Source organism: Schistocerca nitens, unplaced genomic scaffold (genome assembly GCF_023898315.1).
Source record: "Schistocerca nitens isolate TAMUIC-IGC-003100 unplaced genomic scaffold, iqSchNite1.1 HiC_scaffold_528, whole genome shotgun sequence".
NCBI lineage: Eukaryota > Metazoa > Arthropoda > Insecta > Orthoptera > Acrididae > Schistocerca > Schistocerca nitens.
Window position 1 is genome coordinate 7,998,542 of NW_026046061.1, and position 72,089 is coordinate 8,070,630.

Here is a 72,089-nt window from a genome sequence, read left to right on the forward strand (position 1 = left end):
TAAGAGTCAACTATCTCTTTTCCGATGCATTATTCATCTTTTACTGCATCCCCCTCTCCCTAACATTGACGAATTAACACACAATTTGCGTCTATATGAAATACACTGGGTTCCCTGCCATCTCCTTCTAAATCGAGATACATTTCTACGGAAACGATACGATTTCATTTTGGGAGACGAGTATCTCTTTTCCGATGCATTATTCCTAATTTACTGCATCCCTCGCTCTCTCACATTGACGAATTAACACACAATTTGCGTCCATATGAAATACTCTGGGTTCCCTGCATTGTTCTTCAAAATCGAGATACGATTCTACGGAAACTATAGGATGTTCTTTTGGGAGTCGAGTATCTCTTTTCCGATGCATTATTCCTCCTTTACTGCATCCCTCGCACCCTCACATTGACGAATTAACACACAATTTGCGTCCGTATGAAATACTCTGGGTTCCCTGCATTGTCCTTCCAAATCGAGATACATTTCTACGGAAACGATAAGATTTTATTTTGGCAGTCGAGTATCTCTTTTCCCATGCATTATTCCTCCTTTACTGCATCCCTCGCTCCCTCACATTGACGAATTAACACACAATTTGAGTCCATATGAAATACTCTCTGTTCCCTGCTTTGTCCTTCCAAATCGAGATACGTTTCTAAGGAAAGGATAAGATTTTCTTTTGGAAGTCGAGTATCTCTTTTCCGATACATTATTCCGCTTTACTGCATCCCTCGCTCCCTCACATTGACGAATTAACACACAATTTGCGTCCATATGAAATACTCTGGGTTCCCTGCTTTGTCCTTCCAAATCGAGATACGTTTCTACGGAAACGATAGGATTTTCTTTTGGGAGTCGAGTATCTCTTTTCCGATGCATTTTTTCCTCCTTTACTGCATCCCTCGCCCCCTCACATTGACGAATTAACACACAATTGGCGTCCATATGAAATACTCTGTGTTCCCTGCCATCTCCTTCTAAATCGAGATACGTTTCTACGGAAACTATAACATTTTCTTTTGGGAGTCGAGTATCTCTTTTCCGATGCACTATTCCTCCTTTACTGCATCCCTCACTCCTTCACATTGACGAATAACACACAATTTGCGTCAATATGAAATACTCTGGTTTCCCTGCCATATGCTTCTAAATCGAGATACGTTTCTACGGAAACGATAAGATTTTCTTTTGGGTGGCGAGTATCTCTTTTCCGATGAATTATTCCTCCTTTATCTTTTGGGAGTCGAGTATCTCTTTTCCGATGCATTATTCCACCTTTACTGCATCCCTCCCTCCCTCACATTGACGAATTAACACACAGTTTGCGTCCATATGAAATACTCTGGGTTCCCTGCCATCTCCTTCTAAATCGAGATACGTTTCTACGGAAACTATAAGATTTTCTTTTGGGAGTCGAGTATCTCTTTTCCGATGCACTATTCCTCCTTTACTGCATCCCTCACTCCTTCACATTGACGAATAACACACAATTTGCGTCAATATGAAATACTCTGGTTTCCCTGCCATATCCTTCTAAATCGAGATACGTTTCTACGGAAACGATAAGATTTTCTTTTGGGTAGCGAGTATCTCTTTTCCGATGCATTATTCCTCCTTTATCTTTTGGGAGTCGAGTATCTCTTTTCCGATGCATTATTCCACCTTTACTGCATCCCTCGCTCCCTCACATTGACGAATTAACACACAATTTGCGTCCATATGAAATACTCTGGGTTCCCTGCATTGTCTTTCTAAATCGAGATACGTTTCTAAGGAAAGGATAGGATTTTCTTTTGGGAGTCGAGTATCTCTTTTGCTATGCATTATTCCTCCTTTACTGCATCTCTCGCTATCTCACATTGACGAATTAACACACATTTTGCGTCCATATGAAATACACTGGTTTTCCTGCATTGTCCTTCCAAATCGAGATACGTTTCTACGGAAACAATAGGATTTTCTTTTGGGAGTCGAGCATTTCTTTTCCGATGCATTATTCCTCCTTTACTGCATCCCTCGCTCCCTCACATTGACGAATTAACACACAATTGGCGTCCATATGAAATACTCTGGGTTCCCTGCCATCTCCTTCTAAATCGTGATACGTTTCTACGGAAACGATAAGATTTTCTTTTGGGAGTCGAGTATCTCTTTTCCGATGCACTATTCCTCCTTTACTGCATCCCTCGCTCCCTCACATTGACGAATTAACACACAATTTGCGTCCATATGAGATACTCAGGGTTCCCTGCATTGTCCTTCCAAATCGAGATACGTTTCTACGGAAACGATAGGATTTTCTTTTGGGAGTCGAGTATTTCTTTTCCGATGCATTATTCCTCCTTTACTGCATCCCTCCCTCCCTCACATTGACGAATTAACACACAATTTGCGTCCATATGAAATACTTTGGGTTCCCTGCATTGTCCTTCCAAATCGAGATACGTTTCTACGGAAACGATAAGATTTTCTTTTGGGAGTCGAGTATCTCTTTTCCGATGCATTATTCCTCCTTTACTGCATCCCTCGGTCCCTCACATTGACGAATTAACACACAATTTGCGTCCATATGAAATACTCTGGGTTCCCTGCCAGCTCCTTCTAAATCGAGATCCGTTTCTACGGAAATAGGTTTTTCTTTTGGGAGTCGAGTATCTCTTTTCCGATTCATTATTCACCCTTTACTGCATCCTCGTTCCCTCTCATTGACGAATTAGCAAACAATTTGCGTCCATATGAAATACTCTGGGTTCCCTGCCATCTCCTTCTAAATCGAGATACGTTTCTATGGAAACGATAGGATTTTCTTTTGGGTGTCGAGTATCTCTTTTCCGATGCATTATTCCTCCTTTACTGCATCCCACGCTCCCTCACATTGACGAATTAACACTCAATTTGCGTCCATATGAAATACTCTGTGTTCCCTTCTTTGTCCTTCTAAATCGAAATACGTTATTATGGAAACAATAGGATTTTCTTTAAGAGTCAACTATCTCTTTTCCGATGCATTATTCCTCTTTTACTGCATCCCCCTCTCCCTAACATTGACGAATTAACACACAATTTGCGTCTATATGAAATACTCTGGGTTCCGTGCCATCTCCTTCTGAATCGAGATACATTTCTACGGAAACGATACGATTTTATTTTGGGAGTCGAGTATCTCTTTTCCGATGCATTATTCCTAATTTACTGCATCCCTCGCTCTCTCACATTGACGAATTAACACACAATTTGCGTCCATATGAAATACTCTGGGTTCCCTGCATTGTTCTTCAAAATCGAGATACAATTCTACGGAAACGATAGGATTTTCTTTTGGGAGTCGAGTATCTCTTTTCCGATGCATTATTCCTCCTTTACTGCATCCCTCGCACCCTCACATTGACGAATTAACACACAATTTGCGTCCGTATGAAATACTCTGGGTTCCCTGCATTGTCCTTCCAAATCGAGATACATTTCTACGGAAACGATAAGATTTTCTTTTGGCAGTCGAGTATCTCTTTTCCGATGCATTATTCCTCCTTTACTGCATCCCTCGCTCCCTCACATTGACGAATTAACACACAATTTGCGTCCATATGAAATACTCTCTGTTCCCTGCTTTGTCCTTCCAAATCGAGATACGTTTCTAAGGAAAGGATAGGATTTTCTTTTGGGAGTCGAGTATCTCTTTTCCGATGCATTATTCCGCTTTACTGCATCCCTCGGTCCCTCACATTGACGAATTAACACACAATTTGCGTCCATATGAAATACTCTGGGTTCCCTGCATTGTCCTTCCAAATCGAGATACGTTTCTACGGAAACGATAGGATTTTCTTTTGGGAGTCGAGTATCTCTTTTCCGATGCATTTTTTCCTCCTTTACTGCATCCCTCGCCCCCTCACATTGACGAATTAACACACAATTGGCGTCCATATGAAATACTCTGTGTTCCCTGCCATCTCCTTCTAAATCGAGATACGTTTATACGGAAACGATAAGATTTTCTTTTGGGAGTCGAGTAACTCTTTTCCGATCCACTATTCCTCCTTTACTGCATCCCTCGCTCCCTCACATTGACGAATGAACACACAATTTGCGTCCATTTGAAATACTCTGGGTTCCCTGCATTGTCTTTCTAAATCGAGATCCGTTTCTACGGAAACGATAGGATTATCTATTGGGAGTCGAGTATCTCTTTTCCGATGCAATGTTCCTCCTTTACTGCATCCCTCGCTCCCTCACATTGACGAATTAACACACAATTTGCGTCCATATTAAATACTCCGGGTTCCCTGCATTGTCCTTCTAAATCGAGATACGTTTCTGCAGAAACGATAGGATTTTCTTTTGGGAGTCGAGTATCTCTTTTGCTATGCATTATTCCTCCTTTACTGCATCTCTCGCTATCTCACATTGACGAATTAACACACATTTTGCGTCCATATGAAATTCTCTGGGTTCCCTACCATATCCTTCTAAATCGAGATACGTTTCTACGGAAACGATAGGATTTTCTTTTGGGAGTCGATTATCTCTTTTCCGATGCATTATTCCCCCTTTACTGCATCCCTCGCTCCCTAACATTGACGAATTAACACACAATTTGCGTCCATATGAAATACTCTGGGTTCCCTGCCATATCCTTCTAAATCGAGATACGTTTCTACGGAAACGATAGGAATTTCTATTGGGAGTCTAGTATCTCTTTTCCTATGTATTATTACTCCATTACTGCATCCCTCGCTCCCTCACATTGACGAATTAACACACAATTTGCGTCCATGTGAAATACTCTGGGTTCCCTGCATTGTCTTTCTAATTCGAGCTACATTTCTACGGAAGCGATGGCATTTTCTTTTGGGAGTCGAGTATCTCTTTTCCGATGCATTATTCCTCCTTTACTGCATCCCTTGCACCATCACATTGACTAATTAACAAACATTTTGCGTCCATATGAAATACTCTGGGTTCCCTGCATTGTCCTTCAAAATCGAGATCCGTTCCTACGGAAACGATAGGATTTTCTTTTGGGAGACGAGTATCTCTTTTCCGATGCATTATTCCTCCTTTACTGCATCCCTCGCTCCCTCACGTTGACGAATTAACACACAATTTGCGTCCATATGAAATACTCTGGGTTCCCTGCCATCTCCTTATAAATCGAGATACGATTCTACGGAAACGATAAGATTTTCTTTTGGCTGTCGTGTATCTTTTTTCCGATGCACTATTCCTCCTTTACTACATCCCTCGCTCCCTCAAATTGACGAATTAACACACAAGTTGCGTCCATATGAAATATTCTGGGTTCCCTGCATTGTCTTTCCAAATCGAGATACGTTTCTACGGAAACGATACGATTTTCTTTTGGGAGTCGAGTACCTCTTTTCTGATGCATTATTCCTCCTTTACTGCATCCCACGCTCCCTCACATTGACGAATTAACACACAATTGGCGTCCATATGAAATACTCTGGGTTCCCTGCCATCTCCTTCTAAATCGTGATACGTTTCTACGGAAACGATAAGATTTTCTTTTGGGAGTCGAGTATCTCTTTTCCGATGCATTATTCCTAATTTTCTGCATCCCTCGCTCTCTCACATTGACGACTTAACACACAATTTGCGTCCATATGAAATACTCAGGGTTCCCTGCATTGTCCTTCCTAATCGAGATACGTTTCTACGGAAACGATAGGATTTTCTTTAGGGAGTCGAGTATCTCTTTTACGATGCATTATACCTCCTTTACTGCATCCCTCGCTCCCTCACATTGACGAATTAACACACAATTTGCGTCCGTATGAAAAACTCTGGGTTCCCTGCATTGTCCTTACAAATCGAGATACGTTTCTACGGAAACGATAAGGTTTTCTTTTGGGAGTCGAGTATCTCTTTTCCGATGCATTATTCCTCCTTTACTGCATCCCTCGCTCCCTCACATTGACGAATTAACACACATTTTGCGTCCATATGAAATACTCTGGGTTCCCTGCTTCGTCCTTCCAAATCGAGATACGTTTCTACGGAAACGATAGGATTTTCTTATGGGAGTCGAGTATCTCTTTTCCGATGCATTATTCCTCCTTTACTGCATCCCTCGGTCCCTCACATTGACGAATTAACACACAATTGGCGTCCATATGAAATACTCTGGGTTCCCTGCCATCTCCTTCTAAATCGTGATACGTTTCTACGGAAACGATAAGATTTTCTTTTGGGAGTCGAGTACCTCTTTTCCGATGCACTATTCCTCCTTTACTGCATCCCTCGCTCCCTCACATTGACGAATTAACACACAATTTGCGTCCATATGAAATACTCAGGGTTCCCTGCATTGTCCTTCCAAATCGAGATACGTTTCTACGGAAACGATAGGATTTTCTTTTGGGAGTCGAGTATTTCTTTTCCGATGCATTATTCCTCCTTTACTGCATCCCTCGCTCCCTCACATTGACGAATTAACACACAATTTGCGTCCATATGAAATACTTTGGGTTCCCTGCATTGTCCTTCCAAATCGAGATACGTTTCTACGGAAACGATAAGATTTTCTTTTGGGAGTCGAGTATCTCTTTTCCGATGCATTATTCCTCCTTTACTGCATCCCTCGGTCCCTCACATTGACGAATTAACACACAATTTGCGTCCATATGAAATACTCTGGGTTCCCTGCATTGTTCTTCAAAATCGAGATACGATTCTACGGAAACGATAGGATTTTCTTTTGGGAGTCGAGTATCTCTTTTCCGATGCATTATTCCTCCTTTACTGCATCCCTCGCACCCTCACATTGACGAATTAACAAACAATTTGCGTCCGTATGAAATACTCTGGGTTCCCTGCATTGTCCTTCCAAATCGAGATACATTTCTACGGAAACGATAAGATTTTCTTTTGGCAGTCGAGTATCTCTTTTCCGATGCATTATTCCTCCTTTACTGCATCCCTCGCTCCCTCACATTGACGAATTAACACACAATTTGCGTCCATATGAAATACTCTCTGTTCCCTGCTTTGTCCTTCCAAATCGAGATACGTTTCTAAGGAAAGGATAGGATTTTCTTTTGGGAGTCGAGTATCTCTTTTCCGATGCATTATTCCGCTTTACTGCATCCCTCGCTCCCTCACATTGACGAATTAACACACAATTTGCGTCCATATGAAATACTCTGGGTTCCCTGCATTGTCCTTCCAAATCGAGATACGTTTCTACGGAAACGATAGGATTTTCTTTTGGGAGTCGAGTATCTCTTTTCCGATGCATTTTTTCCTCCTTTACTGCATCCCTCGCCCCCTCACATTGACGAATTGACACACAATTGGCGTCCATATGAAATACTCTGTGTTCCCTGCCATCTCCTTCTAAATCGAGATACGTTTCTACGGAAACTATAAGATTTTCTTTTGGGAGTCGAGTAACTCTTTTCCGCTCCACTATTCCTCCTTTACTGCATCCCTCGCTCCCTCAAATTGACGAATTAACACACAATTTGCGTCCATTTGAAATACTCTGGGTTCCCTGCATTGTCTTTCTAAATCGAGATCCGTTTCTAAGGAAACGATAGGATTATCTATTGGGAGTCGAGTATCTCTTTTCCGATGCAATGTTCCTCCTTTACTGCATCCCTTGCTCCCTCACATTGACGAATTAACACACAATTTGCGTCCGTATGAAAAACTCTGGGTTCCCTGCATTGTCCTTCCAAATCGAGATACGTTTCTACGGAAACGATAAGGTTTTCTTTTGGGAGTCGAGTATCTCTTTTCCGATGCATTATTCCTCCTTTACTGCATCCCTCGCTCCCTCACATTGACGAATTAACACACATTTTGCGTCTATATGAAATACTCTGGGTTCCCTGCTTCGTCCTTCCAAATCGAGATACGTTTCTACGGAAACGATAGGATTTTCTTTTGGGAGTCGAGTATCTCTTTTCCGATGCATTATTCCTCCTTTACTGCATCCCGCGGTCCCTCACATTGACGAATTAACACACAATTGGCGTCCATATGAAATACTCTGGGTTCCCTGCCATCTCCTTCTAAATCGTGATACGTTTCTACGGAAACGATAGGATTTTCTATTGGGAGACTAGTATCTCTTTTCCTATGCATTATTACTCCATTACTGCATCCCTCGCTCCCTGACATTGACGAATTAACACACAATTTGCGTCCATATGAAATACTCTGGGTTCCCTGCATTGTCTTTCTAATTCGAGATACATTTGTACGGAAGCGATGGCATATTCTTTTGGGAGTCGAGTATCTCTTTTCCGATGCATTATTCCTCCTTTACTGCATCCCTTGCACCATCACATTGACTAATTAACAAACATTTTGCGTCCATATGAAATACTCTGGGTTCCCTGCATTGTCCTTCAAAATAGGATTTTCTTTTGGGAGACGAGTATCCCTTTTCCGATGCATTATTCCTCCTTTACTGCATCCCTCGCTCCCTCACGTTGACGAATTAACACACAATTTGCGTCCATATGAAATACTCTGGGTTCCCTGCCATCTCCTTATAAATCGAGATACGATTCTACGGAAACGATAAGATTTTCTTTTGGCAGTCGAGTATCTTTTTTCCGATGCACTATTCCTCCTTTACTACATCCCTCGCTCCCTCAAATTGACGAATTAACACACAAGTTGCGTCCATATGAAATACTCTGTGTTCCCTGCATTTTCTTTCCAAATCGAGATACGTTTCTACGGAAACGATACGATTTTCTTTTCGGAGTCGAGTATCTCTTTTCCGATGCATTATTCCTCCTTTACTGCATCCCTCGCTCCCTCACATTGACGAATTAACCCACAATTGGCGTCCATATGAAATACTCTGGGTTCCCTGCCATCTCCTTCTAAATCGTGATACGTTTCTACGGAAACGATAAGATTTTCTATTGGGAGTCGAGTATCGATTTTCCGATGCACTATTCCTCCTTTACTGCATCCCTCGCTCCCTCACATTGACGAATTAACACACAATTTGCGTCCATATGAAATACTCAGGGTTCCCTGCATTGTCCTTCAAAATCGAGATACGTTTCTACGGAAACGATAGGATTTTCTTTTGGGAGTCGAGTATTTCTTTTCCGATACATTATTCCTAATTTACTGCATCCCTCGCTCTCTCACATTGACGAATTAACACACAATTTGCGTCCATATGAAATACTCTGGTTTCCCTGCATTGTTCTTCAAAATCGAGATACGATTCTACGGAAACGATAGGATTTTCTTTTGGGAGTCGAGTATCTCTTTTCCGATGCATTATTCCTCCTTTACTGCATCCCTCGCAACCTCACATTGACGAATTAACACACAATTTGCGTCCGTATGAAATACTCTGGTTTCCCTGCATTGTCCTTCCAAATCGAGATACATTTCTACGGAAACGATAAGATTTTCTTTTGGCAGTCGAGTATCTCTTTTCCGATGCATTATTCCTCCTTTACTGCATCCCTCGCTCCCTCACATTGACGAATTAACACACAATTTGCGTCCATATGAATTACTCTGGGTTCCCTGCCAGCTCCTTCTAAATCGAGATCCGTTTCTACGGAAACGATAAGATTTTCTTTTGGGGAGCGAGTATCTCTTTTCCGATGCATTATTCCTCCTTTACTGCATCCCTCGCTCCCTCACATTGACAAATTAACACTCATTTTGCGTCCATATGAAATACTCTGTGTTCCCTGCATTGTCCTTCTAAATCGAAATACGTTATTATGGAAACAATTGGATTATCTTTAAGAGTCGACTATCTCTTTTCCGATGCATTATTCCTCTTTTACTGCATCCCCCTCTACCTAACATTGACGAATTAACACACAATTTGCGTCCATATGAAGTACTCTGGGTTCCCTGCATTGTCTTTCTAATTCGAGATACATTTCTACGGAAGCGATGGCATTTTCTTTTGGGAGTCGAGTATCTCTTTTCCGATGCATTATTCCTCCTTTACTGCATCCCTTGCACCATCACATTGACTAATTAACAAACATTTTGCGTCCATATGAAATACTCTGGGTTCCCTGCATTGTCCTTCAAAATCGAGATCCGTTTCTACGGAAACGATAGGATTTTCTTTTGGGAGACGAGTATCTCTTTTCCTATGCATTATTCCTCCTTTACTGCATCCCTCGATCCCTCACGTTGACGAATTAACACACAATTTGCGTCCATATGAAATACTCTGGGTTCCCTGCCATCTCCTTATAAATCGAGATACGATTCTACGGAAACGATAAGATTTTCTTTTGGCAGTCGAGTATCTTTTTTCCGATGCACTATTCCTCCTTTACTACATCCCTCGCTCCCTCAAATTGACGAATTAACACACAATTTGCGTCCATATGAAATACTCTGGGTTCCCTGCATTGTCTTTCCAAATCGAGATACGTTTCCACGGAAACGAAACGATTTTCTTTTGGGAGTCGAGTATCTCTTTTCCGATGCATTATTCCTCCTTTACTGCATCCCTCGCTCCCTCACATTGACGAATTAACACACAATTGGCGTCCATATGAAATACTCTGGGTTCCCTGCCATCTCCTTCTAAATCGTGATACGTTTCTACGGAAACGATAAGATTTTCTTTTGGGAGTCGAGTATCTCTTTTCCGATGCACTATTCCTCCTTTACTGCATCCCTCGCTCCCTCACATTGACGAATTAACACACAATTTGCGTCCATATGAAATACTCAGGGTTCCCTGCATTGTCCTTCCAAATCGAGATACGTTTCTACGGAAACGATAGGATTTTCTTTTGGGAGTCGAGTATTTCTTTTCCGATGCATTATTCCTCCTTTACTGCATCCCTCGCTCCCTCACATTGACGAATTAACACACAATTTGCGTCCATATGAAATACTTTGGGTTCCCTGCATTGTCCTTCCAAATCGAGATACGTTTCTACGGAAACGATAAGATTTTCTTTTGGGAGTCGAGTATCTCTTTTCCGATGCATTATTCCTCCTTTACTGCATCCCTCGGCCCCTCACATTGACGAATTAACACACAATTTGCGTCCATATGAAATACTCTGGGTTCCCTGCCAGGTCCTTCTAAATCGAGATCCGTTTCTACGGAAATAGGATTTTCTTTTGGGAGTCGAGTATCTCTTTTCCGATTCATTATTCACCCTTTACTGCATCCTCGTTCCCTCTCATTGACGAATTAGCAAACAATTTGCGTCCATATGAAATACTCTGGGTTCCCTGCCATCTCCTTCTAAATCGAGATATGTTTCTATGGAAACGATAGGATTTTCTTTTGGGTGTCGAGTATCTCTTTTCCGATGCATTATTCCTCCTTTACTGCATCCCTCGCTCCCTCACATTGACGAATTAACACTCAATTTGCGTCCATATGAAATACTCTGTGTTCCCTTCTTTGTCCTTCTAAATCGAAATACGTTATTATGGAAAGAATAGGATTTTCTTTAAGAGTCAACTATCTCTTTTCCGATGCATTATTCCGCTTTACTGCATCCCTCGCTCCCTCACATTGACGAATTAACACACAATTTGCGTCCATATGAAATACTCTGGGTTCCCTGCATTGTCCTTCCAAATCGAGATACGTTTCTACGGAAACGATAGGATTTTCTTTTGGGAGTCGAGTATCTCTTTTCCGATGCATTTTTTCCTCCTTTACTGCATCCCTCGCCCCCTCACATTGACGAATTAACACACAATTGGCGTCCATATGAAATACTCTGTGCTCCCTGCCATATCCTTCTAAAACGAGATACGTTTCTACGGAAACGATAGGATTTTCTATTGGGAGTCGAGTATCTCTTTTCCTATGCATTATTACTCCATTACTGCATCCCTCGCTCCCTCACATTGACGAATTAACAAACAATTTGCGTCCATATGAAATGCTCTGGGTTCCCTGCATTGTCCTTCTAAATCGAGATACGTTTCTACAGAAACGATAGGATTTTCTTTTGGGAGTCGAGTATCTCTTTTCCGATGCATTATTCCTCCTTTACTGCATCCCTCGCTCCCTCACATTGACGAATTAACACACAATTTGCGTCCATATGAAATACTCTGGGTTCCCTGCCATCTCCTTCTAAATCGAGATACGTTTCTACGGAAACGATAAGATTTTATTTTGTGAGTCGAGTATATCTTTACCGATGCACTATTCCTCCTTTACTGCATCCCTCGCTCCTTCACATTTACGAATTAACACACAATTTGCGTCCATATGAAATACTCAGGGTTCCCTGCATTGTCCTTACAAATCGAGATACGTTTCTACGGAAACGATAGGATTTTCTTTAGGGAGTCGAGTATCTCTTTTACGATGCATTATACCTCCTTTACTGCATCCCTCGCTCCCTCACATTGACGAATTAACACACAATTTGCGTCCGTATGAAAAACTCTGGGTTCCCTGCATTGTCCTTCCAAATCGAGATACGTTTCTACGGAAACGATAAGGTTTTCTTTTGGGAGTCGAGTATCTCTTTTCCGATGCATTATTCCTCCTTTACTGCATCCCTCGCTCCCTCACATTGACGAATTAACACACAATTTGCGTCCATATGAAATACTCAGGGTTCCCTGCATTGTCCTTCCAAATCGAGATACGTTTCTACGGAAACGATAGGATTTTCTTTTGGGAGTCGAGTATTTCTTTTCCGATGCATTATTCCTCCTTTACTGCATCCCTCGCTCCCTCACATTGACGAATTAACACACAATTTGCGTCCATATGAAATACTTTGGGTTCCCTGCATTGTCCTTCCAAATCGAGATACGATTCTACGGAAACGATAGGATTTTCTTTTGGGAGTCGAGTATCTCTTTTCCGATGCATTATTCCTCCTTTACTACATCCCTCGCTCCCTCAAATTGACAAATTAACACACAAGAGTAGTCCATATGAAATACTCTGGGTTCCCTGCATTGTCTTTCCAAATCGAGATACGTTTCTACGGAAACGATATGATTTTCTTTTGGGAGTCGAGTATCTCTTTTCCGATGCATTATTCCTCCTTTACTGCATCCCTCGCTCCCTCACATTGACGAATTAACACACAATTGGCGTCCATATGAAATACTCTGGGTTCCCTGCCATCTCCTTCTAAATCGTGATACGTTTCTACGGAAACGATAGGATTTTCTTTTGGGAGTCGAGTATCTCTTTTCCGATGCATTATTCCTAATTTACTGCATCCCTCGCTCTCTCACATTGACGAATTAACACACAATTTGCGTCCATATGAAATACTCTGGGTTCCCTGCATTGTTCTTCAAAATCGAGGTACGATTCTACGGAAACGATAGGATTTTCTTTTGGGAGTCGAGTATCTCTTTTCCGATGCATTATTCCTCCTTTACTGCATCCCTCGCACCCTCACATTGACGAATTAACACACAATTTGCGTCCGTATGAAATACTCTGGGTTCCCTGCATTGTCCTTCCAAATCGAGATACATTTCTACGGAAACGATAAGATTTTCTTTTGGCAGTCGAGTATCTCTTTTCCGATGCATTATTCCTCCTTTACTGCATCCCTCGCTCCCTCACATTGACGAATTAACACACAATTTGCGTCCATATGAATTACTCTGGGTTCCCTGCCAGCTCCTTCTAAATCGCGATCCGTTTCTACGGAAACGATAAGATTTTCTTTTGGGTAGCGAGTATCTCTTTTCCGATGCATTATTCCTCCTTTACTGCATCCCTCGCTCCCTCACATTGACTAATTAACACTCAATTTGCGTCCATATGAAATACTCTGTGTTCCCTGCATTGTCCTTCTAAATCGAAATACGTTTTTATGGAAACAATTGGATTATCTTTAAAAGTCGACTATCTCTTTTCCGATGCATTATTCCTCTTTTACTGCATCCCCCTCTACCTAACATTGACGAATTAACACACAATTTGCGTCCATATGAAATACTCTAGGTTCCCTGCCATCTCCTTCTAAATCGAGATACATTTCTACGGAAACGATAGGATTTTCTTTTGGGTGTCGAGTATCTCTTTTCCGATGAATTATTCCTCCTCCACTGCATCCCTCGCTCCCGCACATTGACGAAATAACACACAATTTGCGTCCATATGAAATACTCTGGGTTCCCTGCATTGTCTTTCTAATTCGAGATACATTTCTACGGAAGCGATGGCATTTTCTTTTGGGAGTCGAGTATCTCTTTTCCGATGCATTATTCCTCCTTTACTGCATCCCTTGCACCATCACATTGACTAATTAACAAACATTTTGCGTCCATATGAAATACTCTGGGTTCCCTGCATTGTCCTTCAAAATCGAGATCCGTTTCTACGGAAACGATAGGATTTTCTTTTGGGAGACGAGTATCTCTTTTCCTATGCATTATTCCTCCTTTACTGCATCCCTCGCTCCCTCACGTTGACGAATTAACACACAATTTGCGTCCATATGAAATACTCTGGGTTCCCTGCCATCTCCTTATAAATCGAGATACGATTCTACAGAAACGATAAGATTTTCTTTTGGCAGTCGAGTATCTTTTTTCCGATGCACTATTCCTCCTTTACTACATCCCTCGCTCCCTCAAATTGACGAATTAACACACAAGTTGCGTCCATATGAAATACTCTGGGCTCCCTGCATTGTCTTTCCAAATCGAGATACGTTTCCACGGAAACGATACGATTTTCTTTTGGGAGTCGAGTATCTCTTTTCCGATGCATTATTCCTCTTTTACTGCATCCCTCGCTCCCTCACATTGACGAATTAACACACAATTGGCGTCCATATGAAATACTCTGGGTTCCCTGCCATCTCCTTCTAAATCGTGATACGTTTCTACGGAAACGATAAGATTTTCTTTTGGGAGTCGAGTATCTCTTTTCCGATGCACTATTCCTCCTTTACTGCATCCCTCACTCCCTCACATTGACGAATTAACACACAATTTGCGTCCATATGAAATACTCAGGGTTCCCTGCATTGTCCTTCCAAATCGAGATACGTTTCTACGGAAACGATAGGATTTTCTTTTGGGAGTCGAGTATTTCTTTTCCGATGCATTATCCCTCCTTTACTGCATCCCTCGCTCCCTCACATTGACGAATTAACACACAATTTGCGTCCATATGAAATACTTTGGGTTCCCTGCATTGTCCTTCCAAATCGAGATACGTTTCTACGGAAACGATAAGATTTTCTTTTGGGAGTCGAGTATCTCTTTTCCGATGCATTATTCCTCCTTTACTGCATCCCTCGGTCCCTCACATTGACGAATTAACACACAATTTGCGTCCATATGAAATACTCTGGGTTCCCTGCCAGGTCCTTCTAAATCGAGATCCGTTTCTACGGAAATAGGATTTTCTTTTGGGAGTCGAGTATCTCTTTTCCGATTCATTATTCACCCATTACTGCATCCTCGTTCCCTCTCATTGACGAATTAGCAAACAATTTGCGTCCATATGAAATACTCTGGGTTCCCTGCCATCTCCTTCTAAATCGAGATACGTTTCTATGGAAACGATAGGATTTTCTTTTGGATGTCGAGTATCTCTTTTCCGATGCATTATTCCTCCTTTACTGCATCCCTCGCTCCCTCACATTGACGAATTAACACTCAATTTGCGTCCATATGAAATACTCTGTGTTCCCTTCTTTGTCCTTCTAAATCGAAATACGTTATTATGGAAAGAATAGGATTTTCTTTATGAGTCAACTATCTCTTTTCCGATGCATTATTCCTCTTTTACTGCATCCCCCTCTCCCTAACATTGACGAATTAACACACAATTTGCGTCTATATGAAATACTCTGGGTTCCCTGCCATCTCCTTCTAAATCGAGATACATTTCTACGGAAACGATACGATTTTTTTTTTGGGAGTCGAGTATCTCTTTTCCGATGCATTATTCCTAATTTACTGCATCCCTCGCTCTCTCACATTGACGAATTAACACACAATTTGCGTCCATATGAAATACTCTGGGTTCCCTGCATTGTTCTTCAAAATCGAGATACGATTCTACGGAAACGATAGGATTTTCTTTTGGGAGTCGAGTATCTCTTTTCCGATGCATTATTCCTCCTTTACTGCATCCCTCGCACCCTCACATTGACGAATTAACACACAATTTGCGTCCGTATGAAATACTCTGGGTTCCCTTCATTGTCCTTCCAAATCGAGATACATTTCTACGGAAACGATAAGATTTTCTTTTGGCAGTCGAGTATCTCTTTTCCGATGCATTATTCCTCCTTTACTGCATCCCTCGCTCCCTCACATTGACGAATTAACACACAATTTGCGTCCATATGAAATACTCTCTGTTCCCTGCTTTGTCCTTCCAAATCGAGATACGTTTCTAAGGAAAGGATAGGATTTTCTTTTGGGAGTCGAGTATCTCTTTTCCGATGCATTATTCCGCTTTACTGCATCCCTCGCTCCCTCACATTGACGAATTAACACACAATTTGCGTCCATATGAAATACTCTGGGTTCCCTGCATTGTCCTTCCAAATCGAGATACGTTTCTACGGAAACGATAGGATTTTCTTTTGGGAGTCGAGTATCTCTTTTCCGATGCATTTTTTCCTCCTTTACTGCATCCCTCGCCCCATCACATTGACGAATTAACACACAATTGGCGTCCATATGAAATACTCTGTGTTCCCTGCCATCTCCTTCTAAATCGGGATACGTTTCTACGGAAACTATAAGATTTTCTTTTGGGAGTCGAGTATCTCTTTTCCGATGCACTATCCCTCCTTTACTGCATCCCTCACTCCCTCACATTGACGAATAACACACAATTTGCGTCCATATGAAATACTCTGGGTTCCCTGCCATATCCTTCTAAATCGAGATACGTTTCTACGGAAACGATAGGATTTTCTATTGGGAGTCGAGTATCTCTTTTCCTATGCATTATTACTCCATTACTGCATCCCTCGCTCCCTCACATTGACGAATTAACAAACAATTTGCGTCCATATGAAATGCTCTGGATTCCCTGCATTGTCCTTCTAAATCGAGATACGTTTCTACAGAAACGATAGGATTTTCTTTTGGGAGTCGAGTATCTCTTTTCCGATGCATTATTCCTCCTTTACTGCATCCCTCGCTCCCTCACATTGACGAATTAACACACAATTTGCGTCCATATGAAATACTCTGGGTTCCCTGCCATCTCCTTCTAAATCGAGATACGTTTCTACGGAAACGATAAGATTTTCTTTTGGGAGTCGAGTATATCTTTACCGATGCACTATTCCTCCTTTACTGCATCCCTCGCTCCTTCACATTTACGAATTAACACACAATTTGCGTCCATATGAAATACTCAGGGTTCCCTGCATTGTCCTTACAAATCGAGATACGTTTCTACGGAAACGATAGGATTTTCTTTAGGGAGTCGAGTATCTCTTTTACGATGCATTATACCTCCTTTACTGCATCCATCGCTCCCTCACATTGACGAATTAACACACAATTTGCGTCCGTATGAAAAACTCTGCGTTCCCTGCATTGTCCTTCCAAATCGAGATACGTTTCTACGGAAACGATAAGGTTTCCTTTTGGGAGTCGAGTATCTCTTTTCCGATGCATTATTCCTCCTTTACTGCATCCCTCGCTCCCTCACATTGACGAATTAACACACAATTTGCGTCCATATGAAATACTCTGGGTTCCCTGCATTGTCCTTCCAAATCGAGATACGTTTCTACGGAAACGATAGTATTTTCTTTTGGGAGTCGAGTATCTCTTTTCCGATGCATTATTCCTCCTTTACTGCATCCCTCGCTCCCTCACATTGACGAATTAACACACAATTTGCGTCCATATGAAATACACTGGTTTCCCTGCATTGTCCTTTCAAATCGAGATACGTTTCTACGGAAACAATAGGATTTTCTTTTGGGAGTCTAGTATCTCTTTTCCGATGCATTATTCCTCCTTTACTGCATCCCTCGCTCCCTCACATTGACGAATTAACACACAATTGGCGTCCATATGAAATACTCTGGGTTCCCTGCATTGTCCTTCCAAATCGAGATACGTTTCTACGGAAACGATAGGATTTTCTTTTGGGAGTCGAGTATTTCTTTTCCGATGCATTATTCCTCCTTTACTGCATCCCTCGCTCCCTCACATTGACGAATTAACACACAATTTCCGTCCATATGAAATACTTTGGGTTCCCTGCATTGTCCTTCCAAATCGAGATACGTTTCTACGGAAACGATAAGATTTTCTTTTGGGAGTCGAGTATCTCTTTTCCGATGCATTATTCCTCCTTTACTGCATCCCTCGGTCCCTCACGTTGACGAATTAACACACAATTTGCGTCCATATGAAATACTCTGGGTTCCCTGCCAGCTCCTTCTAAATCGAGATCCGTTTCTACGGAAATAGGATTTTCTTTTGGGAGTCGAGTATCTCTTTTCCGATTCATTATTCACCCTTTACTGCATCCTCGTTCCCTCTCATTGACGAATTAGCAAACAATTTGCGTCCATATGAAATACTCTGGGTTCCCTGCCATCTCCTTCTAAATCGAGATACGTTTCTATGGAAACGATAGGATTTTCTTTTGGGTGTCGACTATCTCTTTTCCGATGCATTATTCCTCCTTTACTGCATCCCTCGCTCCCTCACATTGACGAATTAACACTCAATTTGCGTCCATATGAAATACTCTGTGTTCCCTTCTTTGTCCTTCTAAATCGAAATACGTTATTATGGAAACAATAGGATTTTCTTTAAGAGTCAACTATCTCATTTCCGATGCATTATTCCTGTTTTACTGCATCCCCCTCTCCCTAACATTGACGAATTAACACACAATTTGCGTCTATATGAAATACTCTGGGTTCCCTGCCATCTCCTTCTAAATCGAGATACATTTCTACTCTGTGTTCCCTGCCATCTCCTTCTAAATCGAGATACATTTCTACGGACCCCCCCATGAACCATGGACCTTGCCGTTTGTGGGGAGGCTTGCGTGCCTCATCGATACAGATAGCCGTACCGTAGGTACAACCATAACGGAGGGGTATCTGTTGAGAGGCCAGACAAACGTGTGGTTCCTGAAGAGGGGCAGCAGCCTTTTCAGTAGCTGCAAGGGCAACAGTCTGGATGATTGACTGATCTTGCCTTGTAACAATAACCAAAACGGCCTTGCTGTGCTGGTACTGCGAACGGCTGAAAGCAAGGGGAAACTACGGCCGTAATTTTTCCCGAGGGCATGCAGCTTTACTGTATGATTAAATGATGATGGCGTCCTCTTGGGTAAAATATTCCGGAGGTAAAATAGTCCCCCATTCGGATCTCCGGGCGGGGACTACTCAAGAGGATGTCGTTATCAGGAGAAAGAAAACTGGCGTTCTACGGATCGGAGCGTGGAATGTCAGGTCCCTTAATCGGGCAGGTAGGTTAGAAAATTTGAAAAGGGAAATGGATAGGTTAAAGTTAGATATAGTGGGAATTAGTGAAGTTCGGTGGCAGGAGGAACAAGACTTCTGGTCAGGTGACTACAGGGTTATAAACACAAAGTCAAATAGGGGTAATGCAGGAGTAGGTTTAATAATGAATAGGAAAATAGGAACGCGGGTAAGCTACTACAAACAGCTTAGTGAACGCATTATTGTGGCCAAGATAGATACGAAGCCCACACCTACTACAGTAGTACAAGTTTATATGCCAACTACCTCTGCAGATGACGAAGAAATTGAAGAAATGTATGATGAAATAAAAGAAATTATTCAGATTGTGAGGGGAGATGAAAATTTAATAGTTATGGGTGACTGGAATTCCAGTGTAGGAAAAGGGAGAGAAGGAAACATAGTAGGTGAATATGGATTGGGGCTAAGAAATGAAAGAGGAAGCCGCCTGGTAGAATTTTGCACAGAGCACAATTTAATCATAGCTAACACTTGGTTTAAGAATCATGATAGAAGGTTGTATACATGGAAGAACCCTGGAGATACTAAAAGGTATCAGATTGATTATATAATGGTAAGACAGAGATTTAGGAACCAGGTTTTAAATTGTAAGACATTTCCAGGGGCAGATGTGGACTCTGACCACAATCTATTGGTTATGACCTGTAGATTAAAACTGAAGAAACTGCAAAAAGGTGGGAATTTAAGGAGATGGGACCTGGATAAACTGAAAGAACCAGAGGTTGTACAGAGTTTCAGGGAGAGCATAAGGGAACAATTGACAGGAATGGGGGAAAGAAATACAGTAGAAGAAGAATGGGTAGCTTTGAGGGATGAAGTAGTGAAGGCAGCAGAGTATCAAGTAGGTAAAAAGACGAGGGCTAGTAGAAATCCTTGGGTAACAGAAGAAATATTGAATTTAATTGATGAAAGGAGAAAATATAAAAATGCAGTAAATGAAGCAGGCAAAAAGGAATACAAACGTCTCAAAAATGAGATCGACAGGAAGTGCAAAATGGCTAAGCAGGGATGGCTAGAGGACAAATGTAAGGATGTAGAGGCTTATCTTACTAGGGGTAAGATAGATACTGCCTACAGGAAAATTAAAGAGACCTTTGGAGAGAAGAGAACCACTTGTATGAACATCAAGAGCTCAGATGGAAACCCAGTTCTAAGCAAAGAAGGGAAAGCAGAAAGGTGGAAGGAGTATATAGAGGGTCTATACAAGGGCGATGTACTTGAGGACAATATTATGGAAATGGAAGAGGATGTAGATGAAGATGAAATGGGAGATACGATACTGCGTGAAGAGTTTGACAGAGCACTGAAAGACCTGAGTCGAAACAAGGCCCCCGGAGTAGACAACATTCCATTGGAACTACTGACGGCCTTGGGAGAGCCAGTCCTGACAAAACTCTACCATCTGGTGAGCAAGATGTATGAAACAGGCGAAATACCCTCAGACTTCAAGAAGAATATAATAATTCCAATCCCAAAGAAAGCAGGTGTTGACAGATGTGAAAATTACCGAACAATCAGTTTAATAAGCCACAGCTGCAAAATACTAACACGAATTCTTTACAGACGAATGGAAAAACTAGTAGAAGCCGACCTCGGGGAAGATCAGTTTGGATTCCGTAGAAATATTGGGACACGTGAGGCAATACTGACCTTACGACTTATCTTAGAAGAAAGATTAAGGAAAGGCAAACCTACGTTTCTAGCATTTGTAGACTTAGAGAAAGCTTTTGACAATGTTGACTGGAATACTCTCTTTCAAATTCTAAAGGTGGCAGGGGTAAAATACAGGGAGCGAAAGGCTATTTACAATTTGTACAGAAACCAGATGGCAGTTATAAGAGTCGAGGGACATGAAAGGGAAGCAGTGGTTGGGAAGGGAGTAAGACAGGGTTGTAGCCTCTCCCCGATGTTATTCAATCTGTATATTGAGCAAGCAGTAAAGGAAACAAAAGAAAAATTCGGAGTAGGTATTAAAATCCATGGAGAAGAAATAAAAACTTTGAGGTTCGCCGATGACATTGTAATTCTGTCAGAGACAGCAAAGGACTTGGAAGAGCAGTTGAATGGAGTGGATGGTGTCTTGAAGGGAGGATATAAGATGAACATCAACAAAAGCAAAACGAGGATAATGGAATGTAGTCGAATTAAGTCGGGTGATGTTGAGGGTATTAGATTAGGAAATGAGACACTTAAAGTAGTAAAGGAGTTTTGCTATTTGGGGAGCAAAATAACTGATGATGGTCGAAGTAGAGAGGATATAAAATGTAGACTGGCAATGGCAAGGAAAGCGTTTCTGAAGAAGAGAAATTTGTTAACATCGAGTATAGATTTAAGTGTCAGGAAGTCTTTTCTGAAAGTATTTGTATGGAGTGTAGCCATGTATGGAAGTGAAACATGGACGATAAATAGTTTGGACAAGAAGAGAATAGAAGCTTTCGAAATGTGGTGCTACAGAAGAATGCTGAAGATTAGGTGGGTAGATCACATAACTAATGAGGAGGTACTGAATAGGATTGGGGAGAAGAGGAGTTTGTGGCACAACTTGACCAGAAGAAGGGATCGGTTGGTAGGACATGTTCTGAGGCATCAAGGGATCACCAATTTAGTATTGGAGGGCAGCGTGGAGGGTAAAAATCGTAGGGGGAGACCAAGAGATGCATACACTAAGCAGATTCAGAAGGATGTAGGTTGCAGTAGGTACTGGGAGATGAAGAAGCTTGCACAGGATAGAGTAGCATGGAGAGCTGCATCAAACCAGTCTCAGGACTGAAGACCACAACGACAACAACATTTCTACGGAAACGATACGATTTTATTTTGGGAGTCGAGTATCTCTTTTCCGATGCATTATTCCTAATTTACTGCATCCCTCGCTCTCTCACATTGACGAATTAACACACAATTTGCGTCCATATGAAATACTCTCGGTTCCCTGCATTGTTCTTCAAAATCGAGATACGATTCTACGGAAACGATAGGATTTTCTTTTGGGAGTCGAGTATCTCTTTTCCGATGCATTATTCCTCCTTTACTGCATCCCTCGCACCCTCACATTGACGAATTAACACACAATTTGCGTCCGTATGAAATACTCTGGGTTCCCTGCATTGTCCTTCCAAATCGAGATACATATCTACGGAAACGATAAGATTTTCTTTTGGCAGTCGAGTATCTCTTTTCCGATACATTATTCCTCCTTTACTGCATCCCTCGCTCCCTCACATTGACGAATTAACACACAATTTGCGTCCATATGAAATACTCTCTGTTCCCTGCTTTGTCCTTCCAAATCGAGATACGTTTCTAAGGAAAGGATAGGATTTTCTTTTGGGAGTCAAGTATCTCTTTTCCGATGCATTATTCCGCTTTACTGCATCCCTCGCTCCCTCACATTGACGAATTAACACACAATTTGCGTCCATATGAAATACTCTGGGTTCCCTGCATTGTCCTTCCAAATCGAGATACGTTTCTACGGAAACGATAGGATTTTCTTTTGGGAGTCGAGTATCTCTTTTCCGATGCATTTTTTCCTCCTTTACTGCATCCCTCGCCCCCTCACATTGACGAATTAACACACAATTGGCGTCCATATGAAATACTCTGTGTTCCCTGCCATCTCCTTCTAAATCGAGATACGTTTCTACGGAAACTATAAGATTTTCTTTTGGGAGTCGAGTATCTCTTTTCCGATGCACTATTCCACCTTTACTGCATCCCTCACTCCCTCACATTGACGAATAACACACAATTTGCGTCCATATGAAATACTCTGGGTTCCCTGCCATATCCTTCTAAATCGAGATACGTTTCTACGGAAACGATAGGATTTTCTATTGGGAGTCGAGTATCTCTTTTCCTATGCATTATTACTCCATTACTTCATCCCTCGCTCCCTCACATTGACGAATTAACACACAATTTGCGTCCATATGAAATACTCTGGGTTCCCTGCCAGCTCCTTCTAAATCGAGATCCGTTTCTACGGAAACGATAAGATTTTCTTTTGGGTAGCGAGTATCTCTTTTCCGATGCATTATTCCTCCTTTATCTTTTGGGAGTCGAGTATCTCTTTTCCGATGTATTATTCCACCTTTACTGCATCCCTCCCTCCCTCACATTGACGAATTAACACACAGTTTGCGTCCATATGAAATACTCTGGGTTCCCTGCCATCTCCTTCTAAATCGAGATACGTTTATACGGAAACGATAAGATTTTCTTTTGGGAGTCGAGTAACTCTTTTCCGATCCACTATTCCTCCTTTACTGCATCCCTCGCTCCCTCACATTGACGAATTAACACACAATTTGCGTCCATTTGAAATACTCTGGGTTCCCTGCATTGTCTTTCTAAATCGAGATCCGTTTCTACGGAAACGATAGGATTATCTATTGGGAGTCGAGTATCTCTTTTCCGATGCAATGTTCCTCCTTTACTGCATCCCTCGCTCCCTCACATTGACGAATTAACACACAATTTGCGTCCATATGAAATACTCCGGGTTCCCTGCATTGTCCTTCTAAACAGAGATACGTTTCTGCAGAAACGATAGGATTTTCTTTTGGGAGTCGAGTATCTCTTTTGCTATCCATTATTCCTCCTTTACTGCATCTCTCGCTATCTCACATTGACGAATTAACACACATTTTGCGTCCATATGAAATACTCTGGTTTCCCTGCCATATCCTTCTAAATCGAGATACGTTTCTACGGAAACGATAGGATTTTCTTATGGGAGTCGATTATCTCTTTTCCGATGCATTATTCCCCCTTTACTGCATCCCTCGCTCCCTAACATTGACGAATTAACACACAATTTGCGTCCATATGAAATACTCTGGGTTCCCTGCCATATCCTTCTAAATCGAGATACGTTTCTACGGAAACGATAGGATTTTCTATTGGGAGTCTAGTATCTCTTTTCCTATGCATTATTACTCCATTACTGCATCCCTCGCTCCCTCACATTGACGAATTAACACACAATTTGCGTCCATATGAATTACTCTGGGTTCCCTGCCAGCTCCTACTAAATCGAGATCCGTTTCTACGGAAACGATAAGATTTTCTTTTGGGTAGCGAGTATCTCTTTTCCGATGCATTATTCCTCCTTTACTGCATCCCTCGCTCCCTCACATCGACAAATTAACACTCAATTTGCGTAAATATGAAATACTCTGTGTTCACTGCATTGTCCTTCTAAATCGAAATACGTTATTATGGAAACAATTGGATTTTCTTTAAGAGTCGACTATCTCTTTTCCGATGCATTATTCCTCCTTTACTGCATCCCCCTCTACCTAACATTGACGAATTAACACACAATTTGCGTCCATATGAAATACTCTGGGTTCCCTGCCATCTCCTTCTAAATCGAGATACATTTCTACGGAAACGATAGGATTTTCTTTTGGGTGTCGAGTATCTCTTTTCCGATGAATTATTCCTCCTCCACTGCATCCCTCGCTCCCGCACATTGACGAAATAACACACAATTTGCGTCCATATGAAATACTCTGGGTTCCCGGCATTGTCTTTCTAATTCGAGATACATTTCTACGGAAGCGATGGCATTTTCTTTTGGGAGTCGAGTACCTCTTTTCCGATGCATTATTCCTCCTTTACTGCATCCCTTGCACCATCAGATTGACTAATTAACAAACATTTTGCGTCCATATGAAATACTCTGGGTTCCCTGCATTGTCATTCAAAATCGAGATCCGTTTCTACGAAACGATAGGATTTTCTTTTGGGAGACGAGTATCTCTTTTCCGATGCATTATTCCTCCTTTACTGCATCCCTCGCTCCCTCACGTTGACGAATTAACACACAATTTGCGTCCATATGAAATACTCTGGGTTCCCTGCCATCTCCTTATAAATCGAGATACGATTCTACGGAAACGATAAGATTTTCTTTTGGCAGTCGAGTATCTTTTTTCCGATGCACTATTCCTCCTTTACTACATCCCTCGCTCCCTCAAATTGACGAATTAACACACAAGTTGCGTCCATATGAAATACTCTGGGTTCCTGCATTGTCTTTCCAAATCGAGATACGTTTCTACGGAAACGATACGATTTTCTTTTGGGAGTCGAGTATCTCTTTTCCGATGCATTATTCCTCCTTTACTGCATCCCTCGCTCCCTCACATTGACGAATTAACACACAATTTGCGTCGATATGAAATACTCTGGGTTCCCTGCCATCTCTTTTTCTAAATCGAGATACGTTTCTACGGAAACGATACGATTTTGTTTTGGGAGTCGAGTATCTCTTTTCCGATGCACTATTCCTCCTTTACTGCATCCCTCGCTCCCTCACATTGACGAATTAACACACAATTTGCGTCCATATGAAAAACTCAGGGTTCCCTGCATTGTCCTTCCAAATCGAGATACGTTTCTACGGAAACGATTGGATTTTCTTTTGGGAGTCGAGTATCTCTTTTCCGATGCATTATTCCTCCTTTACTGCATCCCTCGCTCCCTCACATTGACGAATTAACACACAATTTGCGTCCATATGAAATACTCTGGGTTCCCTGCATTGTCCTTCCAAATCGAGATACGTTTCTACGGAAACGATAAGATTTTCTGTTGGGGGTCGAGTATCTCTCTTCCGATGCATTATTCCTCCTTTACTGCATCCCTCGCTCCCTCACATTGACGAATTAACACACAATTTGCGTCCATATGAAATACTCAGGGTTCCCTGCATTGTCCTTCCAAATCGAGATACGTTTCTACGGAAACGATAGGATTATCTTTTGTTAGTCGAGTATCTCTTTTCCGATGCATTATTCCTCCTTTACTGCATCCCTCCCTCCCTCACATTGACAAATTAACACACAGTTTGCGTCCATATGAAATACTCTGGGTTCCCTGCCATCTCCTTCTAAATTGAGATACGTTTATACGGAAACGATAAGATTTTCTTTTGGGAGTCGAGTAACTCTTTTCCGATGCACTATTCCTCCTTTACTGCATCCTTCGCTCCCTCACATTGACGAATTAACACACAATTTGCGTCCATATGAAATACTGTCGGTTCCCTGCATTGTCTTTCTAAATCGAGATCCGTTTCTACGGAAACGATAGGATTTTCTCTTGGGAGTCGAGTATCTCTTTTCCGATGCATTATTCCTCCTTTACTGCATCCCTCGCCGCCCTCACATTGACGAATTAACACACAATTTGCGTCCATACGAAATACTCTGGCATCCCTGCATTGTCCTTCTAAATCGAGATACGTTTCCTCGGAAGCGATAGGATTTTCTTTTGGGAGTCGAGTATCTCTTTTCCTATGCATTATTTCTCCTTTACTGCATCCCTCGCTATCTCACATTCACGAATTAACATACAATTTGCGTCCATATGAAATACTCTGGGTTCCCTGCATTGTCCTTCAAAATCGAGATATGTTTCTACGGAAACGATAGGATTTTCTATTGGCAGTCGAGTATCTCTTTTCCGGTGCATTATTCCTCCTTTACTGCATCCCTCGCTCCCTCACATCGACGAATTAACACACAATTTGCGTCCATATGAAATACACCAGGTTCCCTGCCAGCTCCTTCTAAATCGAGATCCGTTTCTACGGAAATAAGATTTTCTTTTGGGAGTCGAGTATCTTTTTTCCGATTCATTATTCATCCCTTACTGCCTCCTCGCTCTCTCTCATTGACGAATTAACACACAATTGGCGTTCATATGAAATACTCTCGGTTCCCGGCCATCTCCTTCTAAATCGAGATACGTTTCTATGGAAACGATAGGATTTTCTTTTGGGTGTCGAGTATCTGTTTTCCTTTGCATTATTCCTCCTTTACTGCATCGCTCGCTCCCTCACATTGAAAAATTAACACTCAATTTTCGTCCATATGAAGCACTCTGTGTTCCCTGCATTGTCCTTCTAAATCGAGATACGTTTCTATGGAAACGATAGGATTTTCTTTGGGAGTCGACTATCTCTTTTCCTATGCATTATTCCTCCTTTACTGCATCCCTTGCTCCCTAACATTGACGAATTAACACACAATTTGCGACCATATGAAATACTCTGGGTTCCCTGCATTGTCTTTCTAAATCGAGATACGTTTCTACGGAAACGATAGGATTTTCTTTTGGGAGTCAAGTCTCTCTTTTCCAATGGATTATTCCTCCTTTACTGCATCCCTCGCTCCCTCACAATGATGAATTAACACTCAATTTGCGTCTATATGAAATATTCTGGGTTCCCAGCATTGTCCTTCTAAATCGTGATACGTTTCTACGGAAACGAAAGGATTTTCTTTTGGGAGTCAGGTATCTCTTTTCCGATGCATTATTCCTCCTTTACTGCATCCCTCGCTCCCTCACATTGACGTATTAACACACAATTTGCGTCCATATGAAATACTCTGGGTTCCTTGCATTGGCCTTCTAAATCGCGTTACGTTTCTACGGAAACGATGGGTTTTTCTTTTGGGAGTCGAGTATCTCTTTTCCGATGCATTATTCCCCCTTTACTGCATTACTCGCTCCCTCACGTTGACGAATTAACACACAATTTGCTTCCATATGAAATACTCAGGGTTCCCTGCATTGTCCTTCTAAATTGAGATACGTTTCTACGGAAACGATGGGATTTTCTTTTGGGAGTCGAGTATCTCTTTTCCGATGCATTATTCCTCCTTTACTGCATCCCTCGCTTCCTCTCATTGATGAATTAACACTCAATTTGCGTCCATATGAAATACTCTGTGCTCCCTGCCATCTCATTCTAAATCGAGATACGTTTCTACGGAAACGTTAGGATTTTCTTCTGAGAGTCGAGAAACTCTTTTCCGATGAATTTTTCCTACTTTACTGCATCCCTCGCTGCCTCTCATTGACGAATTAACACACAATCTTAGTCCATATGAAATACTCTGGGTTCCCTGCCATTTCCTACTATATCGAGTTACGTTTCTACGGAAACAATAGGATTTTCTTTTGGGAGTGGAGTATCTCATTTCCGATGCATTATTCCTTATTTGCTGCATCCCTCGCTCCCTCGCATTGACGAATTGACACACAATTTGCGTCCATATGAAATAATCTGGGTTCCCTCCATTGTCCTTGTAAATCGAGATACGTTTCTACAGACACGATAGGATTTTCTTTTGGGAGTCGAGTATCTCTTTTCCGATGCATTATTCCTCCTTTACTGCATCCCTCGCACTCTCACATTGACGAAATAACACACAATTTGCGTCCATATGAAGTACTCTGGGTTCCCTGCATTGTCCTTCTAAATCGAGATATGTTTCTACGGAAACTATAAGATTTTCTTTTGGGAGTCGAGTATCTCTTTCCGATGCATTATTCCTCCTTTACCGCATACCTCGCTCCCTCATATTGGTGAATTAACACACATTTTGCGTCTATATGAAATACTCTGGGTTCCCTGCATTGTCCTTCTAAATCGAGATACGTTTCTACGGAAACGGTAGGATTTGATTTTGGGAGTCGAGTATCTCTTTTCCGATGCATTATTCTTCCTTTACTGCATCCCTCGCTCCCTCACATTGACAAATTAACACACAATTTGCGTCCATATGAAATAATTTGGGTTCCCTGCCAGCTCCTTCTAAATAGAGATCCGTTTCTACGGATGTATGATTTTCTTTTGGGAGTCGAGTATCTCTTTCCCGATTCTTTATTCATCCTTTACTGCATCCTCGCTGCCTCACATTGACGAGTTAGCACACAATTTGCGTCCATATGAAATATTCTGGGTTCCCCGCCATCTCCTTCTAAATCGAGATACGTTTCTATCGAAACGATAGGATTTTCTTTTGGGTGTCGAGTATCTCATTTCCGATGCATTATTCTTCCTTTACTGCATCCCTCGCTCCATCACATTGACGAATTAACACTCAATTTGCATCCATATGAAATACTCTGTGTTCCCTGCATTGTCCTTCTAAATCGAAATACGTTATTATTGAAACAATAGGATTTTCTTTGGGAGTCGACTATCTCCTTTCCGATGCATTACTGCTCCTTTACTGCATCCCCTTCTTCCTAACATTGACGAATTAACACACAATTTGCGTCGATATGAAATACTCTGGGTTCCCTGCCTTCTCCTTCTAAATCGAGATACGTTTCTACGGAAACGATAGGATTTTCTTTTGGGAGTCGAGTATCTCTTTTCCGATGAATTATTCCTCCTTTACTACATTCCTCGCTCCCGCACATTGACGTAGTAACACACAATTTGCGTCCATATGAAAGACTCTGGGTTCCCTGCATTGTCTTTCTAATTCGAGTTACATTTCTACGGAAGCGATGGAATTTTCTTTTGGGAGTCGAGTATCCCTTTTACGATGCATTATTCCTCCTTTAGTGCATCCCTCGCTCCCTCACATTGACGAATTAACACACTTTTTACGTCCATATGGAATACTCTGTGTTCCCTGCATTGTCCTTCCAAATCGAGATACGTTTCTACGGAAACGATAAAATTTTCTTTTGGGAGTCGAGTATCTCTTTTCTGATGCATTATTCCTCCTTTACTGCATCCCTCGCTCCCTCACATTGACGAATTAACACACAATATGCGTCCATATCATATACTCAAGGTTCCCTGCATTGTCTTTCTAAATCGAGTTCCGTTTCTACGGAAACGAAAGGATTTTCTCTTGGGAGTCGAGTATCTCTTTTCCGCTGCATTATTCCTCCTTTACTGCATCCCTCGCTTCCTCACATTGACGAATTAACACACAATTTGCGTTAATATGAAATACTCTGGGTTCCCTGCCAGCTCCTTATAAAACGAGATCCGTATCTACGGAAATAGGATTTTCCTTTGGGAGTCGAGTATCTCTTTTCCGATTCATTATTCATCCCTTACTGCATCCTCGCTCCCTCACATTGACGAAATAACACACAATTTGCGTCCATATGAAATACTCTGGGTTCCCTCCATTGTCCTTCTAAATCGAGATACGTTTCTACAGAAACGATAGGATTTTCTTTTGGGAGTCGAGTATCTCTTTTCCGATGCATTATTCCTCCTTTACAGCATCCCACGCTCCCTCACATTGACGATTTAACACACAATTTGCGTCCATATGAAATACACTGGAATCCCTGCATTGTCTTTCTAAATCGAGATCCGTTTCTACACAAACGATAGGATTTTCTCTTGGGTGTCGAGTATCTCTTTTCTGAGGCATTATTCCTCCTTTACTGCATCACTCGCTCCCTCACATTGACGAATTAACACACAATTAGCGTCCATATGAAATACTCCGGGTTCCCTGCATTGTCCTTCTAAATCGAGATACGTTTCTACGGAAACGATAGGATTTTCTTTTGGGAGTCAAGTATCTCTTTTCCTATGCATTATTCCTCCTTTACTGCATCTCTCGCTATCTCACATTGAAGAATTAACAGACAATTTGCGACCATATGAAATACTCTGGGTTCCCTGCCATCTCCTTCTAAATCGAGATACGGTTCTACGGAAACGATAGGATTTTCTTTTAGGAGTCGTGTATCTCTTTTCCGATGCATTATTCCTCCTTTACTGTTTCTCTCGCTCCCTCACATTGACGAATTAACACTCAGTTTGCGTCCATATGAAATACACTGTGTTCCCTGCATTGTCCTTCTAAATCGAAATACGTTATTATGGAAACAATAGGATTTTCTTTGGGAGTCGACTATCTCTTTTCCGATGCATTATTCCTCCTTTACTGCTTCTCCCTCTCCCTAACATTGACGAATTAACACACAATTTGCGTCCATATAAAATACTCTGGGATCCCTGCCATCTCCTTCTAAATCGAGATACGTTTCTACGGTAACGATAGGATTTTCTTTTGGGAGTCGAGTATCTCTTTTCCGATGAATTATTCCACCCTTACTGCATCCCTCGCTCCCGCACAATGACGAATTAACACTCTTTTTGCGTCCATATGAAATACTCTTGGTTCCCTGCATTGTCTTTCTAATTCGAGATACATTACTACGGAAGCGATTGGATTTTCTTTTGGGAGTCGAGTATCCCTTTTACGATGCATTATTCCTCCTTTATTGCATCCCTCGCTCCCTCACATTGACGAATTAACACACTTTTTGCGTCCATATGAAATACTCTGTGTTCCCTGCATTGTCCTTCCAAATCGAGATACGTTTCTACGGAAACGATAGGATTTTCTTTTGGGAGTCGAGTATCTCCTTTCCGATGCATTATTCCTTCTTTACTGCATCCCTCGCTCCCTCACATTGACGAATTAACACACAATTTGCGTCCATATCAAAAACACTGGGTTCCCTGCATTGTCTTTCTAAATCGAGATACGTTTCTACGGAAACGATAGGATTTTCTTTTGGGAGTCGAGTATCACTTTTCCGATGCATTATTCCTCCTTTAGTGCATCCCTCGCTCCCTCGCATTGACGAATTAACACACAATTTGCGTCCATATGAAATACTCTGTGTTCCCAGCATTATCATACTAAATCGAGATTCGTTTCTACGGAAACGATTTGATTTTTATTTGGGAGTCGAGTATGTCTTTTCCGATGCATAATTCATCCTTTACTGCATCCCTCGCTTCCTAACATTGACGAATTAACACACAATTTGCGTCCATATGAAATACTCTGGGTTCCCTTCATTGTCCTTGTAAATCGAGATACGTTTCTACAGACACGATAGGATTTTCTTTTGGGAGTCGAGTATCTCTTTTCCGATGCATTATTCCTCCTCTACTGCATCCCTCGCACTCTCACATTGACGAAATAACACACAATTTGCGTCCATATGAAGTACTCTGGGTTCCCTGCATTGTCCTTCTAAATCGAGATATGTTTCTACGGAAACTATAAGATTTTCTTTTGGGAGTCGAGTATCTCTTTCCGATGCATTATTCCTCCTTTACCGCATACCTCGCTCCCTCATATTGGTGAATTAACACACATTTTGCGTCTATATGAAATACTCTGGGTTCCCTGCATTGTCCTTCTAAATCGAGATACGTTTCTACGGAAACGGTAGGATTCGCTTTTGGGAGTCGAGTATCTCTTTTCCGATGCATTATTCTTCCTTTACTGCATCCCTCGCTCCCTCACATTGACAAATTAACACACAATTTGCGTCCATATGAAATAATTTGGGTTCCCTGCCAGCTCCTTCTAAATAGAGATCCGTTTCTACGGATGTATGATTTTCTTTTGGGAGTCGAGTATCTCTTTCCCGATTCATTATTCATCCTTTACTGCATCCTCGCTGCCTCTCATTGACGAGTTAGCACACAATTTGCGTCCATATGAAATACACTGGGTTCCCTGCCATCTCCTTCTAAATCGAGATACGTTTCTATCGAAACGATAGGATTTTCTTTTGGGTGTCGAGTATCTCCTTTCCGATGCATTATTCTTCCTTTACTGCATCCCTCGCTCCCTCACATTGACGAATTAACACTCAATTTGCATCCATATGAAATACTCTGTGTTCCCTGCATTGTCCTTCAAAATCGAAATACGTTATTATTGAAACAATAGGATTTTCTTTGGGAGTCGACTATCTCCTTTCCGATGCATTATTCCTCCTTTACTGCATCCCCTTCTTCCTAACATTGACGAATTAACACACAATTTGCGTCCATATGAAATACTCTGGGTTCCCTGCCATCTCCTTCTAAATCGAGATACGTTTCTACGGAAACGATAGGATTTTCTTTTGGGAGTCGAGTATCTCTTTTCCGATGAATTATTCCTCCTTTACTACATTCCTCGTTCCCGCACATTGACGTAGTAACACACAATTTGCGTCCATATGAAGTACTCTGGGTTCCCTGCATTGTCCTTCTAAATCGAGATATGTTTCTACGGAAACTATAAGATTTTCTTTTGGGAGTCGAGTATCCCTTTTACGATGCATTATTCCTCCTTTACTGCATCCCTCGCTCCCTCACATTGACGAATTAACACACTTTTTGCGTCCATATGAAATACTCTGTGTTCCCTGCATTGTCCTTCCAAATCGAGATAGGTTTCTACGGAAACGATAAAATTTTCTTTTGGGAGTCGAGTATCTCTTTTCTGATGCATTATTCCTCCTTTACTGCATCCCTCGCTCCCTCACATTGACGAATTAACACACAATATGCGTCCATATCATATACTCAAGGTTCCCTGCATTGTCTTTCTAAATCGAGTTCCGTTTCTACGGAAACGATAGGATTTTCTCTTGGGAGTCGAGTATCTCTATTCCGCTGGATTATTCCTCCTTTACTGCATCCCTCGCTTCCTCACATTGACGAATTAACACACAATTTGCGTCCATATGAAATACTCTGGGTTCCCTGCCAGCTCCTTATAAAACGAGATCCGTTTCTACGGAAATAGGATTTTCCTTTGGGAGTCGAGTATCTCTTTTCCGATTCATTATTCATCCCTTACTGCATCCTCGCTCCCTCACATTGACGAATTAACACACAATTTGCGTCCATATGAAATACTCTGGGTTCCCTCCATTGTCCTTTTAAATCGATATACGTTTCTACAGAAACGATAGGATTTTCTTTTGGGAGTCGAGTATCTCTTTTCCGATGCATTATTCCTCCTTTACTGCATCCCACGCTCCCTCACATTGACGATTTAACACACAATTTGCGTCCATATGAAATACTCTGGAATCCCTGCATTGTCTTTCTAAATCGAGATCCGTTTCTACAGAAACAATAGGATTTTCTCTTGGGAGTCGAGTATCTCTTTTCTGAGGCATTACTCCTCCTTTACTGCATCACTCGCTCCCTCACATTGACGAATTAAAACACATTTAGCGTCCGTATGAAATACTCCGGGTTCCCTGCATTGTCCTTCTAAATCGAAATACGTTATTATGGAAACAATAGGATTTTCTTTGGGAGTCGACTATCTCCATTCCGATGCATTATTCCTCCTTTACTGCTTCTCCCTCTCCCTAACATTGACAAATTAACACACAATTTGCGTCCATATAAAATACTCTGGGATCCCTGCCATCTCCTTCTAAATCGAGATACGTTTCTACGGTAACGATAGGATTTTCTTTTGGGAGTCGAGTATCTCTTTTCCGATGAATTATTCCTCCCTTACTGCATCCCTCGCTCCCGCACATTGACGAATTAACACTCTTTTTGCGTCCATATGAAATACTCTTGGTTCCCTGCATTGTCTTTCTAATTCGAGATACATTTCTACGGAAGCGATTGGATTTTCTTTTGGGAGTCGAGTATCCCTTTTACGATGCATTATTCCTCCTGTATTGCATCCCTCGCTCCCTCACATTGACGAATTAACACACTTTTTGCGTCCATATGAAATACTCAGGGTTCCCTGCATTGTTCTTCCAAATCGAGATACGTTTCTACGGAAACGATAGGATTTTCTTTTGGGAGTCGAGTATCTCTTTTCCGATGCATTACTCCTTCTTTACTGCATCCCTCGCTCCCTCACATTGACGAATTAATACACAATTTGCGTCCATATCAAAAACACTGGGTTCCCTGCATTGTCTTTCTAAATCGAGATCCGTTTCTACGGAAACGATTGGATTGTATCTTGGGAGTCGAGTATCTCTTTTCCGATGCATTATTACTCGTTTACTGCATCCCTCGGTCCCTCACATTGACGAATTAACACACTTTTTGCGTCCATATGAAATACTCTGTGTTCCCTGCATTGTCCTTCCAAATCGAGATTCGTTTCTACGGAAATAGAATTTTCTTTTGGGAGTCGAGTATCTCTTTTCCGATTCATTATTCATCCCTTACTGCATCCTCGCTCCCTCACATTGACGAATTAACACACAATTTGCATCCATATGAAATACTCCGGGTTCCCTGCATTGTCCTTCTAAATCGAGATACGTTTCTACAGAAACGATAGCATTTTCTTTTGGGAGTCGAGTATCTCGTTTCCGATGCATTATTCCTCCTTTACTGCATCCCTCGCTCCCTCACATTGACAATTTAACACACAATTTGCGTCCATATGAAATACTCTGGGTTTCCTCCATTGTCTTTCTAAATCGAGATCCATTTCTACAGAAACGATAGGATTTGCTCTTGGGAGTCGAGTATCTCTTTTCCGAGGCATTATTCCTCCTTTACTGCATCTCTTGCTCCCTCACATTGACGAATTAACACACAATTAGCGTCCATATGAAATATTCCGGGTTCCCTGCATTATCCTTCTAAATCGAGATACGTTTCTACGGAAACGATAGGATTTTCTTTTGGGTGTCAAGTATCTCTTTTCCTATGCATTATACCTCCTTTACTGCATCTCTCGCTATCTCACATTGACGAATTAACACACAATTAGCGTCCATATGAAGTACTCTGTGTTCCCTGCATTGTCCATCTAAATCGAAATACGTTACTATGGAAACAATAGGATTTTCTTTGGGAGTCGACTATCTCTTTTCCGATGCATTATTCCTCCTTTACTGCATCTCCCTCTCCTTAACATTGACGAATTAACACACAATTTGCGTCCATATAAAATACTCTGGATTCCCTGCCTTCTCCTTCTAAATCGAGATACGTTTCTACGGAAACGGTAGGATTTTCTTTTGGGAGTCGAGTATCTCTTTTCCGATGAATTATTCCTCCTTTACTGCATCCCTCGCTCCCGCACATTGACGAATTAACACACTTTTTGCATCCATATGAAATACTCTGGGTTCCCTGCATTGTCCTTCCAAATCGAGATACGTTTCTACGGAAACGATAGGATTTTCTTTTGGGAGTCGAGTATCTCTTTTCCGATGCATTATTCCTCCTTTACTGCATCCCTCGCTCCCTCACATTGACGAATTAACACACAATTTGCGTCCATATCAAATACTCTGGGTTCCCTGCATTGTCTTTCTAAATCGAGATCCGTTTCTACTGAAACGATAGGATTTTCTCTTGGGATTCGAGTAACTCTTTTCCGATGCATTATTCCTCCTTTACTGCATCCCTCGATTCCTCACATTGATGAATTAACACACAATTTGCGTCCATATGAAATACTCTGGGTTCCCGGCATTGTCTTTCTAAATCAAGATCCGTTTCTACGGAAACGATAGGATTGTCTCTTGGGAGTCGAGTATCTCTTTTCCGATGCATTATTCCTCCTTTACTGCATCCCTCGCTTCCTCACATTGACTAATTAACCCACAATTTGCGTCCATATGAAATACTCTGGGTTCCCTGCATTGTCCTTCTAAATCGAGATACGTTTCTACGGAAACGATAGGATTTTCTTTTGGGAGTCGAGTATCTCTTTTCCTATCTATTATTCCATCTTTACTGCATCCCACGCTATCTCACATTGACGAATTAACACACACTTTGCGTCCATATGAAATACTCTGGGTTCCCTGCATTGTCCTTCTAAATCGAGATAATTTTCTACGGAAACAATTGGATTTTCTATTTGGAGTCGAGTAACTCTTTTCCGATGCATTATTCCTCTTTACTGCATCCCTCGCTCCCTCACATTGACGAATGAACACTCAATTTTCGTCCATATGAAATACTCTGGGTTCCCTGCCAGCTCCATCTAAATCGAGATCCGTTTCTACGGAAATAGTATTTTCTTTTGGGAGTCGCGTATCTCTTTTCCTATGCATTATTCCTCCTTTACTGCATCTCTCGCTATCTCACATTGACGAATTAACACACAATTTTCGTCCATATGAAATACTCTGGGTTTCCTGCCATCTCCTTCTAAATCAAGATACGTTTCTACGGAAACGATAGGATTTTCCTTTAGGATTCGAGTATCTCTTTTCCGATGCATTATTCCTCCTTTACTGCATCCCCCTCTCCCTAACATTGACGAATTAACACACAATTTGCGTCCATATGAAATACTCTGGGTTCCCTGCCAGCTCCATCTAAATCGAGATCCGTTTCTACGGAAATAGTATTTTCTTTTGGGAGTCGAGTATCTCTTTTCCGATGCATTATTCCACCTTTACTGCATCCCTCGCTCCCTCACGTTGACGAATTAACACACATTTTGCGTCCATATGAAATACTCTGGGTTCCCTGCATTGTCCTTCCAAATCGAGATACGTTTCTACGGAAATGATAGGAATTTCTTTTGGGAGTCGAGTATCTCTTTTCCTATGCATTATTCCTCCTTTACTACATCCCTCGCTATCTCACATTCACGAATTAACACACAATTGGCTTCCATATTAAATACTCTGGGTTCCCTGCATTTTCCTTCTAATCGAGATATGTTTCTACGGAAACGATTGGATTTTCTATTGGGAGTCGAGTATCTCTTTTCCGAAGCATTATTCCTCCTTTACCGCATCTCTCGCTCCCTAACATTGACGAATTAACACACAATTTGCGTCCATATGAAATAATCTGGGTTCCCTGCCAGCTCCTTCTAAATCGAGATCCGTTTCTACGGAAATATAATTTTCTTTTGGGAGTCGAGTATCTCTTTTCCGATTCATTATTCATCCTTGACTGCATCCTCGCTCACTCACATTGACGAAATAACACACAATTTGCGTCCATATGAAATGCTCTGGGTTCCCTGCATTGTCCTTCTAAATCGAGATACGTTTCTACAGAAACGATAGGATTTTCTTTTGGGAGTCGAGTATCTCTTTTCCGATGCATTATTCCTTCTTTACTGCATCCCTCGCTCCTTCACATTGACGAATTAACACACAATTTGCGTCCATATGAAATACTCTGGGTTCCCTGCCATCTCCTTCTAAATCGAGATACGTTTCTACGGAAACAATATTTTCTTTTGGGAGTCGAGTATATCTTTACCGATGCACTATTCCTCCTTTACTGCATCCCTCGCTCCTTCACATTTACGAATTAACACACAATTTGCGTCCATATGAAATACTCAGGGTTCCCTGCATTGTCCTTCCAAATCGAGATACGTTTCTACGGAAACGATAGGATTTTCTTTAGGGAGTCGAGTATCTCTTTTACGATGCATTATACCTCCTTTACTGCATCCCTCGCTCGCTCACATTGACGAATTAACACACAATTTGCGTCCCTATGAAAAACTCTGGGTTCCCTGCATTGTCCTTCCAAATCGAGATACGTTTCTACGGAAACGATAAGGTTTTCTTTTGGGAGTCGAGTATCTCTTTTCCGATGCATTATTCCTCCTTTACTGCATCCCTCGCTCCCTCACATTGACGAATTAACACACAATTTGCGTCCATATGAAATACTCTGGGTTCCCTGCTTCGTCCTTCCAAATCGAGATATGTTTCTACGGAAACGATAGGATTTTCTTTTGGGAGTCGAGTATCTCTTTTCCGATGCATTATTCCTCCTTTACTGCATCCCTCGCTCCCTCACATTGACGAATTAACACACAATTTGCGTCCATATGAAATACACTGGTTTCCCTGCATTGTCCTTCCAAATCCAGATACGTTTCTACGGAAACAATAGGATTTTCTTTTGGGAGTCGAGTATCTCTTTTCCGATGCATTATTCCTCCTTTACTGCATCCCTCGCTCCCTCACATTGACGAATTAACACACAATTGGCGTCCATATGAAATACTCTGGGTTCCCTGCCATCTCCTTCTAAATCGTGATACGTTTCTACGGAAACGATAAGATTTTCTTTTGGGAGTCGAGTATCTCTTTTCCGATGCACTATTCCTCCTTTACTGCATCCCTCGCTCCCTCACATTGACGAATTAACACTCAATTTGCGTCCATATGAAATACTCTGTGTTCCCTGCTTTGTCCTTCTAAATCGAAATACGTTATTATGGAAACAATAGGATTTTCTTTAAGAGTCAACTATCTCTTCTCCGATGCATTATTCCTCTTTTACTGCATCCCCCTCTCCCTAACATTGACGAATTAACACACAATTTGCGTCTATATGAAATACTCTGGGTTCCCTGCCATCTCCTTCTAAATCGAGATACATTTCTACGGGAACGATAGGATTTTTTTTTGGGAGTCGAGTATCTCTTTTCCGATACATTATTCCTAATTTACTGCATCCCTCGCTCACTCACATTGACGAATTAACACACAATTTGCGTCCATATGAAATACTCTGGGTTCCCTGCATTGTTCTTCAAAATCGAGATACGATTCTACGGAAACGATAGGATTTTCCTTTGGGAGTCGAGTATCTCTTTTCCGATGCATTATTCCTCCATTACTGCATCCCTCGCACCCTCACATTGACGAATTAACACACAATTTGCGTCCGTATGAAATACTCTGGGTTCCCTGCAGTGTCCTTCCAAATCGAGATACATTTCTACGGAAACGATAAGATTTTCTTTTGGCAGTCGAGTATCTCTTTTCCGATGCATTATTCCTCCATTACTGCATCCCTCGCTCCCTCACATTGACGAATTAACACACAATTTGCGTTCATATGAAATACTCTCTGTTCCCTGCTTTGTCCTTCCAAATCGAGATACGTTTCTAAGGAAAGGATAGGATTTTCTTTTGGGAGTCGAGTATCTCTTTTCCGATGCATTATTCCCCTTTACTGCATCCCTCGCTCCCTCACATTAACGAATTAACACACAATTTGCGTCCATATGAAATACTCTGGGTTCCCTGCATTGTCCTTCCAAATCGAGATACGTTTCTATGGAAACGATAGGATTTTCTTTTGGGAGTCGAGTATCTCTTTTCCGATGCATTTTTTCCTCCTTTACTGCATTCCTCGCCCCCTCACATTGACGAATTAACACACAATTGGCGTCCATATGAAATAGTCAGTGTTCCCTGCCATCTCCTTCTAAATCGAGATACGTTTCTACGGAAACTATAAGATTATCTTTTGGGAGTGGAGTATCTCTTTTCGGATGCACTATTCCTCCTTTACTGCATCCCTCAATCACTCACATTGACGAATAACACACAATTTGCGTCCATATGAAATACTCTGGGTTCCCTGCCATATCCTTCTAAATCGAGATACGTTTCTACGGAAACGATAGGATTTTCTATTGGGAGTCGAGTATCTCTTTTCCTATGCATTATTATTCCATTACTGCATCCCTCGCTCCCTCACCTTGACGAATTAACACACAATTTTCGTCCATATGAAATACTCTGGGTTCCCTGCCAGCTCCTTCTAAATCGAGATCCGTTTCTACGGAAACGATAAGATTTTCTTTTGGGTAGGGAGTATCTCTTTTCCGATGCATTATTCCTCCTTTAACTTTTGGGAGTCGAGTATCTCTTTTCCGATGCATTATTCCACCTTTACTGCATCCCTCCCTCCCTCACATTGACGAATTAACACACAGTTTGCGTCCATATGAAATACTCTGGGTTCCCTGCCATCTCTTTCTAAATCGAGATACGTTTATACGGAAACGATAAGATTTCCTTTTGGGAGTCGAGTAACTCTTTTCCGATGCACTATTCCTCCTTTACTGCATCCCTCGCTCCCTCACATTGACGAATTAACACACAATTTGCGTAAATTTGAAATACTCTGGGTTCCCTGCATTGTCTTTCTAAATCGAGATCCGTTTCTACGGAAACGATAGGATTTTCTATTGGGAGTCGAGTATCTCTTTTCCGATGCAATGTTCCTCCTTTACTGCATCCCTCGCTCCCTCACATTGACGAATTAACACACAATTTGCGTCCATATGAAATACTCCGGGTTCCCTGCATTGTCCTTCTAAATCGAGATACGTTTCTGCAGAAACGATAGGATTTTCTTTTGGGAGTCGAGTATCTCTTTTGCTATGCATTATTCCTCCTTTACTGCATCTCTCGCTATCTCACATTGACGAATTAACACACATTTTGCGTCCATATGAAATACTCTGGGTTCCCTGCCATATCCTTCTAAATCGAGATACGTTTCTACGGAAACGTTAGGATTTTCATTTGGGAGTCGATTATCTCTTTTCCGATGCATTATTCCCCCTTTACTGCATCCCTCGCTCCCTAACATTGACGAATTAACACACAATTTGCGTCCATATGAAATACTATAGGTTCCCTGCCATATCCTTCTAAATCGAGTTACGTTTCTACGGAAACGATAGGATTTTCTATTGGGAGTCTAGTATCTCTTTTCCTATGCATTATTACTCCATTACTGCATCCCTCGCTCCCTCACATTGACGAATTAACACTCAATTTGCGTCCATATGAAATACTCTGTGTTCCCTGCATTGTCCTTCTAAATCGAAATACGTTATTATGGAAACAATTGGATTTTCTTTAAGAGTCGACTATCTCTTTTCCGATGCATTATTCCTCTTTTACTGCATCCCCCTCTACCTAACATTGACGAATTAACACACAATTTGCGTCCATATGAGATACTCTGGGTTCCCTGCCACCTCCTTCTAAATCGAGATACATTTCTACGGAAACGATAGGATTTTCTTTTGGGTGTCGAGTATCTCTTTTCCGATGAATTATTCCTCCTCCACTGCATCCCTCGCTCCCGCACATTGACGAAATAACACACAATTTGCGTCCATATGAAATACTCTGGGTTCCCTGCATTGTCTTTCTAATTCGAGATACATTTCTACGGAAGCGATGGCATTTTCTTTTGGGAGTCGAGTATCTCTTTTCCGATGCATTATTCCACCTTTACTGCATCCCTCCCTCCCTCACATTGACGAATTAACACACATTTTGCGTCCATATGAAATACTCTGGGTTCCCTGCCATATCCTTCTAAATCGAGATACGTTTCTACGGAAACGATAGGATTTTCTTTTGGGAGACGAGTATCTCTTTTCCGATGCATTATTCCTCCTTTACTGCATCCCTCGCTCCCTCACGTTGACGAATTAACACACAATTTGCGTCCATATGAAATACTCTGGGTCCCTGCCATCTCCTTATAAATCGAGATACGATTCTACGGAAACGATAAGATTTTCTTTTGGCAGTCGAGTATCTTTTTTCCGATGCACTATTCCTCCTTTACTGCATCCCTCTCCCTCAAATTGACGAATTAACACACAAGTTGCGTCCATATGAAAAACTCTGGGTTCCCTGCATTGTCTTTCCAAATCGAGATACGTTTCTACGGAAACGATACGATTTTCTTTTGGCAGTCGAGTATCTCTTTTCCGATGCATTATTCCTCCTTTACTGCATCCCTCGCTCCCTCACATTGACGAATTAACACACAATTTGCGTCCATATGAAATACTCTGGGTTCCCTGCATTGTCCTTCCAAATCGAGATACGTTTCTACGGAAACGATAAGATTTTCTTTTGGAGGTCGAGTATCTCTTTTCCGATGCATTATTCCTCCTTTACTGCATCCCTCGCTCCCTCACATTCACGAATTAACATACAATTTGCGTCCATATGAAATACTCGGGTTCCCTGCTTTGTCCTTTCAAATCGGGATACGTTTCTACGGAAACGATAGGATTTTCTCTTGGGAGTCGAGTATCTATTTTCCGATGCATTATTCCTCCTCTACTGCATCCCTCGCTCCCTCACATTGACGAATTAACACACAATTTGCGTCCATATGAAATACTCTGGGTTCCCTGCATTGTCCTTCCAAATCGAGATACGTTTCTACGGAAACGATAAGATTTTCTTTTGGAGGTCGAGTATCTCTTTTCCGATGCATTATTCCTCCTTTACTGCATCCCTCGCTCCCTCACATTGACGAATTAACATACAATTTGCGTCCATATGAAATACTCGGGTTCCCTGCTTTGTCCTTTCAAATCGGGATACGTTTCTACGGAAACGATAGGATTTTCTCTTGGGAGTCGAGTATCTATTTTCCGATGCATTATTCCTCCTCTACTGCATCCGTCGCTCCCTCACATTGACGAATTGACACACAATTTGCGTCCATATGAAATACTCTGGGTTCCCTGCATTGTCCTTCCAAATCGACATACATTTCTACGGAAACGATAGGATTTTCTTTTGGGAGTCGAGTATCTCTTTTCCGATGCATTATTCCTCCTTTACTGCATCCCTCGCTCCCTCACATTGACGAATTAACACACAATTGGCGTCCATATGAAATACTCTGGGTTCCCTGCCATATCCTTCTAAATCGAGATACGTTTCTACGGAAACGATAGGATTTTCTTTTGGGAGTCGAGTATCTCTTTTCCGATGCATTATTCCTCCATTACTGCATCCCTCGCTCCCTCACATTGACGAATTAACACACAATTTGCGTCCATAGGAAATACTCTGGGTTCCCTGCATTGTTCTTCCAAATCGAGATACGTTTCTACGGAAACAATTAGATTTTCTTTTGGGAGTCGAGTATCTCTTTTCCGATGCATTATTCCTCCTTTACTGCATCCCTCGCTCCCTCACATTGACGAATTAACACACAATTGGCGTCCATATGAAATACTCTGGGTTCCCTGCATTGTCCGTCTAAATCGAGATACGTTTCTACGGAAACGATAAGATTTTCTTTTGGGAGTCCAGTATCTCTTTTAAGATGCACTATTCCTTCTTTACTGCATCCCTCGCTCCCTCACATTGACGAATTAACACACAGTTTGCGTCCATATGAAATACTCTGGGTTCCCAGCCATCTCCTTCTAAATCGAGATACGTTTGTACGGAAACGATAAGATTTTCTTTTGGGAGTCGAGTAACTCTTTTCCAATGCACTATTCCTCCTTTACTGCATCCCTCGCTCCCTCACATTGACGAATTAACACACAATTTGCGTCCATATGAAATACTCTCGGTTCCCTGCATTGTCTTTCTAAATCGAGATCCGTTTCTACGGAAACGATAGGATTTTCTCTTGGGAGTCGAGTATCTCTTTTCCGATGCATTATTCCTCCTTTACTGCATCCCTCGCCGCCCTCACATTGACGAATTAACACACAATTTGCGTCCATACGAAATACTCTGGCATCCCTGCATTGTCCTTCTAAATCGAGGTACGTTTCCTCGGAGGCGATAGGATTTTCTTTTGGGAGTCGAGTATCTCTTTTCCTATGCATTATTTCTCCTTTACTGCATCCCTCGCTATCTCACATTCACGAATTAACACATAATTTGCGTCCATATGAAATACTCTGGGTTCCCTGCATTGTCCTTCAAAATCGAGATATGTTTCTACGGAAACGATAGGATTTTCTATTGGCAGTCGAGTATCTCTCTTCCGGTGCATTATTCCTCCTTTACTGCATCACTCGCTCCCTCACATCGACGAATTAACACACAATTTGCGTCCATATGAAATACTCCGGGTTCCCAGCCAGCTCCTTCTAAATCGAGATCCGTTTCTACGGAAATAAGATTTTCTTTTGGGAGTCGAGTATCTTTTTTCCGATTCATTATTCATCCCTTACTGCCTCCTCGCTCTCTCTCATTGACGAATTAACACACAATTGGCGTCCATATGAAATACTCTGGGTTCCCTGCCATCTCCTTCTAAATCGAGATACGTTTCTATGGAAACGATAGGATTTTCTTTTGGGTGTCGAGTATCTGTTTTCCTTTGCATTATTCCTCCTTTACTGCATCGCTCGCTCCCTCACATTGAAAAATTAACACTCAATTTTCGTCCATATGAAGCACTCTGTGTTCCCCGCATTGTCCTTCTAAATCGAGATACGTTTCTATGGAAACGATTGGATTTTCTTTGGGAGTCGACTATCTCTTTTCCGATGCATTATTCCTCCTTTACTGCATCCCATGCTCCCTAACATTGACGAATTAACACACAATTTGCGACCATATGAAATACTCTGGGTTCCCTGCATTGTCTTTCTGAATCGAGATACGTTTCTACGGAAACGATAGGATTTTCTTTTGGGAGTCAAGTCTCTCTTTTCCAATGCATTATTCCTCCTTTACTGCATCCCTCGCTCCCTCACATCGACGAATTAACACACAATTTGCGTCCATATGAAATACTCCGGGTTCCCAGCCAGCTCCTTCTAAATCGAGATCCGTTTCTACGGAAATAAGATTTTCTTTTGGGAGTCGAGTATCTTTTTTCCGATTCATTATTCATCCCTTACTGCCTCCTCGCTCTCTCTCATTGACGAATTAACACACAATTGGCGTCCATATGAAATACCCTGGGTTCCCTGCCATCTCCTTCTAAATCGAGATACGTTTCTATGGAAACGATAGGATTTTCTTTTGGGTGTCAAGTATCTGTTTTCCTTTGCATTATTCCTCCTTTACTGCATCGCTCGCTCCCTCACATTGAAAAATTAACACTCAATTTTCGTCCATATGAAGCACTCTGTGTTCCCCGCATTGTCCTTCTAAATCGAGATACGTTTCTATGGAAACGATTGGATTTTCTTTGGGAGTCGACTATCTCTTTTCCGATGCATTATTCCTCCTTTACTGCATCCCTTGCTCCCTAACATTGACGAATTAACACACAATTTGCGACCATATGAAATACTCTGGGTTCCCTGCATTGTCTTTCTGAATCGAGATACGTTTCTACGGAAACGATAGGATTTTCTTTTGGGAGTCAAGTCTCTCTTTTCCAATGCATTATTCCTCCTTTACTGCATCCCTCGCTCCCTCACAATGATGAATTAACACTCAATATGCGTCTATATGAAATATTCTGGGTTCCCAGCATTGTCCTTCTAAATCGTGATACGTTTCTACGGAAACGATAGGATTTTCTCTTGGGAGTCAGGTATCTCTTTTCCGATGCATTATTCCTCCTTTACTGCATCCCTCGCTCCCTCACATTGACGAATTGACACACAATTTGCGTCCATATGAAATACTCTGGGTTCCCTGCATTGTCCTTCCAAATCGACATACATTTCTACGGAAACGATAGGATTTTCTTTTGGGAGTCGAGTATCTCTTTTCCGATGCATTATTCCTCCTTTACTGCATCCCTCGCTCCCTCACATTGACGAATTAACACACAATTGGCGTCCATATGAAATACTCTGGGTTCCCTGCCATATCCTTCTAAATCGAGATACGTTTCTACGGAAACGATAGGATTTTCTTTTGGGAGTCGAGTATCTCTTTTCCGATGCATTATTCCTCCTTTACTGCATCCCTCGCTCCCTCACATTGACGAATTAACACACAATTTGCGTCCATAGGAAATACTCTGGGTTCCCTGCATTGTTCTTCCAAATCGAGATACGTTTCTACGGAAACAATTAGATTTTCTTTTGGGAGTCGAGTATCTCTTTTCCGATGCATTATTCCTCCTTTACTGCATCCGTCGCTCCCTCACATTGACGAATTAACACACAATTGGCGTCCATATGAAATACTCTGGGTTCCCTGCATTGTCCGTCTAAATCGAGATACGTTTCTACGGAAACGATAAGATTTTCTTTTGGGAGTCCAGTATCTCTTTTAAGATGCACTATTCCTGCTTTACTGCATCCCTCACTCCCTCACATTGACGAATTAACACACAGTTTGCGTCCATATGAAATACTCTGGGTTCCCTGCCATCTCCTTCTAAATCGAGATACGTTTGTACGGAAACGATAAGATTTTCTTTTGGGAGTCGAGTAACTCTTTTCCAATGCACTATTCCTCCTTTACTGCATCCCTCGCTCCCTCACATTGACGAATTAACACACAATTTGCGTCCATATGAAATACTCTCTGTTCCCTGCATTGTCTTTCTAAATCGAGATCCGTTTCTACGGAAACGATAGGATTTTCTCTTGGGAGTCGAGTATCTCTTTTCCGATGCATTATTCCTCCTTTACTGCATCCCTCGCCGCCCTCACATTGACGAATTAACACACAATTTGCGTCCATACGAAATACTCTGGCATCCCTGCATTGTCCTTCTAAATCGAGGTACGTTTCCTCGGAAGCGATAGGATTTTCTTTTGGGAGTCGAGTATCTCTTTTCCTATGCATTATTTCTCCTTTACTGCATCCCTCGCTATCTCACATTCACGAATTAACACATAATTTGCGTCCATATGAAATACTCTGGGTTCCCTGCATTGTCCTTCAAAATCGAGATATGTTTCTACGGAAACGATAGGATTTTCTATTGGCAGTCGAGTATCTCTTTTCCGGTGCATTATTCCTCCTTTACTGCATCACTCGCTCCCTCACATCGACGAATTAACACACAATTTGCGTCCATATGAAATACTCCGGGTTCCCAGCCAGCTCCTTCTAAATCGAGATCCGTTTCTACGGAAATAAGATTTTCTTTTGGGAGTCGAGTTTCTTTTTTCCGATTCATTATTCATCCCTTACTGCCTCCTCGCTCTCTCTCAATGACGAATTAACACACAATTGGCGTCCATATGAAATACTCTGGGTTCCCTGCCATCTCCTTCTAAATCGAGATACGTTTCTATGGAAACGATAGGATTTTCTTTTGGGTGTCGAGTATCTGTTTTCATTTGCATTATTCCTCCTTTACTGCATCGCTCGCTCCCTCACATTGAAAAATTAACACTCAATTTTCGTCCATATGAAGCACTCTGTGTTCCCCGCATTGTCCTTCTAAATCGAGATACGTTTCTATGGAAACGATTGGATTTTCTTTGGGAGTCGACTATCTCTTTTCCGATGCATTATTCCTCCTTTACTGCATCCCTTGCTCCCTAACATTGACGAATTAACACACAATTTGCGACCATATGAAATACTCTGGGTTCCCTGCATTGTCTTTCTGAATCGAGATACGTTTCTACGGAAACGATAGGATTTTCTTTTGGGAGTCAAGTCTCTCTTTTCCAATGCATTATTCCTCCTTTACTGCATCCCTCGCTCCCTCACAATGATGAATTAACACTCAATTTGCGTCTATATGAAATATTCTGGGTTCCCAGCATTGTCCTTCTAAATCGTGATACGTTTCTACGGAAACGAAAGGATTTTCTTTTGGGAGTCAGGTATCTCTTTTCCGATGCATTATTCCTCCTTTACTGCATCCCTCGCTCCCTCACATTGACGTATTAACACACAATTTGCGTCCATATCAAATACTCTGGGTTCCTTGCATTGTCCTTCTAAATCGAGTTACGTTTCTACGGAAACGATGGGTTTTTCTTTTGGGAGTCGAGTATCTCTTTTCCGATGCATTATTCCTCCTTTACTGCATTACTCGCTCCCTCACCTTGACGAATTAACACACAATTTGCTTCCATATGAAATACTCAGGGTTCCCTGCATTGTCCTTCTAAATTGAGATACGTTTCTACGGAAACGATGGGATTTTCTTTTGGGAGTCGAGTATCTCTTTTCCGATGCATTATTCCTCCTTTACTGCATCCCTCGCTTCCTCTCATTGATGAATTAACACTCAAATTGCGTCCATATATGAAAAACTCTGTGTTCCCTGCCATCTCATTCTAAATCGAGATACGTTTCTACGGAAACGTTAGGATTTTCTTTTGAGAGTCGAGAATCTCTTTTCCGATGAATTTTTCCTCCTTTACTGCATCCCTCGCTGCCTCTCATTGACGAATTAACACACAATCTTAGTCCATATGAAATACTCTGGGTTCCCTGCCATTTCCTACTATATCGAGTTACGTTTCTACGGAAACAATAGGATATTATTTTGGGAGTGGAGTATCTCATTTCCGATGCATTATTCCTCCTTTAGTGCATCCCTCGCACCCTCGCATTGACGAATTAACACACAATTTGCGTCCATATGAAATACTTTGTGTTCCCAGCATTGTCATACTTAATCGAGATTCGTTTCTACGGAATCGATTTGATTTTTATTTGGGAGTCGAGTATGTCTTTTCCGATGCATAATTCATCCTTTACTGCATCCCTCGCTTCCTAACATTGACGAATTAACACACAATTTGCGTCCATATGAAATACTCTGGGTTCCCTCCATTGTCCTTGTAAATCGAGATACGTTTCTACAGACACGATAGGATTTTCTTTTGGGAGTCGAGTATCTCTTTTCCGATGCATTATTCCTCCTTTACTGCATCCCTCGCACTCTCACATTGACGAAATAACACACAATTTGCGTCCATATGAAGTACTCTGGGTTCCCTGCATTGTCCTTCTAAATCGAGATATGTTTCTACGGAAAATATAAGATTTTCTTTTGGGTAGCGAGTATCTCTTTTCCGATGCATTATTCCTCCCTTAACTTTTGGGAGTCGAGTATCTCTTTTCCGATGCATTATTCCACCTTTACTGCATCCCTCCCTCCCTCACATTGACGAATTAACACACAGTTTGCGTCCATATGAAATACTCTGGGTTCCCTGCCATCTCCTTCTAAATCGAGATACGTTTATACGGAAACGATAAGATTTTCTTTTGGGAGTCGAGTAACTCTTTTCCGATGCACTATTCCTCCTTTACTGCATCCCTCGCTCCCTCACATTGACGAATTAACACACAATTTGCGTCCATTTGAAATACTCTGGGTTCCCTGCATTGTCTTTCTAAATCGAGATCCGTTTCTACGGAAACGATAGGATTTTCTATTGGGAGTCGAGTATCTCTTTTCCGATGCAATGTTCCTCCTTTACTGCATCCCTCGCTCCCTCACATTGACGAATTAACACACAATTTGCGTCCATATGAAATACTCCGGGTTCCCTGCATTGTCCTTCTAAATCGAGATACGTTTCTACGGAAACGATAGGATTTTCATTTGGGAGTCGATTATCTCTTTTCCGATGCATTATTCCCCCTTTACTGCATCCCTCGCTCCCTAACATTGACGAATTAACACACAATTTGCGTCCATATGAAATACTCTGGGTTCCCTGCCATATCCTTCTAAATCGAGATACGTTTCTACGGAAACGATAGGATTTTCTATTGGGAGTCTAGTATCTCTTTTCCTATGCATTATTACTCCATTACTGCATCCCTCGCTCCCTCACATTGACGAATTAACAGACAATTTGCGTCCACGTGAATTACTCTGGGTTCCCTGCCAGCTCCTTCTAAATCGAGATCCGTTTCTACGGAAACGATAAGATTTTCTTTTGGGTAGCGAGTATCTCTTTTCCGATGCATTATTCCTCCTTTACTGTATCCCTCGCTCCCTCACATTGACAAATTAACACTCAATTTGCGTCCATATGAAATACTCTGTGTTCCCTGCATTGTCCTTCTAAATCGAAATACGTTATTATGGAAACAATTGGATTTTCTTTAAGAGTCGACTATCTCTTTTCCGATGCATTATTCCTCTTTTACTGCATCCCCCTCTACCTAACATTGACGAATTAACACACAATTTGCGTCCATATGAAATACTCTGGGTTCCCTGCCATCTCCTTCTAAATCGAGATACATTTCTACGGAAACGATAGGATTTTCTTTTGGGTGTCGAGTATCTCTTTTCCGATGAATTATTCCTCCTCCACTGCATCCCTCGCTCCCGCACATTGACGAAATAACACACAATTTGCGTCCATATGAAATACTCTGGGTTCCCTGCATTGTCTTTCTAATTCGAGATACATTTCTACGGAAGCGATGGCATTTTCTTTTGGGAGTCGAGTATCTCTTTTCCGATGCATTATTCCTCCTTTACTGCATCCCTTGCACCATCACATTGACTAATTAACAAACATTTTGCGTCCATATGAAATACTCTGCGTTCCCTGCATTGTCCTTCCAAATCGAGATACGTTTCTACGGAAACGATAGGATTTTCTTTTGGGAGACGAGTATCTCTTTTCCGATGCATTATTCCTCCTTTATTGCATCCCTCGCTCCCTCACGTTGACGAATTAACACACAATTTGCGTCCATATGAAATACTCTGGGTCCCTGCCATCTCCTTATAAATCGAGATACGATTCTACGGAAACGATAAGATTTTCTTTTGGCAGTCGAGTATCTTTTTTGCGATGCACTATTCCTCCTTTACTGCATCCCTCTCTCCCTCAAATTGACGAATTAACACACAAGTTGCGTCCATATGAAATACTCTGGGTTCCCTGCATTGTCTTTCCAAATCGAGATACGTTTCTACGGAAACGATACGATTTTCTTTTGGCAGTCGAGTATCTCTTTTCCGATGCATTATTCCTCCTTTACTGCATCCCTCGCTCCCTCACATTGACGAATTAACACACAATTTGCGTCCATATGAAATACTCTGGGTTCCCTGCATTGTCCTTCCAAATCGAGATACGTTTCTACGGAAACGATAAGATTTTCTTTTGGAGGTCGAGTATCTCTTTTCCGATGCATTATTCCTCCTTTACTGCATCCCTCGCTCCCTCACATTGACGAATTAACATACAATTTGCGTCCATATGAAATACTCGGGTTCCCTGCTTTGTCCTTTCAAATCGGGATACGTTTCTACGGAAACGATAGGATTTTCTTTTGGGAGTCGAGTATCTATTTTCCGATGCATTATTCCTCCTCTACTGCATCCCTCGCTCCCTCACATTGACGAATTAACACACAATTTGCGTCCATAGGAAATACTCTGGGTTCCCTGCATTGTTCTTCCAAATCGAGATACGTTTCTACGGAAACAATAGGATTTTCTTTTGGGAGTCGAGTATCTCTTTTCCTATGCATTATTCCTCCTTTACTGCATCCCTCGCTCCCTCACATTGACGAATTAACACACAATCTGCGTCCATATGAAATACTCTGGGTTCCCTGCATTGTCCGTCTAAATCGAGATACGTTTCTACGGAAACGATAAGATTTTCTTTTGGGAGTCCAGTATCTCTTTTAAGATGCACTATTCCTTCTTTACTGCATCCCTCGCTCCCTCACATTGACGAATTAACACACAGTTTGCGTCCATATGAAATACTCTGGGTTCCCTGCCATCTCCTTCTAAATCGAGATACGTTTATACGGAAACCATAAGATTTTCTTTTGGGAGTCGAGTAACTCTTTTCCAATGCACTATTCCTCCTTTACTGCATCCCTCGCTCCCTCACATTGACGAATTAACACACAATTTGCGTCCATATGAAATACTCTCGGTTCCCTGCATTGTCTTTCTAAATCGAGATCCGTTTCTACGGAAACGATAGGATTTTCTCTTGGGAGTCGAGTATCTCTTTTCCGATGCATTATTCCTCCTTTACTGCATCCCTCGCCGCCCTCACATTGACGAATTAACACACAATTTGCGTCCATACGAAATACTCTGGCATCCCTGCATTGTCCTTCTAAATCGAGATACGTTTCCTCGGAAGCGATAGGATTTTCTTTTGGGAGTCGAGTATCTCTTTTCCAATGCATTATTTCTCCTTTACTGCATCCCTCGCTATCTCACATTCACGAATTAACACACAATTTGCGTCCATATGAAATACTCTGGGTTCCCTGCATTGTCCTTCAAAATCGAGATATGTTTCTACGGAAACGATGGGATTTTCTATTGGCAGTCGAGTATCTCTTTTCCGGTGCATTATTCCTCCTTTACTGCATCCCTCGCTCCCTCACATAGACGAATTAACACACAATTTGCGTCCATATGAAATACTCCGGGTTCCCTGCCAGCTCCTTCTAAATCGAGATCCGTTTCTACGGAAATAAGATTTTCTTTTGGGAGTCGAGTATCTTTTTTCCGATTCATTATTCATCCCTTACTGCCTCCTCGCTCTCTCTCATTGACGAATTAACACACAATTGGCGTCCATATGAAATACTCTGGGTTCCCTGCCATCTCCTTCTAAATCGAGATACGTTTCTATGGAAACGATAGGATTTTCTTTTGGGTGTCGAGTATCTGTTTTCCTTTGCATTATTCCTCCTTTACTGCATCGCTCGCTCCCTCACATTGAAAAATTAACACTCAATTTTCGTCCATATGAAGCACTCTGTGTTCCCTGCATTGTCCTTCTAAATCGAGATACGTTTCTATGGAAACGATAGGATTTTCTTTGGGAGTCGAGTATCTCTTTTCCGATGCATTATTCCTCCTTTACTGCATCCCTTGCTCCCTAACATTGACGAATTAACACACAATTTGCGACCATATGAAATACTCTGGGTTCCCTGCATTGTCTTTCTAAATCGAGATACGTTTCTACGGAAACGATAGGATTTTCTTTTGGGAGTCAAGTCTCTCTTTTCCAATGCATTATTCCTCCTTTACTGCATCCCTCGCTCCCTCACAGTGATGAATTAACACTCAATTTGCGTCTATATGAAATATTCTGGGTTCCCAGCATTGTCCTTCTAAATCGTGATACGTTTCTACGGAAACGAAAGGATTTTCTTTTGGGAGTCAGGTATCTCTTTTCCGATGCATTATTCCTCCTTTACTGCATCCCTCGCTCCCTCACATTGACGTATTAACACACAATTTGCGTCCATATGAAATACTCTGGGTTCCTTGCATTGTCCTTCTAAATCGAGTTAAGTTTCTACGGAAACGATGGGTTTTTCTTTTGGGAGTCGCGTATCTCTTTTCCGATGCATTATTCCCCCTTTACTGCATTACTCGCTCCCTCACCTTGACGAATTAACACACAATTTGCTTCCATATGAAATACTCAGGGTTCCCTGCATTGTCCTTCTAAATTGAGATACGTTTCTACGGAAACGATGGGATTTTCTTTTGGGGGTCGAGTATCTCTTTTCCGATGCATTATTCCTCCTTTACTACATCCCTCGCTTCCTCTCATTGATGAATTAACACTCAAATTGCGTCCATATGAAATACTCTGTGTTCCCTGCCATCTCATTCTAAATCGAGATACGTTTCTACGGAAACGTTAGGATTTTCTTTTGAGAGTCGAGAATCTCTTTTCCGATGAATTTTTCCTCCTTTACTGCATCCCTCGCTGCCTCTCATTGACGAATTAACACACAATCTTAGTCCATATGAAATACTCTGGGTTCCCTGCCATTTCCTACTATATCGAGTTACGTTTCTACGGAAACAAAAGGATTTTCTTTTGGGAGTGGAGTATCTCATTTCCGATGCATTATTCCTCCTTTAGTGCATCCCTCGCTCCCTCGCATTGACGAATTAACACACAATTTGCGTCCATATGAAATAGTCTGTGTTCCCAGCATTGTCATACTAAATCGAGATTCGTTTCTACGGAATCGATTTGATTTTTATTTGGGAGTCGAGTATGTCTTTTCCGATGCATAATTCATCCTTTACTGCATCCCTCGCTTCCTAACATTGACGAATTAACACACAATTTGCGTCCATATGAAATACTCTGGGTCCCCTCCATTGTCCATGTAAATCGAGATACGTTTCTACAGACACGATAGGATTTTCTTTTGGGAGTCGAGTATCTCTTTTCCGATGCATTATTCCTCCTTTACTGCATCCCTCGCACTCTCACATTGACGAAATAACACACAATTTGCGTCCATATGAAGTACTCTGGGTTCCCTGCATTGTCCTTCTAAATCGAGATATGTTTCTACGGAAACTATAAGATTTTCTTTTGGGAGTCGAGTATCTCTTTCCGATGCATTATTCCTCCTTTACCGCATACCTCGCTCCCTCATATTGGTGAATTAACACACATTTTGCGTCTATATTAAATACTCTGGGTTCCCTGCATTGACCTTCTAAATCGAGATACGTTTCTACGGAAACGGTAGGATTCGCTTTTGGGAGTCGAGTATCTCTTTTCCGATGCATTATTCTTCCTTTACTGCATCCCTCGCTCCCTCACATTGACAAATTAACACACAATTTGCGTCCATATGAAATAATTTGGGTTCCCTGCCAGCTCCTTCTAAATAGAGATCCGTTTCTACGGATGTATGATTTTCTTTTGGGAGTCGAGTATCTCTTTCCCGATTCATTATTCATCCTTTACTGCATCCTCGCTGCCTCACATTGACGAGTTAGCACACAATTTGCGTCCATATGAAATACACTGGGTTCCCTGCCATCTCCTTCTAAATCGAGATACGTTTCTATCGAAACGATAGGATTTTCTTTTGGGTGTCGAGTATCTCCTTTCCGATGCATTATTCTTCCTTTACTGCATCCCTCGCTCCCTCACATTGACGAATTAACACTCAAATTGCATCCATATGAAATACTCTGTGTTCCCTGCATTGTCCTTCTAAATCGAAATACGTTATTATTGAAACAATAGGATTTTCTTTGGGAGTCGACTATCTCCTTTCCGATGCATTATTCCTCCTTTACTGCATCCCCTTCTTCCTAACATTGACGAATTAACACACAATTTGCGTCCATATGAAATACTCTGGGTTCCCTGCCATCTCCTTCTAAATCGAGATACGTTTCTACGGAAACGATAGGATTTTCTTTTGGGAGTCGAGTATCTCTTTTCCGATGAATTATTCCTCCTTTACTACATTCCTCGCTCCCGCACATTCACGTAGTAACACACAATTTGCGTCCATATGAAAGACTCTGGGTTCCCTGCATTGTCTTTCTAATTCGAGTTACAATTCTACGGAAGCGATGGAATTTTCTTTTGGGAGTCGAGTATCCCTTTTACGATGCATTATTCCTCCTTTACTGCATCCCTCGCTCCCTCACATTGACGAATTAACACACTTTTTGCGTCCATATGAAATACTCTGTGTTCCCTGCATTGTCCTTCCAAATTGAGATACGTTTCTACGGAAACGATAAAATTTTCTTTTGGGAGTCGAGTATCTCTTTTCTGATGCATTATTCCTCCTTTACTGCATCCCTCGCTCCCTCACATTGACGAATTAACACACAATACGCGTCCATATCATATACTCAAGGTTCCCTGCATTGTCTTTCTAAATCGAGTTCCGTTTCTACGGAAACGATAGGATTTTCTCTTGGGAGTCGAGTATCTCTTTTCCGCTGCATTATTCCTCCTTTACTGCATCCCTCGCTTCCTCACATTGACGAATTAACACACAATTTGCGTCCATATGAAATACTCTGGGTTCCCTGCCAGCTCCTTATAAAACGAGATCCGTTTCTACGGAAATAGGATTTTCCTTTGGGAGTCGAGTATCTCTTTTCCGATTCATTATTCATCCCTTACTGCATCCTCGCTCCCTCACATTGACGAATTAACACACAATTTGCGTCCATATGAAATACTCTGGGTTCCCTGCATTGTCTTTCCAAATCGAGATACGTTTCTACGGAAACGATACGATTTTCTTTTGGCAGTCGAGTATCTCTTTTCCGGTGCATTATTCCTCCTTTACTGCATCCCTCGCTCCCTCACATTGACGAAGTAACACACAATTTGCGTCCATATGAAATACTCTGGGTTCCCTGCATTGTCCTTCCAAATCGAGATACGTTTCTACGGAAACGATAAGATTTTCTTTTGGAGGTCGAGTATCTCTTTTCCGATGCATTATTCCTCCTTTACTGCATCCCTCGCTCCCTCACATTGACGAATTAACATACAATTTGCGTCCATATGAAATACTCGGGTTCCCTGCTTTGTCCTTTCAAATCGGGATACGTTTCTACGGAAACGATAGGATTTTCTTTTGGGAGTCGAGTATCTATTTTCCGATGCATTATTCCTCCTCTACTGCATCCCTCGCTCCCTCACATTGACGAATTGACACACAATTTGCGTCCATATGAAATACTCTGGGTTCCCTGCATTGTCCTTCCAAATCGACATACATTTCTACGGAAACGATAGGATTTTCTTTTGGGAGTCGAGTATCTCTTTTCCGATGCATTATTCCTCCATTACTGCATCCCTCGCTCCCTCACATTGACGAATTAACACACAATTGGCGTCCATATGAAATACTCTGGGTTCCCTGACATCTCCTTCTAAATCGAGATACGTTTCTACGGAAACGATAGGATTTTCTTTTGGGAGTCGAGTATCTCTTTTCCGATGCATTATTCCTCCTTTACTGCATCCCTCGCTCCCTCTCATTGACGAATTAACACACAATTTGCGTCCATGGGAAATACTCTGGGTTCCCTGCATTGTTCTTCCAAATCGAGATACGTTTCTACGGAAACAATAGGATTTTCTTTTGGGAGTCGAGTATCTCTTTTCCGATGCATTATTCCTCCTTTACTGCATCCCTCGCTCCCTCACATTGACGAATTAACACACAATCTGCGTCCATATGAAATACTCTGGGTTCCCTGCATTGTCCGTCTAAATCGAGATACGTTTCTACGGAAACGATAAGATTTTCTTTTGGGAGTCCAGTATCTCTTTTAAGATGCACTATTCCTTCTTTACTGCATCCCTCGCTCCCTCACATTGACGAATTAACACACAGTTTGCGTCCATATGAAATACTCTGGGTTCCCTGCCATCTCCTTCTAAATCGAGATACGTTAATACGGAAACGATAAGATTTTCTTTTGGGAGTCGAGTAACTCTTTTCCAATGCACTATTCCTCCTTTACTGCATCCCTCGCTCCCTCACATTGACGAATTAACACACAATTTGCGTCCATATGAAATACTCTCGGTTCCCTGCATTGTCTTTCTAAATCGAGATCCGTTTCTACGGAAACGATAGGATTTTCTCTTGGGAGTCGAGTATCTCTTTTCCGATGCCTTATTCCTCCTTTACTGCATCCCTCGCCGCCCTCACATTGACGAATTAACACACAATTTGCGTCCATACGAAATACTCTGGCATCCCTGCATTGTCCTTCTAAATCGAGATACGTTTCCTCGGAAGCGATAGGATTTTCTTTTGGGAGTCGAGTATCTCTTTTCCTATGCATTATTTCTCCTTTACTGCATCCCTCGCTATCTCACATTGACGAATTAACACACAATTTGCGTCCATATGAAATACTCTGGGTTCCCTGCATTGTCCTTCAAAATCGAGATATGTTTCTACGGAAACGATAGGATTTTCTATTGGCAGTCGAGTATCTCTTTTCCGGTGCATTATTCCTCCTTTACTGCATTCGTCGCTCCCTCACATCGACGAATTAACACACAATTTGCGTCCATATGAAATACTCCGGGTTCCCTGCCAGCTCCTTCTAAATCGAGATCCGTTTCTACGGAAATAAGATTTTCTTTTGGGAGTCGAGTATCTTTTTTCCGATTCATTATTCATCCCTTACTGCCTCCTCGCTCTCTCTCATTGACGAATTAACACACAATTGGCGTCCATATGAAATACTCTGGGTTCCCTGCCATCTCCTTCTAAATCGAGATACGTTTCTATGGAAACGATAGGATTTTCTTTTGGGTGTCGAGTATCTGTTTTCCTTTGCATTATTCCTCCTTTACTGCATCGCTCGCTCCCTCACATTGAAAAATTAACACTCAATTTTCGTCCATATGAAGCACTCTGTGTTCCCTGCATTGTCCCTCTAAATCGAGATACGTTTCTATGGAAACGATAGGATTTTCTTTGGGAGTCGACTATCTCTTTTCCGATGCATTATTCCTCCTTTACTGCATCCCTTGCTCCCTAACATTGACGAATTAACACACAATTTGCGACCATATGAAATACTCTGTGTTCCCTGCATTGTCTTTCTAAATCGAGATACGTTTCTACGTTAACGATAGGATTTTCTTTTGGGAGTCAAGTCTCTCTTTTCCAATGCATTATTCCTCCTTTACTGCATCCCTCGCTCCCTCACAATGATGAATTAACACTCAATTTGCGTCTATATGAAATATTCTGGGTCCCCAGCATTGTCCTTCTAAATCGTGATACGTTTCTACGGAAACGAAAGGATTTTCTTTTGGGAGTCAGGTATCTCTTTTCCGATGCATTATTCCACCTTTACTGCATCCCTCGCTCCCTCACATTCACGTATTAACACACAATTTGCGTCCATATGAAATACTCTGGGTTCCCTGCCAGCTCCTTATAAAACGAGATCCGTTTCTACGGAAATAGGATTTTCCTTTGGGAGTCGAGTATCTCTTTTCCGATTCATTATTCATCCCTTACTGCATCCTCGCTCCCTCACATTGACGAATTAACACACAATTTGCGTCCATATGAAATACTCTGGGTTCCCTCCATTGTCCTTCTAAATCGAGATACGTTTCTACAGAAACGATAGGATTTTCTTTTGGGAGTCGAGTATCTCCTTTCCGATGCATTATTCCTCTTTTACTGCATCCCTCGCTCCCTCACGTTGACGAATTAACACACAATTTGCGTCCATATGAAATACTCTGGGTCCCTGCCATCTCCTTATAAATCGAGATACGATTCTACGGAAACGATAAGATTTTCTTTTGGCAGTCGAGTATCTTTTTTGCGATGCACTATTCCTCCTTTACTGCATCCCTCTCTCCCTCAAATTGACGAATTAACACACAAGTTGCGTCCATATGAAATACTCTGGGTTCCCTGCATTGTCTTTCCAAATCGAGATACGTTTCTACGGAAACGATACGATTTTCTTTTGGCAGTCGAGTATCTCTTTTCCGATGCATTATTCCTCCTTTACTGCATCCCTCGCTCCCTCACATTGACGAATTAACACACAATTTGCGTCCATATGAAATACTCTGGGTCCCCTGCATTGTCCTTCCAAATCGAGATACGTTTCTACGGAAACGATAAGATTTTCTTTTGGAGGTCGAGTATCTCTTTTCCGATGCATTATTCCTCCTTTACTGCATCCCTCGCTCCCTCACATTGACGAATTAACATACAATTTGCGTCCATATGAAATACTCGGGTTCCCTGCTTTGTCCTTTCAAATCGGGATACGTTTCTACGGAAACGATAGGATTTTCTTTTGGGAGTCGAGTATCTATTTTCCGATGCATTATTCCTCCTCTACTGCATCCCTCGCTCCCTCACATTGACGAATTGACACACAATTTGCGTCCATATGAAATACTCTGGGTTCCCTGCATTGTCCTTCCAAATCGACATACATTTCTACGGAAACGATAGGATTTTCTTTTGGGAGTCGAGTATCTCTTTTCCGATGCATTATTCCTCCATTACTGCATCCCTCGCTCCCTCAAATTGACGAATTAACACACAATTGGCGTCCATTTGAAATACTCTGGGTTCCCTGACATCTCCTTCTAAATCGAGATACGTTTCTACGGAAACGATAGGATTTTCTTTTGGGAGTCGAGTATCTCTTTTCCGATGCATTATTCCTCCTTTACTGCATCCCTCGCTCCCTCTCATTGACGAATTAACACACAATTTGCGTCCATGGGAAATACTCTGGGTTCCCTGCATTGTTCTTCCAAATCGAGATACGTTTCTACGGAAACAATAGGATTTTCTTTTGGGAGTCGAGTATCTCTTTTCCGATGCACTATTCCTCCTTTACTGCATCCCTCTCTCCCTCAAATTGACGAATTAACACACAAGTTGCGTCCATATGAAATACTCTGGGTTCCCTGCATTGTCTTTCCAAATCGAGATACGTTTCTACGGAAACGATACGATTTTCTTTTGGCAGTCGAGTATCTCTTTTCCGATGCATTATTCCTCCTTTACTGCATCCCTCGCTCCCTCACATTGACGAATTAACACACAATCTGCGTCCATATGAAATACTCTGGGTTCCCTGCATTGTCCGTCTAAATCGAGATACGTTTCTACGGAAACGATAAGATTTTCTTTTGGGAGTCCAGTGTCTCTTTTAAGATGCACTATTGCTTCTTTACTGCATCCCTCGCTCCCTCACATTGACGAATTAACACACAGTTTGCGTCCATATGAAATACTCTGGGTTCCCTGCCATCTCCTTCTAAATCGAGATACGTTTATACGGAAACGATAAGATTTTCTTTTGGGAGTCGAGTAACTCTTTTCCAATGCACTATTCCTCCTTTACTGCATCCCTCGCTCCCTCACATTGACGAATTAACACACAATTTGCGTCCATATGAAATACTCTCGGTTCCCTGCATTGTCTTTCTAAATCGAGATCCGTTTCTACGGAAACGATAGGATTTTCTCTTGGGAGTCGAGTATCTCTTTTCCGATGCATTATTCCTCCTTTACTGCATCCCTCGCCGCCCTCACATTGACGAATTAACACACAATTTGCGTCCATACGAAATACTCTGGCATCCCTGCATTGTCCTTCTAAATCGAGATACGTTTCCTCGGAAGCGATAGGATTTTCTTTTGGGAGTCGAGTATCTCTTTTCCTATGCATTATTTCTCCTTTACTGCATCCCTCGCTATCTCAAATTCAAGAATTAACACACAATTTGCGTCCATATGAAATACTCTGGGTTCCCTGCAGTGTCCTTCAAAATCGAGATATGTTTCTACGGAAACGATAGGATTTTCTATTGGCAGTCGAGTATCTCTTTTCCGGTGCATTATTCCTCCTTTACTGCATCCGTCGCTCCCTCACATCGACGAATTAACACACAATTTGCGTCCATATGAAATACTCCGGGTTCCCAGCCAGCTCCTTCTAAATGGAGATCCGTTTCTACGGAAATAAGATTTTCTTTTGGGAGTCGAGTATCTTTTTTCCGATTCATTATTCATCCCTTACTGCCTCCTCGCTCTCTCTCATTGACGAATTAACACACAATTGGCGTCCATATGAAATACTCTGGGTTCCCTGCCATCTCCTTCTAAATCGAGATACGTTTCTATGGAAACGATAGGATTTTCTTTTGGGTGTCGAGTATCTGTTTTCCTTTGCATTATTCCTCCTTTACTGCATCGCTCGCTCCCTCACATTGAAAAATTAACACTCAATTTTCGTCCATATGAAGCACTCTGTGTTCCCTGCATTGTCCTTCTAAATCGAGATCCGTTTCTATGGAAACGATAGGATTTTCTTTGGGAGTCGACTATCTCTTTTCCGATGCATTATTCCTCCTTTACTGCATCCCTTGCTCCCTAACATTGACGAATTAACACACAATTTGCGACCATATGAAATACTCTGGGTTCCCTGCATTGTCTTTCTAAATCGAGATACGTTTCTACGGAAACGATAGGATTTTCTTTTGGGAGTCAAGTCTCTCTTTTCCAATGCATTATTCCTCCTTTACTGCATCCCTCGCTCCCTCACAATGATGAATTAACACTCAATTTGCGTCTATATGAAATATTCTGGGTTCCCAGCATTGTCCTTCTAAATCGTGATACGTTTCTACGGAAACGAAAGGATTTTCTTTTGGGAGTCAGGTATCTCTTTTCCGATGCATTATTCCTCCTCTACTGCATCCCTCGCTCCCTCACATTGACGTATTAACAAAGAATTTGCGTCCATATGAAATACTCTGGGTTCCCTGCCAGCTCCTTATAAAACGAGATCCGTTTCTACGGAAATAGGAATTTCCTTTGGGAGTCGAGTATCTCTTTTCCGATTCATTATTCATCCCTTACTGCATCCTCGCTCCCTCACATTGACGAATTAACACACAATTTGCGTCCATATGAAATACTCTGCGTTCTCTCCATTGTCCTTCTAAATCGAGATACGTTTCTACAGAAACGATAGGATTTTCTTTTGGGAGTCGAGTATCTCTTTTCCGATGCATTATTCCTCCTTTACTGCATCCCACGCTCCCTCACATTAACGATTTAACACACAATTTGCGTCCATATGAAATACTCTGGAATCCCTGCATTGTCTTTCTAAATCGAGATCCGTTTCTACAGAAACGATAGGATTTTCTCTTGGGAGTCGAGTATCTCTTTTCTGAGGCATTATTCCTCCTTTACTGCATCACTCGCTCCCTCACATTGACGAATTAACACACTTTTTGCGTCCATATGAAATACTCTGTGTTCCCTGCATTGTCCTTCCAAATCGAGATACGTTTCTACGGAAACGATAGGATTTTCTTTTGGGAGTCGAGTATCTCCTTTCCGATGCATTATTCCTTCTTTACTGCATCCCTCGCTCCCTCACATTGACGAATTAACACACAATTTGCGTCCATATCAAAAACACTGGGTTCCCTGCATTGTCTTTCTAAATCGAGATCCGTTTCTACGGAAACGATAGGATTTTCTCTTGGGAGTCGAGTATCTCTTTTCCGCTGCATTATTCCTCCTTTGCTGCATCCCTCGCTTCCTCACATTGACGAATTAACACACAATTTGCGTCCATATCAAAAACACTGGGTTCCCTGCATTGTCTTTCTAAATCGAGATCCGTTTCTACGGAAACGATAGGATTTTCTCTTGGGAGTCGAGTATCCCTTTTCCGCTGCATTATTCCTCCTTTTCTGCATCCCTCGCTTCCTCTCATTGATGAATTAACACTCAATTTGCGTCCATATGAAATACTCTGTGTTCCCTGCCATCTCATTCTAAATCGAGATACGCTTCTACGGAAACGATAGGATTTTATTTTGGGAGTCGAGTATCACTTTTCCGATGCATTATTCCTCCTTTAGTGCATCCCTCGCTCCCTCGCATTGACGAATTAACACACAATTTGCGTCCATATGAAATACTCTGTGTTCCCAGCATTGTCATACTAAATCGAGATTCGTTTCTACGGAAGCGATTTGATTTTTATTTGGGAGTCGAGTATGTCTTTTCCGATGCATAATTCATCCTTTACTGCATCCCTCGCTTCCTAACATTGACGAATTAACACACAATTTGCGTCCATATGAAATATCTGGGTTCCCTCCATTGTCCTTGTAAATCGAGATACGTTTCTACAGACACGATAGGATTTTCTTTTGGGAGTCGAGTATCTCTTTTCCGATGCATTATTCCTCCTTTACTGCATCCCTCGCACTCTCACATTGACGAAATAACACACAATTTGCGTCCATATGAAGTACTCTGGGTTCCCTGCATTGTCCTTCTAAATCGGGATATGTTTCTACGGAAACTATAAGATTTTCTTTTGGGAGTCGAGTATCTCTTTCCGATGCATTATTCCTCCTTTACCGCATACCTCGCTCCCTCATATTGGTGAATTAACACACATTTTGCGTCTATATGAAATACTCTGGGTTCCCTGCATTGTCCTTCTAAATCGAGATACGTTTCTACGGAAACGGTAGGATTCTCTTTTGGGAGTCGAGTATCTCTTTTCCGATGCATTATTCTTCCTTTACTGCATCCCTCGCTCCCACACATTGACGAATTAACACACAATTTGCGTCCATATGAAATAATTTGGGTTCCCTGCCAGCTCCTTCTAAATAGAGATCCGTTTCTACGGATGTATGATTTTCTTTTGGGAGTCGAGTATCTCTTTCCCGTTTCATTATTCATCCTTTACTGCATCCTCGCTGCCTCACATTGACGAGATAGCACACAATTTGCGTCCATATGAAATACACTGGGTTCCCTGCCATCTCCTTCTAAATCGAGATACGTTTCTATCGAAACGATAGGATTTTCTTTTGGGTGTCGAGTATCTCCTTTCCGATGCATTATTCTTCCTTTACTGCATCCCTCGCTCCCTCACATTGACGATTTAACACTCAATTTGCATCCATATGAAATACTCTGTGTTCCCTGCATTGTCCTTCTAAATCGAAATACGTTATTATTGAAACAATAGGATTTTCTTTGGGAGTCGACTATCTCCTTTCCGATCCATTATTCCTCCTTTACTGCATCCCCTTCTTCCTAACATTGAAGAATTAACACACAATTTGCGTCCATATGAAATACTCTGGGTTCCCTGCCATCTCCTTCTAAATCGAGATACGTTTCTACGGAAACGATAGGATTTTCTTTTGGGAGTCGAGTATCTCTTTTCCGATGAATTATTCCTCCTTTACTGCATCCCTCGCTCCCTCACATTGACGAATTAACACACAATTTGCGTCCATATCATAGACTCAAGATTCCCTGCATTGTCTTTCTAAATCGAGTTCCGTTTCTACGGAAACGATAGGATTTTCTCTTGGGAGTCGAGTATCTTTTTTCCGCTGCATTATTCCTCCTATACCGCATCACTCGCTTCCTCACATTGACGATTTAACACACAATTTGCGTCCATATGAAATACTCTGCGTTCCCTGCCAGCTCCTTCTAAAACGAGATCCGTTTCTACGGAAACGATAGGATTTTCCTTTGGGAGTCGATTTTCTCTTTTCCGATTCATTATTCATCCCTTACTGCATCCTCGCTCCCTCACATTGACGAATTAACACACAATTTGCGTCCATATGAAATACTCTGGGTTCCCTGCATTGTCCTTCTAAATCGAGATACGTTTTTACAGAAACGATAGGATTTTCTTTTGGGAGTCGAGTATCTCTTTTCCGATGCATTATTCCTCCTTTACTGCATCCCACGCTCCCTCACATTGACGATTTAACACACAATTCGCGTCCATATGAAATACTCTGGGTTCCCTGCATTGTCTTTCTAAATCGAGATCCGTTTCTACAGAAACGATAGGATTTTCTCTTGGGAGTCGAGTATCTCTTTTCTGAGGCATTATTCCTCCTTTACTGCATCACTCGCTCCCTCACATTGACGAATTAACACGCAATTAGCGTCCATATGAAATACTCCGGGTTCCCTGCATTGTCCTTCTAAATCGAGATACGTTTCTACGGAAACGATAGGATTTTCTTTTGGGAGTCAAGTATCTCTTTTCCTATGCATTATTCCTCCTTTACTGCATCTCTCGCTATCTCACATTGAAGAATTAACAGACAATTTGCGACCATATGAAATACTCTGGGTTCCCTGCCATCTCCTTCTAAATCGAGATACGTTTCTACGGAAACGATAGGATTTTCTTTTAGGAGTCGAGTATCTCTTTTCCGATGCATTATTCCTCCTTTACTGCATCTCTCGCTCCCTCACATTGACGAATTAACACTCAGTTTGCGTCCATATGAAATACACTGTGTTCCCTGCATTGTCCTTCTAAATCGAAATACGTTATTATGGAAACAATAGGATTTTCTTTGGGAGTCGACTATCTCCTTTCCGATGCATTATTCCTCCTTTACTGCTTCTCCCTCTCCCTAACATTGACGAATTAACACACTATTTGCGTCCATATAAAATACTCTGGGATCCCTGCCATCTCCTTCTAAATCGAGATACGTTTCTGCGGTAACGATAGGATTTTCTTTTGGGAGTCGAGTATCTCTTTTCCGATGAATTATTCCTCCCTTACTGCATCCCTCGCTCCCGCACATTGACGAATTAACACTCTTTTTGCGTCCATATGAAATACTCTTGGTTCCCTGCATTGTCTTTCTAATTCGAGATACATTTCTACGGAAGCGATTGGTTTTTCTTTTGGGAGTCGAGTATCACTTTCACGATGCATTATTCCTCCTTTATTGCATCCCTCGTTCCCTCACATTGACGAATTAACACACTTTTTGCGTCCATATGAAATACTCTGTGTTCCCTGCATTGTCCTTCCAAATCGAGATACGTTTCTACGGAAACGAGAGGATTTTCTTTTGGGAGTTGAGTATCTCTTTTCCGATGCATTATTCCTTCCTTACTGCATACCTCGCTCCCTCACATTGACGAATTAACACACAATTTGCGTCCATATCAAAAACACTGGGTTCCCTGCATTGTCTTTCAAAATCGAGATCCGTTTTTACGGAAACGATAGGATTTCCTCTTGGGTGTCGAGTATCTCTTTTCCGCTGCATTATTCCTCCTTGTCTGCATCCCTCGCTTCCTCACATTGACGAATTAGCACACAATTTGCGTCCATATCAAAAACACTGGGCTCCCTGCATTGTCTTTCTAAATCGAGATCCGTTTCTACGGAAACGATAGGACTTTCTCTTGGGAGTCGATTATCCCTTTTCCGCTGCATTATTCCTCCTTTTCTGCATCCCTCGCTTCCTCACATTTACGAATTAACACACAATTTGCGTCCATATGAAATACTCTGGGTTCCCTGCATTGTCTTTCTAAATCGAGATCCGTTTCTACGGAAACGATTTTATTGTATCTTGGGAGTCGAGTATCTCTTTTCCGATGCATTATTACTCGTTTACTGCATCCCTCGGTCCCTCACATTGACGAATTAACACACAATTTGCGTCCATATGAAATACTCTGGGTTCCCTGCCAGCTCCTTCTAATTCGAGATCCGTTTCTACGGAAGTAGAATTTTCTTTGGGAGTCGACTATCTCTTTTCCGATGCATTATTCCTCCTTTACTGCATCTCCCTCTCCTTAACATTGACGAATTAACACACAATTTGTGTCCATATAAAATACTCTGGATTCCCTGCCTTCTCCTTCTAAATCGAGATACGTTTCTACAGAAACGAGAGGATTTTCTTTTGGGAGTCGAGTATCTCTTTTCCGATGCATTATTCCTCCTTTACTGCATCCCACGCTCCCTCACATTGACGATTTAACACACAATTCGCGTCCATATGAAATACTCTGGGTTCCCTGCATTGTCTTTCTAAATCGAGATCCGTTTCTACAGAAACGATAGGATTTTCTCTTGGGAGTCGAGTATCTCTTTTCTGAGGCATTATTCCTCCTTTACTGCATCACTCGCTCCCTCTAATTGACGAATTAACACACAATTAGCGTCCATATGAAATAATCCGGGTTCCCTGCCATCTCCTTCTAAATCGAGATACGTTTCTACGGAAACGATAGGATTTTCTTTTAGGAGTCGTGTATCTCTTTTCCGATGCATTATTCCTCCTTTACTGCATCTCTCGCTCCCTCACATTGACGAATTAACACTCAGTTTGCGTCCATATGAAATACACTGTGTTCCCTGCATTGTCCTTCTAAATCGAAATACGTTATTATGGAAACAATAGGATTTTCTTTGGGAGTCGACTATCTCCTTTCCGATGCATTATTCCTCCTTTACTGCTTCTCCCTCTCCCTAACATTGACGAATTAACACACAATTTGCGTCCATATAAAATACTCTGGGATCCCTGCCATCTCCTTCTAAATCGAGATACGTTTCTACGGTAACGATAGGATTTTCTTTTGGGAGTCGAGTATCTCTTTTCCGATGAATTATTCCTCCCTTACTGCATCCCTCGCTCCCGCACATTGACGAATTAACACCCTTTTTGCGTCCATATGAAATACTCTTGGTTCCCTGCATTGTCTTTCTAATTCGAGATACATTTCTACGGAAGCGATTGGATTTTCTTTTGGGAGTCGAGTATCCCTTTTACGATGCATTATTCCTCCTTTATTGCATCCCTCGCTCCCTCACATTGACGAATTAACACACTTTTTGCGTCCATATGAAATACTCGGGTTCCCTGCTTTGTCCTTTCAAATCGGGATACGTTTCTACGGAAACGATAGGATTTTCTTTTGGGAGTCGAGTATCTCTTTTCCGATGCATTATTCCTCCTTTACTGCATCCCTCGCTCCCTCACATTGACGAATTAACACACAATTGGCGTCCATATGAAATACTCTGGGTTCCCTGACATCTCCTTCTAAATCGAGATACGTTTCTACGGAAACGATAGGATTTTCTTTTGGGTGTCGAGTATCTCTTTTCCGATGCATTATTCCTCCTTTACTGCATCCCTCGCTCCCTCTCATTGACGAATTAACACACAATTTGCGTCCATAGGAAATACTCTGGGTTCCCTGCATTGTACTTCCAAATCGAGATACGTTTCTACGGAAACAATAGGATTTTCTTTTGGGAGTCGAGTATCTCTTTTCCGATGCAATATTCCTCCTTTACTGCATCCCTCGCTCCCTCACATTGACGAATTAACACACAATCTGCGTCCATATGAAATACTCTGGGTTCCCTGCATTGTCCGTCTAAATCGAGATACGTTTCTACGGAAACGATAAGATTTTCTTTTGGGAGTCCAGTATCTCTTTTAAGATGCACTATTCCTTCTTTACTGCATCCCTCGCTCCCTCACATTGACGAATTAACACACAGTTTGCGTCCATATGAAATACTTTGGGTTCCCTGCCATCTCCTTCTAAATCGAGATATGTTTATACGGAAACGATAAGATTTTCTTTTGGGAGTTGAGTAACTCTTTTCCAATGCACTATTCCTCCTTTACTGCATCCCTCGCTCCCTCACATTGACGAATTAACACACAATTTGCGTCCATATGAAATACTCTCGGTTCCCTGCATTGTCTTTCTAAATCGAGATCCGTTTCTACGGAAACGATAGGATTTTCTCTTGGGAGTCGAGTATCTCTCTTCCGATGCATTATTCCTCCTTCACTGCATACCTCGCCGCCCTCACATTGACGAATTAACACACAATTTGCGTCCATACGAAATACTCTGGCATCCCTGCATTGTCCTTCTAAATCGAGATACGTTTCCTCGGAAGCGATAGGATTTTCTTTTGGGAGTCGAGTATCTCTTTTCCTATGCATTATTTCTCCTTTACTGCATCCCTCGCTATCTCACATTCACGAATTAACACACAATTTGCGTCCATATGAAATACTCTGGGTTCCCTGCATTGTCCTTCAAAATCGAGATATGTTTCTACGGAAACGATAGGATTTTCTATTGGCAGTCGAGTATCTCTTTTCCGGTGCATTATTCCTCCTTTACTGCATCCGTCGCTCCCTCACATCGACGAATTAACACACAATTTGCGTCCATATGAAATACTCCGGGTTCCCTGCCAGCTCCTTCTAAATCGAGATCCGTTTCTACGGAAATAAGATTTTCTTTTGGGAGTCGAGTATCTTTTTTCCGATTCATTATTCATCCCTTACTGCCTCCTCGCTCTCTCTCATTGACGAATTAACACACAATTGGCGTCCATATGAAATACTCTGGGTTCCCTGCCATCTCCTTCTAAATCGAGATACGTTTCTATGGAAACGATAGGATTTTCTTTTGGGTGTCGAGTATCTGTTTCCCTTTGCATTATTCCTCTCTTACTGCATCGCTCGCTCCCTCACATTGAAAAATTAACACTCAATTTTCGTCCATATGAAGCACTCTGTGTTCCCTTCATTGTCCTTCTAAATCGAGATACGTTTCTATGGAAACGATAGGATTTTCTTTGGGAGTCGACTATCTCTTTTCCGATGCATTATTCCTCCATTACTGCATCCCTTGCTCCCTAACATTGACGAATTAACACACAATTTGCGACCATATGAAATACTCTGGGTTCCCTGCATTGTCTTTCTAAATCGAGATACGTTTCTACGGAAACGATAGGATTTTCTTTTGGGAGTCAAGTCTCTCTTTTCCAATGCATTATTCCTCCTTTACTGCATCCCTCGCTCCCTCACGATGATGAATTAACACTCAATTTGCGTCTATATGAGATATTCTGGGTTCCCAGCATTGTCCTTCTAAATCGTGATACGTTTCTACGGAAACGAAAGGATTTTCTTTTGGGAGTCAGGTATCTCTTTTCCGATGCATTATTCCTCCTTTACTGCATCCCTCGCTCCCTCACATTGACGTATTAACACACAATTTGCGTCCATATGAAATACTCTGGGTTCCCTGCCAGCTCCTTATAAAATGAGATCCGTTTCTACGGAAATAGGATTTTACTTTGGGAGTCGAGTATCTCTTTTCCGATTCATTATTCATCCCTTACTGCATCCTCGCTCCCTCACATTGACGAATTAACACACAATTTGCGTCCATATGAAATACTCTGGGTTCCCTCCATTGTCCTTCTAAATCGAGATACGTTTCTACAGAAACGATAGGATTTTCTTTTGGGAGTCGAGTATCTCTTTTCCGATGCATTATTCCTCCTTTACTGCATCCCACGCTCCCTCACATTGACGATTTAACACACAATTTGCGTCCATATGAAATACTCTGGAATCCCTGCATTGTCTTTCTAAATCGAGATCCGTTTCTACAGAAACGATAGGATTTTCTCTTGGGAGTCGAGTATCTCTTTTCTGAGGCATTATTCCTCCTTTACTGCATCACTCGCTCCCTCACATTGACGAATTAACACACAATTAGCGTCCATATGAAATACTCCGGGTTACCTGCATTGTCTTTCTAAATCGAGATTCGTTTCTACGGAAACGATAGGATTTTCTTTTGGGAGTCAAGTATCTCTTTTCCTATGCATTATTCCTCCTTTACTGCATCTCTCGCTATCTCACATTGAGGAATTAACAGACAATTTGCGACCATATGAAATACTCTGGGTTCCCTGCCATCTCCTTCTAAATAGAGATACGTTTCTACGGAAACGATAGGATTTTCTTTTAGGAGTCGTGTATCTCTTTTCCGATGCATTATTCCTCCATTACTCCATCTCTCGCTCCCTCACATTGACGAATTAACACACAATTTGCGTCCATATGAAATACTTTGGGCTCCCTGCATTGTCCTTCTAAATCGAAATACGTTATTATGGAAACAATAGGATTTTCTTTGGGAGTCGACTATCTCTTTTCCGATGCATTATTCCTCCTTTACTGCTTCTCCCTCTCCCTAACATTGACGAATTAACACACAATTTGCGTCCATATAAAATACTCTGGGATCCCTGTCATCTCCTTCTAAATCGAGATACGTTTCTACGGTAACGATAGGATTTTCTTTTGGGAGTCGAGTATCTGTTTTCCGATGAATTATTCCTACCTTACGGCATCCCTCTCTCCCGCACATTGACGAATTAACACTCTTTTTGCGTCCATATGAAATACTCTTGGTTCCCTGCATTGTCTTTCTAATTCGAGATACAATTCTACGGAAGCGATTGGATTTTCTCTTGGGAGTCGAGTATCCCTTTTACGATGCATTATTCCTCCTTTATTGCATCCCTCGCTCCCTCACATTGACGAATTAACACACTTTTTGCGTCCATATGAAATACTCTGTGTTCCCTGCATTGTCCTTCCAAATCGAGATACGTTTCTACGGAAACGATAGGATTTT